General features: G+C 33.4%; 2 protein-coding genes, 1 long non-coding RNA gene and 1 pseudogene across 5 annotated transcripts; 2 read left to right on the top strand and 2 right to left on the bottom strand.

The window, feature by feature from the left end:
* Window positions 1-6,843: 6,843 nt before the first annotated feature.
* LOC145607638 (uncharacterized) lies at window positions 6,844-7,886 on the bottom strand. The gene is made up of 4 exons (XR_014105596.1): window positions 7,834-7,886; window positions 7,365-7,415; window positions 6,945-7,010; window positions 6,844-6,867 (listed from the first exon to the last, which is right to left on the bottom strand). It is a non-coding gene; the product is annotated as an uncharacterized LOC145607638 (long non-coding RNA).
* A 2,931-nt stretch (window positions 7,887-10,817) lies between these two features.
* On the bottom strand, window positions 10,818-22,992 carry LOC145608010 (LEC14B homolog). 3 transcript variants are annotated; one of them, XM_081663611.1, is made up of 11 exons: window positions 22,881-22,930; window positions 22,476-22,578; window positions 21,989-22,368; window positions 21,755-21,874; window positions 19,778-19,855; window positions 18,015-18,197; window positions 15,506-15,583; window positions 14,005-14,180; window positions 13,531-13,689; window positions 12,826-12,886; window positions 10,818-11,370 (listed from the first exon to the last, which is right to left on the bottom strand). In XM_081663611.1, the coding sequence occupies exons 2-11, from the start codon at window positions 22,510-22,512 to the stop codon at window positions 11,182-11,184; spliced, it is 1,461 nt and encodes a 486-aa protein (XP_081519737.1). In that variant the 5' UTR covers window positions 22,513-22,578; window positions 22,881-22,930; the 3' UTR covers window positions 10,818-11,181. The 3 variants fall into 3 exon arrangements, with proteins under 3 accessions (XP_081519737.1, XP_081519738.1, XP_081519736.1); XM_081663610.1 differs by having other exon boundaries at window positions 10,819-11,370; window positions 22,812-22,992; XM_081663612.1 differs by lacking the exon at window positions 22,476-22,578 and having other exon boundaries at window positions 22,812-22,992.
* Window positions 22,993-25,630: 2,638 nt separating this feature from the next.
* Window positions 25,631-34,490, top strand: LOC145607124 (uncharacterized; annotated as a pseudogene).
* Window positions 34,491-41,954: 7,464 nt separating this feature from the next.
* Window positions 41,955-46,715, top strand: LOC145609291 (wall-associated receptor kinase 2-like). Its single transcript, XM_081664811.1, has 3 exons — window positions 41,955-42,963; window positions 43,175-43,345; window positions 44,445-46,715. Exons 1-3 carry the CDS (start codon window positions 42,057-42,059, stop codon window positions 45,641-45,643), a joined length of 2,277 nt encoding a protein of 758 aa, XP_081520937.1. The 5' UTR covers window positions 41,955-42,056; the 3' UTR covers window positions 45,644-46,715.
* The last annotated feature ends 13,668 nt before the right edge of the window (window positions 46,716-60,383 follow it).

The following is a 60,383-nucleotide window of genomic DNA, read 5'->3' as shown; positions in this document are numbered from 1 at the left end:
AAGAAATCTATTATCAATGACATCGAGAGTTCCTTCCAAAAAGTTGAAGCACAACAAATAATAGTGATCCGGTAAAACAGCCGAAAAGAAAACCTACGTTTAGAACATAATCAGAAACTTTAGAACATAAACAAACATGTGTTTAGATTATAATCAGATACTTTAGAACATAAACAAACATATGTTTATAACATAATCAAACATGTGTTAAAACATAATTAGATACTTTAGAACATAAATAAAAATAAATAGAACACAATAAAAATTGAAAAAAAAATTTTTGTTACCAATTGGAAGTTGTTAAATGTTGTTACTTCGGCATTTGTCATTTCTTTTCTCATTTGATGAAACAAAGCTTCCTTTCTATCTTCCAAACTTTCTGTATTTTTGATGTATTTTTCAGTGCAAAGAATAAGCTGAAAAAAAAATTAAAAATACTTTAAAACTTTGACATGTAATTAGAACATAATTAGATTTAGAACATAGGCATTTAATTTAGAACATAATTCAAAATACTTTAGAACATTGACATGTAATTTAGAACTCAATTAGAACTACTTTAGAACATTATTAGAAATAATTTAGAACATTGATATGAAAATTAGAACATAATCAGAATTACTTTAAAAAATAGACATAATTAGAACATACATAGCATTCAGTTGAGGAAAAAAAATCTACTCTTCTTGTCTACACCCCGCCTTTTGTTTTCACAATTTAATATGGAAACAAAAGCATCTGCAATGTTGTTGAACATGTGACTACATGCTGAAAGACTATCCATCTCATCTCTCCTAATCACAATTGCCGCTTTGTCAGCATACAAAAGCTCCCTAAAATGAGAACAAAAAATATATTAAATCAAAACCGCATTTAAATTTAGGGAAACATGTACTTTAGAACATAAGCATCTACCTTATAATATAACTACAATGTTTAGAACATAAGTATATATAATTATTATAGGCATATAAATATAAATTGATGAAATCTTACGCGTTATCTCCTTGAGCAAAAGCATACTCAGCTATCATTTTATGATCTACATTGTTGAAAAGTTTTTCATGATTAACCATAAAAGGTGAACGCAAGAACACTGGAAGCTTATCCTTTCCTCTTTTTTTTCTTGCTTCGTCTTCTTCTTCTTCTTGTTTTTCTTCTTGCTTCCTATATAATTGAATTAAAAAAAAACAACAAAAAAAAAACAATCAACAACTATAATCAAATAATAATCAAACACCCATGATAGTTTAAACCTAATTTCTAATGTTTTCATAATGATTACCGTTGCTTATTTTCTTTGTTGTTCTTTTCTTCATCATGCTTCTTCTTTTCTTTTTTGGTTGGTTTATCCTCTTTTTCTTCATTCAATGTAGGTGGAAGAGCTTAATTCAAAAAAAACATTACAATTAACAAATTCACATAATTAATTTAGAACATTAAAACAATTTTTGACATTATAAAAAATTACAAATATACAAATTAAATATTATAAATATCCAATATACATATAAGAAAAATAAAATTTAAATAAGTTGAAATTACCAACTATTGGTGAGGGCGACAACAAATTGAAGTTTGGAGGAGAAATATCTTTGCATGTCTTTTTTGGAGGAATTGGTGTCTTTGGTGTGTCTTCATTCCTTTTCTCTTTCTTCTTCGTTGTACGCAAGAAAATTTTAAGCTTATTCTTTTGTCTAAACATAATCAAAATTACTTTAGAACATGGACAAGTAATTTAGAACATAATCAGAAATAATTTAGAACATAAGCTTAAATTGTTTAGAACATAATCAGAAATACTTTAAAACATTATAAAAATAAAAATAAAAATAATTAATCTAAGTCAAACATCAAAACCTTCATAACCAAATAATTATGTATTTGTTATTCTATTCCTAGTTTTTAACCAAAGTTGTAAAAAACACATCAAACCACACCAAACAAACTTGTAACACACAAACAAATATATATAACTAGAACACACAAACCATTAATTCTATATTAAAGTTTTACTAAATTATCCAACATATGTTCTAAACCAAAACCATTGTTTAAATATTCCTATTACTAAGTTACATTGATTACCCTTCCTTTGCTTCAACTTTCTTGTTCATCATTTTTTCCTCCTTTTCTTTTTCTTTGGGTTCATCTTGCTTCTCCTCTTGTTTTTTTTCTTGATTCCCATCTTGTTCTTCTTCTTTCTTCTCTTCTTTTTGTTCTTCTTTCTTCTCTTCTTTTTCTTTTTCTTTCTTCTCTTCTTTTTCTTCTTCTTTCTTCTTTTTCTTCTTCTTTCTTCTTTTCTTGTTCTTCTTGGTTTTTCTCCTTCTCTTCTTGTTGCTTCTCTTTGTGATCACTTTCGGGGTTTAGAAAATCACAATTAAGAACATTTTCAACCATTTGATCATCTAGAGCAACTGTGAATGAAAAAGAATATAAGAAATACATGGAACATAAGAACTTTGAAAAATAAGTATAAAATACTTTATAACTAAGACATGTAATTTAAATAAATGACAAGTTACCAATTTGTGGAGAGGGTAACAAGCTATTCTCTTCATTCTCCTTGCTTTTTCCTTCTTTGTTGTTCTCTTCTTTTTCTCCTTCATTTGATGTTAAGTCTTCAAAATAATTATAAAACACAATATTAGAACATGATAATATCATAAGGATTTGATTTGGAACATAAACATAAACTTTAGAACATATAACGTAAACTTTAGAACATATAGCTTAAACTTTAGAACATAATCATACACGAATATTCTATTTCATTCTTTTTAGTACTTTTTCTTATCCAAATCAATATATTCAAAGAACATTAATAAGAAATGAGCTTGAAAATAATGTGAAATTACCAACAATAGGTGAGGAGATACTATCATCTTTCTTGTCATTGCTTTTCCTTTCATTGTTGTTCTTTTCTCTTTTTCCTTCATTTGATGTCAAATCTTCATTATAATTATAAGACACAATTTTAGAACATAACTATATAATATAGATTTGATTTGGAACATAAACACTTGATTTAAGAGCATCATTTAGAACATACGTATTATTTAGAAATTAAGCATATAATTACCATGTCCCAATGTCTTTTCATCATTGAATTTCTTCCATGCTATGTTCATCAACATATCCAATTCTTCTATGAATGTCGGCTCATCGAAGAAATGTTGATATTGACTAAGTATAGAAGGACTTTTCTTCGGTTGGTTTTTTTTTCTTCTTGATTTTCCAATGGCTATATATATAAGAATACATAAGTTAGAGTCCAATATGGCATTTATACATATAAATTACACTTTAGAACATAGGCTGAAAATAGTTTAGAACATAAGTAATTTAGATCATAAGTAATTTAGAACATGATTATAATACTTTTGTGGTATACTTGCCCCAAATGTTGTCTATAAGATGATGCATTTTCCCACTTGTTTCTTCCTCAACAAAGAAATCTTTTGCTTGGTCCAACATGCTATACATCTCTTTCACATTCGATGCAAGACTCTTTGCCAAATCTCCAAATTTGCTTAAAAAGCCCTAACAATTTAAAACATTAAGTAATGAGTATTTAAAACATTATAGAAATAAGTAATTAAATAAATATGAAAAAAAATATTAAAACATTATACCATCATGTCATTTGGAGATGTGATAGAATTACAAGGCATGGATTGTTTTTCCATAACTTTCTCCTTTCCTTTGTCTTTTCCTTGCTTCTTTGACAATGGCATGAGTTTTTTGTTCATTACTTTCTTCTCCCCTTGATTTTCTCTAATTGTCAAGGGTTGCTCTTTCTTGTCGCCTTTGTCTTTCCCTTGCTTTTCTTCAATTGTCAAGGGTTGCACTTTCTTCTTGCCTTTGTCTTTCCCTTGCCCTTTTTCCAATTCCTTTTTAAATATAACTTGCAAATTTTAGAATACATGCATAAACATAATGATAGATAAATATAAAACGGTAATTACCATTGATGGACCTTCACTTTCTTTCTTTTCCTTATTCTCCGAATGTTTCTTCTTGATTCGACCCTACAAATCATAATATGAATAGATTACAAACTTTAGAACATCCGTAATAAACTTTAGAACATCGATAATAAACTTTAGAACATAAAATAAACATGCATAATACTCTTAAAAACACATGTACAATAAACTTTAGAACATATATTATAAAGTTTAGAACATATAGTACAAACTTTAAAACATATGTATATACAAAAATCATACCAAATTCAATTTCATTCTTTCTAGTACTTTTCCCTTTCCAAATCCTAGGTCTTTCTCAAACTTCAATCTTGTATAAAACCTTTCTTGGTTCCAGAATGAAAGTAGTGGAACACCACGTGGTATCTCTAACCCCTTTCTTTGTACCCGATCAAAATAGGATACCTACAAGAACATCATTAGAATTACTTTAAAACATTGATATATAAATTAGAACATAAATATATAATTTAGAACATCATTAGAAATACTTTAGAACATAGACATGTAACTTAGAACATAATCAGAATTACTTTAGAACATAGACAAGTAATTTAGAACATAGATATGTACATTACAACATAATCAAAATATTAGTAACATATATAATGAATGTTAAAAAAATTAAAAATTACCATAAGAAAGATTAAAGGCCCCACGAAGTATGATTCTCCATCTTGCCATTTTTTACAAGTTTCAATCAAGTGCTCCTTCACAAATTTACACCAATCCAACTTCACTATATTCTTTATATCCTTGCAACTATACAAATACTTTACGTATAGTTGGTTGCTATTCGTTAAACGAATGCAACTATTAACTACACATACAATGAAGTTGTAAATGAATTCATCAGAAACTTGATCTCTTTCTTTATCTACCGCTTTCACCTATTCGATCCTACTAATCAATTGTCCATTTGTTGGAGCACCCTGTAAGTAATTTAGAACATGGACAAGTAATTTAGAACATGGACAAGTACTTTAGAACATGAACTTATATACTTTAGAACATAATCAGAAATACTTTAGAACATGAACTTATATACTTTAGAACATAATCAGAAATACTTTAGAAGATCATAAAAGTAAATTAGAACATGATTAGAAATACTTTAGAACATTGACATGTAATTTAGAACATAAATATATACATTAGAACATCATTAGAAATACTTTAGAACTTAAAACATAATAAGAATTACTTTTAGAACATATTCGGAATTACTTTATAACATACACAAGTAATTTAGAACATAAATATCATTTAGAACATAAGCCAAATAACAAGTTTAGGATACAAGCACACATAAAAATATTCATACCACTTTAAGGTCAAAGTTTTTTCTCCATTTTTGCATAAAATTTGCACATTCCACATTCTCCTTATTTTCCAAGGTATCAACAATTGGAATATCTCCCATTGGCAATCCATATGTCATGTCAACATCAATTTCATCAAAGAATATTTCTTCTTCTCTCCCCGGTAGCATCAAGCAACATCTTTTGGGATCAAAATTCGTAAGAAGTTGTTTTGTCAACCTAGATTCAAATTAAAGGTTTAGAATACAAAATACATATAAATTAGAATAGAAATAAAAATAAAAATAAACAATATAATTTAATTTTAGAACATAAGAGTCGATCTTAAAATCATAAAAATAAAACTTAGTGCTAGTGCTTACCAAGAATCGGCATGATGTGGTGCATTCAATTTCAAAAAAGCTCCAAATCCAATGTTCTAAATTGCTTGCTTATGCTTTTTAGAAAGATTTACCAACACTTGTTTCATCAATTCCTTAGTTGTAACTCTTTGATAAGCTGTTTGCTTATTTTTTTCCTCTTTGATTACTTTGACATTCTCACCATCGTTTTCTTTTTCAATCTTTCTTTTCACATTTTTTTTCTGAACCACCTGAATAAAGTAGAACATTAGAAAGAATTTTAACATAATAAGCACATGAACTTTAGAACATTAGCATAAAGTATAGAACATTAGCATATAATTTAGAATACAAGTACTTGTTAAAAGCATATACTTTAGAACATAATCACATAGTTTAGAACATAATTCAAATTAGGAGAAAAAAGATTTAAATTAGAACATGAACTTTAGAACATAAGTTCATTGTTTAGAACACATGTATATACTTTAAAACATAAACTTGGAAATGAAAGCATGTAACTTACAAAAATAAAGTTACATATTATTTACTTTAGAACATAAGTATGAATATAGAATATAAACATGCAATTTATAACATTAGCATATAATTTAGAACATCAACAAATAATTTAGAACATTTTTCTTATCATCTTTCACATCCTCTTTTGAATCATCTTTTTTCTCTAACTTTGGTCCATCCATCTCTTCATTAGTATCATCTTTTTCCTCCAACTTTTATCCATCATCATTCTCATCCTCGTCATCATCTCCTTCTTCCTTTTTTTGCATTTTTCTAGTTGGTTGAATCCTTGATGGAAGCTTGCTACCTCTTTTTCGTTTTAGACTTTGCACATGTTTCTCAAATTCATCTTTGTCAATTACTTCCGCTTCATTTTCAACAACTTTCCTTTAAAATCAAATATAAATGATTTAGAACATATATGATAATATTTAGAACATAATAGAAAACTCTAGATCATAATAGAAATACTTTAGAACATAGTAGAAAACCTTAGAACATAATAAAAATACTTTAATTACCTTTTTCTTCCATAAGTAATTTTTTCATCTGGTATAATAGTAAGTTCTTCTGAATTTTCTTCATTTTGGCCTTGCATTTTGCTGCAATTTTAAAAAATAAAAAAATATTAGTAAACCTTAGATTAATTTAGTCCTTGTGTTGAATGGTTGGATGATCACACAATGCTAGGACCTAATCCAAATCAAAATAAACATTAAGTATGATACTTAATACAGCAGTTAGTGACACTCCCAATCTTAAAGACTAACCTCTCGGAAAAATGTGATCGGCTGCTGCCCAAGAGATTGAGGATTCCCTATATTACAGAAAAGTATCTGCACAAATAAAAATATGTTGAGGCTATAATCTTGAAACAACATATATATTATTGTGAGCTTCTATTTGAAAGGAAATGCGGGAGTCAGCACAATGACATGCTTCGTCATAAAAATGGTTTGCATTTCATGTAAGTGCTGATCTATAACACAGGTTGCATTGAAAAGATCAGAGGTGAAAATGATTCGCATAAGCACAACATAGTTTGATAAACCCTAGTAGCAAAATAATAACAGCGTGATTACTCTTATTAGTCTTATGTAGTTATATACATCAGACATTTGCTAATATCAATGTTTTGTTAGTTTTGTCAGATCTTTATATTTGAAAGGGAGAGAAAATAACAAATATACCTCATCAAAAGGGAGAGTGCCAGGTTCCTTCTTCAATTGTTCATTCAATTTCTACAAGAAGAAATATAACAGCACTATCAGAATTGAAATTGTATTGCAAAAGACACACCACCCTCTTATTCGTTATATTTAATCACAATCCCTCTTTTTTCAGAACATTTAGAACAAGAGTTGTTCAAAGTTATTTAACATACATTAAGAGAATTATTGGAATCTAACATTATTAAGATACCCCCCATGTATAGAATTATATTAGAATATCATGCACGGAAGTTAATGATCATATTTTACATTGTAACTGTAAAATGACAATCCTTTTGAAACAAGAATCAGTTTTACTTATATCGACACTTCACTAATGTGAATCAGAGGGTCAGAGAGCTACACAAGGCATTTGAAGCTGAATACAAGAAAAAACAGTATTGAATCATCTTCACAAGGACAGTAATCAATTCATTTCTTTTCTTACCTCGGCCTGGGTAACAATCGCTCCACGAACAGCATATTCACATTTCAAGACCTAGCAAGATAAATACATCATCATAAGTTAACAACCCAATCGATTACAATAAAGCTTTGACCAGTAATAAACAATATAAAGCAACAGATTAAAGGCAGCTAAAAAAGATATTCTCCCAATGAAACAGTATACACATTTCAAGCTCATTTGTCTCAATCACCCAAACAGAACAAGGCAAAGATATCTACAATGGATTTGGAGGTGTATCATACTCTCATAAGTCTCATTACAACACAAAATCAAGCAAAAAGAAAACAGATCTAAATTAATCAAACAAAAATGGGAAAAAACTAGGGTTTATAGATGAAGCTAACCTTGAAGAAGAAAGGAGGGGCAGTAGGCAGAGTAGAAGAGGCTGTAGTAATAGCCGTAGCAGCAATAGATCTATTGTTCGAATACACATACACAAAAACAATTCAAAAATTGACAATAATTTGCAAAAATCGAACTAATTCGAACAAAAAAAAATTAATTGACAGATCTAATTTTTCGAACATAATTATTCACAAAAATCGAACAAAAATAATTCACAAAAGTTGAACAAAATAATGAACAAAAATCGAACGAAATAATGAACAAAAATCGATCGAAATAATGAACAAAAATCGAACAAAAATCATTCGCAAAAATCAAACAAAATAATTCGCAAAAATTGAACAAAATAATTCGCAAAGATTCGAACCCTAAATTTGCTAAATTTGAACTCAAAATAATCAAACTCCATACGAAAAATCCAACTAAAAAATCCACAAAATAAACTGCAAAAATTGACTCATAAAATCGCAAAAATAGAACCCTAAATCCGAACCCTAAAAATTGCAAAAATTACCAATTAAAACTTCACATTCACTTGAACATCATGCTAATTTCATGAAAATTTGAACAAAATCGAAAACAAAAACATACCTGAAGCGAAATCCTTCAAAATTGCAACTTCTATCAGATTTTTGGGGGTTTTAGGAGAGAGAAAATGAGAGAATCGAGAAGAAGAGAGAGAAAGTTAGAGGAGAGAGAAAAGGTTGGGAGGTGGGTAAGGGGGTTGAAAAAGTTGGACACGTGTTTTAATCTTAGCCGTCTAAAACAACTTGATCCTACGGTTGAGATGAGTTCTTATATATCTAGGGGTTCTTACCGGATCCCTCCCCTATATATATATATATATAATTTCATACCATAAATATCTATATAAAAGCATAAATCGGTTTAAACCAATGTATAAAAAAGCTCAAGGCACACTAAGGCGATAAGGGTTTTGCAGTGCCTAGGTGCACCTAAGACGCGCCTCAATGCGCCTCTTTGAAGTGAGGTGCACTGTATAAACAGTTAAAAATTAAAATTGGCAGAAAATTGCTTCAAAAGTGCCTCCCTGTGCGCCTCAGGTGCGCCTCGTGCGCTTTTGGTGCGCATGTGCGCCTAATTGAAAACGCCTCGCCTAGGCCCAAAAGAGCTCTTACCCCCTATCGCCTTGCACCTAGGTGCGTCTTAGGTGCGCTTTTTCAAACACTGGTTTAGACTAATTTATTCTTTCATTAAAGTAAATTATGACTTTGAGGCAAACAATTAAGAAATAGAGGGTAAAATAGGAGCCTTAATTGAATATTGGTGGTTTGTTGATAAAAATTGATTCCATAAGTCATTAGATGTATTTAATTATTGGAGATTAGTCATTAGATATATGATTAGATATCTTTAAGATAAATAAAATTTAGCAATTTATAGAAAATTACATATCATGGTGACTATTTAAAACTAACAGGAAAAAAATATATCATACTAAACTTTACACGGAGTAATAATGGAGAAATTGTTCAAAATAATCTGATCTTTGCGTTATCCGCCCAAAATACTTTTACCTTTCGATTATTTTTAATATTCTGACCTTTATACCTCATCCGCTTTAAATGCTGCCAACCGATCATCTAACTTGTTATTACAAGTTACTTGACACGTGTCAGCCTCTAATTGGCCAGGAAAATAAAAAAATTATTTTACAAAAATTAAAAAAAAAACAAAAATTTTTTTTTTAAAAAAACCAAACCCAGATTCCGGCAGCCCCAGCCACCGGCCCTACCCAATTCCGGCACATCCCCTTTTCCAACCCGATTCCGGCCACCAACGACTTTCCCCTTCTCGATTCCGGCCAAACCCTCCCTCTCCCTCCTCGTTTCCGGCCCCCTCGACCACAACAGCAGCCCGCAAATTAGCTCCATTAAAGAACGCTACTTCTGCTACTCCCCCTTCACAACTGCACCACCCACAATCCCGCAACAAATCACAAGCATTCTCATCGCAGCAAACACCAAACGAACCACCATCACAATCAGTCACGCCACGCATAAGGGCCATAACAGCTGCACCAACAGGCGCTGGCATGCACCGCAAATCAGCCGCTATTCAAACGCCCACAAATTAGCTACAAAATCACAAGCCCATCATAGCAGCCCCTCATAGGGGAGAGGAGAAGCCGAGAAGGATGGTTTTAATGGGCTAAAATTGGGTAGAGGTGGTGTTTTGGTAGGGTTGATTGGGTAGGGAGGTGGTTTCGACGGTTGATCTGCCAGTAAGGGTGACCATGGTTTTTCTTTTATTATTATTTTTCAATTTTTTTTTTGATTAATTTTTTTTTTAATTATTGGCCAATAACGTGGTGACAGGTATGCAACACAACTCTAAGTCACAAATGGTAACCTGTTTAGGAGGTTTCAAGTCACTTGGGACCATATAGAACGAATTGGATATAAAGGTTGGAGTATTAAAAAATAATCGAAAGGTGGGATGAGGCAAAGGTCGGATTATTGCGGGCAATTTTTCCGAGTAATAACAGTAGCAAACACCAAAAATATGTAGATTAGTTATGATGTGCACAAATAAAGCAATAATGCAAAGTTGTTTACCAAAGCATATTTAGACATAAAATCCAAAAACATTAGATAAGAACAATCTACCAACCCAGCAATCCACTTATAATGTTTGGATCATATTCTCAGGATGGTTCCTGGATTACATTTACAATAGGCTTTCAACACAATAGCAAGGAACAAACTAAGTCAAGATACATGACTTTAGTGCCATAAAATATAAACAATAACTATACAATATATAGAATATATTAATAAAGTTATTTAATATTATGACCTTTTTAGAAAAAATTCCCAACCAGCATACATTACAACGCAGTTTCTATAATCTACAAACCAGTGTCATCAGAATTTACAACTCTTGTTATAAAGTCAGCGCACTTGATCCACGGCCAATGCTAAGTTTTTTTTTTTTTTTTTGAAACCACCAATGCTAAGTTTATATCAAGTATCTTCTACGACGTCTTCGCTTGAGAGGAGGCGGATTTACTTCATCGCCTCGAAATTCACATCTGATAACCATCCCATCCCATGATGAGCTAATGACTATTGGGAGGTAAGGGTGCCAGCAACAGTCTCTCACTGTAGTTTCATGATGACTGAGTTTGGAAACCAATGCTCCAGTTACCTAGTTAAGCAGAAAAGAGATGAGTTTAAGTAAAGCAAATTTGTTGTCAGAAGAAATATTGACATCCCAATGCAATGAGTTATGGTACCTTGAAAATAAACCTAATTGAATTTTTACACCCATTAAAACATTTTTTATTTTTATTTTTATTTTGGTACCCATCAAATGTAAAAAAAAAAAAAAAAAAAAAAAAGGTTTTGATACCTCCATCCATGTTCCATTAAGATTTCCGTTAGTGGGGTCCTGCCACCTTCCAGCCACCCCTTAGCCACGTAGAAACCATGCACGCAGCCAACTCGTCTCGCCATCACACCACTAGAACCAAAACTACCCCCCCTTGCACGCAACCACCTCCAATTCGCACCCGCGCCTCTCCATCACACCACCACCACCAAAACTACCCCCTACAACACGCAGCCCCCATGTCCTCCACCGCCGCACACAATAGCTAGCCCCCGAAACCCTAACACCCACCTGAAACAACCCAAAAAACGACCCGTATTCTAGGTTGTTTAAAAACCCTAAACGGGTTTGGTTTTACGGGTTGCTTCAGGTGGGTTTTAGGGTTTCGGGGGCCGTGCAAAAAGGGTAGGGTGGTTGTTTCTGGGAGGGAGGGGGTCGAAAAACAGGGAGGGGGGTTGTTTCGGCGAGCGGTGGTTCTTTGGAGGGCTATTGCGGCTGAGATCGAAGGAGGGAAAGGGAGGAGATGGGCTCGTTGGCGTCGGGGGAATATTTGGGCACTGACAGCCGGCACGAGGAAGGGGAAGGGTGGCTGACGGGGAGGGGCTGATTGGTTTTTTTATTTTTTAAGTTTTTTCTTATTTTAATAAATTAAATTACTAAATAATTAGATAATGGGCCTCACTAACGGAAAGTTTAACAGAAGTTGGATGGAGGTACCAAAACCTATATTTTGTGACTTTGATGGGTACCAAAAAAAAAAAAAAAATTTAAACGAGTGTGAAAATTCAATTAGGTCTATTTTCAAGGTACCAAAGTTCAAAATTTCCTATAATTGGAGTTTTATTTCGTATCATGGTCTAGAGATGTAAACTTTTTAGATGAGCTCTGTGCTATCTCATCATTTCGTAGAATAAACATACTAGAATGTAAAGACGCCTCAATGAGAAATTAGAACATGCCTATGTACACAGACTTAATCGTCAATTCTTAGAAGAACTTTTAGAAATAGCATCAAGCAAAGAAATATCTAGGGAAAGCAAATTATATATTTTTAACGGAAAGCTTAACACTCACAAGGCTGAATCAGATAAAAGGATTTACTAAAATGTCTTCCTAATTAGAATTTCAATTTTAATTTTAGATTATATTATTTTATTTTTTTTAATTGAACCCCACTCTTGTTCATGGGAGTGCAAACTTTATATGAAGGTTATAATATCTCAGATCATGAATAAATTTCATTTTGCACAAGAGGAAAAAATCAATACTTACCAAATCATAGATATAGACAGTCCCATCATTTGATCCAGTGTAAATGTATTTTTGACCAGTGCTGCAACAAGCAAACACAAGCATTAGAATCTAAGGCAAACAGATACTACTTGACCAACACCACAAAACAAATAAAATGGCAACCACAAGGTAAAAACAAAAATCCCTGCTACCATATATGTTGGATTATCTTCACCAATATACCATCAAAGAATATTACCAGTTCACTCCCATGAATAGCATAGATGCAAGGAGACCTTCGCCAAGTGATTTCACATGTCCGTGATACAGAATATTGAAAAATCCTTAAATGTTATAAATCAGTCATTTCCATATCCTAACAAACTTGGTTAGAAAAATTCAATTTTAGATTTCTGCTGACATGAAATGAGCTTGTTCCTGATGTAGGAAAATTTAGAACTCTCAATTAAACAGAAGCTAAGGTGCTGTTATGGCAGCAACAGAGCAGGTAGTTCAGCAGGCACTTGTACCTCAAGCTCTAACTGGCCCCTATTTTCTCGAGAAGGATAATTAGAGTCAATTACACAATATCTTTCAACCAAAAATTAAAATTTTAATTTCTAGCCAAAGCATTTTATGTCCTCAAAATGTTTCAAACAAAACTCATTGACTAGGCAACAAATTGTTGTAAAGTAAATCTGTTACAGATCTCTTGAATCATGACAAGATAGAAGAAATTAATACCTGTATTCCGGGGAGAAGTGGCAACGTATTAGAGTGCGAAGGACTGAATGTCCTCTATATGTTGCTAGAGACTGGTCATTTGGGTGTCTTAACTTCTTAAGCTCTTCAGGGTAATCCATCCATCTGTAATCCCAATCATAGTTTCTTGGTGTAGTAGCACTGACAGAATCACAAAGCAAAAATTGTTATGCTCAGCAAGCATGTAGACTATATACAGTACCACAACTTTTGAACTGACCAAAAAGATCTCTTAGTACAATGCCAATGGTACTTCAAATTTTAATTTCAATACTCTACAAGTCTACATATTAGGAGGTCTGTATAAATTTAAGATTAAGGCTTTGAAGCATAAAATAGGGGACAACACCGTTTTATAAAATTTCTGGACATTTCTAATTAAAAGTGTAGCGAAAAAACAAAAATATGCTTGTATAAGAAAGGATGCATCATGTTATTTGGTGGTTATAAATTTACCATGCAGAGTTAGAAGACATTTTACGAATATCCCACAGTTTGATAGTCTGATCTTTCCCATTGGATATAAAATAACGTCCATCACCACGGCTATCAATAAATGTAATGCCTTCCAGATGACCAATTAATGTTCCAGCAGGTTGACATCTTGATGTGAGGCAACGCCTATCCCACACCTAAAATAAAGATTTAATTTGTTTAAGATCAGTATCAAACAAAGACATGGAAATGGCAGTACAAGACATGACATTCATTAAATTCTTGCATGACAAAAGCATCCATATTCCATACTTGGACACAAATTTTGAACTGGTCATAACGTGAAATAGAAAGGGCAGAACTTCAGCTTAACATACATGACTAGTAGCTAAATAAGAAACACAAGAATTATTTACAAAATAGTTAAAACGACAGGTTTGTAATTTTCAGGTCCAGCTTCTTTGAACAGAATATAATCGTAATTGACAAATAAATTCTTTTAGTTTTTTTAAAAAAAAAGATAAGAGTTACAAAATAAAACGGACTCAAAGCTTTACATTTTGAGGAGCCTTCTCATTTGGAAAATGCTTACGAATATTCCCTGGATAGAATTTTACAATAATTTTAATCAATTGATAAGATTAAACAATCAAACAATTAATTACCTACAGATCTAATCAGTTTCTTAGATTATCTCTCAGAAAGTAAGTTCCCCCACAATCTCTCGAAAAGTAAGCCCCCCCCTCCCCCCCCCCCCCCCCCCCCCCACTCTTCCATCAACACTCACCTAAAAGTCACTGCTCTCACCCAGCATCAGCAAGCCACCAATGACTTTTTATCAATTCTTCCTCTACCAAGAACACACTAGCAGGAGTAAAGTTAATTCATTCACAGCAATTTTTCAAATTAGGAGAAAGAATCTAATTCAAATACATTAAGAGATAACCTCACTTATTTGAAACAAGGCCTGAACCGCACTTTAATCTCTCTAGCCACTCAGTACAGTTTTACCAACATAACTTTAGGATAGTGAACACCGAAAAGCATTAAAGAAGAAAATGCCAGGGAAAAGGAATCTGAATGAAAACAAATCAGCAATACAAATTCCTATAGTCATATTTTCTGCAATTCTGCTTTGAACCAATAGAAAATTCAACAGGTTGCTAGGTTCCCACCTTTGGATTACTTGCTATTGAAGTTCAATGATGCCCAGGCTCTGCTTCTAGTTTGTTTTGGTTGATTAGATTTTGAAAAGGGCTACATTAGTCTAGGGCTGTAGTTTTCCTTCATTTTCATTAATAAGCAATTGGAACATACATACTTTACTATCTCGAGCCCCAAATAAATAAATAAAAAATTATAAAAAAAACTCTGTGAAGACTGGTGCAAGTATTCACGTCATATTGAAAAAGGTATGGAGTATGTAAAATTTTCCAAAGAATGAAACCAAATATTCTAGACTCACTTCTACGAACGAATATGGATGCCGAATTATCTAAGCAAAAACAATTAAATGGCTTACTCTGCAGAGGTTATCATCACTTCCAGAATATATCAGATGACCAGATTCATCAGCAAAGCACACAGTATTAACATCTTCCTGAAACAGACAATCCACAACACACTTTTGTAACAGTAATACAAGAGATAAAATCTAACAAAATACAAGAAAACTATGTGGCTATATTCACACATTCTGCTTATTAAAGAAGCCAAACCATGTTTTACGAAATGGGAGAGTTGATGAAGCTTAAAGTAAATAAGAGACTTTCAAAGTTCTCTAATACCAGAACTTTAGCAACAAAAATCTTACATAAACCAGCAGCGCAATATCCAGACCAAGAGAAGAAGTCTCCATTCAGCCTTTTCGCAGTAAAATAAAAAAAAAAAATATAAAAAAAATCCCTTATAAAAAGAAATTTGCCTAATTTATTGTTCAACCACCACAATAACACAACTAAGTATATAACACAGCTCATATAACTTAATTGAACACACGGGACACACACGCGAGTAGATGATAAAATTAAGTTGTTAGGAGTTTCCCAAGCCTCAACTAGAGGTTTAGGCTTCTAGAGCTGTAACCACCATGTTTGGTAAGAGTGCGATGCCATAATGCCATCAGAGTGGATAGCACTGCATAACACATTAACTAATCTTTTGAGCTATAGGTCAATGGATTCTATACCCTATGACTTGGCAATTCAGGGGTATGGCATGTTATGTAGTGACCAAATCCTGAAAAAGGAAAGAATAGTACAGAGTACAATTTCTATTTTATGATATGGATCTAGGGTAAAAGGAAATCAATGACTCAAGGAACAGATTCTAGAACAAAAGTATCAAACTGTGGGACTGGCTCAGAAACTGCCAGGAACAATGAGGTCAGTACTGGACCAGAGACCTCAACTTTTTAAAAGAGCTAGCAAGTTGGTGAATATTCTTCTTCGCTTTGGAATTTAGTTCTAAGGGGACTACTCTTTTTTTCAATTATAAGAGCTTGCATGCAGTTGAGCTAAAGGAAATCAAATCAAGGAGTTCCCTTTTATCCATCACTTTACAACATCTCAAATCCACCCGACCAGCAATGTAAGAAGTAACTATATTTTCAGAAATTCCTATCAATTTTTTTTTTTTTTTTTTTTTTTTTTTTTTTTTTAGCACACAACATTCAGCATAATCCTAATCTAGGATAGTCTAAAAAGTTAGAACAAGCATGGATATACTCCCATGCAATGAATGGCATACTTAAAAGTTAATATAAGTTAGAACAATTTGCTAGGTAGCATTTGTTTTAGTTTAACATTTTGACTTATTACGTATTATAAATTTTTATTCAGCGGAAATGAATAACCTTTAGTTCATGCCCTTCTCGCCTTCAAAACTTCATTTACAATGAATAACCTGGAAGAATAAAAGTGGAAATCCAAGGGATGACAACCATAACAAATAACATCCAGTAAAGAAACACTGCCATGTGACAATATAAAAGCAGTCATGTCACTAAAACAATGTTTTCCAACGCCAAAATACCAAAACCTAACCACCATCCTCTATTAAAATGCAAACATAGGCCTGTCTAACAAGGTGATACCACTTATCCTCACGACCTCACCTACCCTCCAAACCACGAAACATCTTTCATTAGTCTCTCCAGCCAGCTACTCCCATCAGAAGCTTGAAGGGGAAGGAAAATACAAGGGAAGGTTACAACAATGTGTAAGTCATGAAAGCTAAGCCTTTTCCCACCCACCCAACTGCAAAGAGACCTTTTCTACAACCATGTTCAAGGAACAAAGAAGAGAGCCAATTTAAGTTAGTAGGATAGATATCAAAGCAGGTCACACTACACTTTGAAAAAGAATCTCAAGACCAAGGAAAATTCAGAAACCTGACACTTGACAGTTTCTTCTAAAGTATGCGAGTTTCAATCACTTTTGTAAGAATTTATCAATCACATTAAGAATTACAAATGACATGGGTAAGAGATCTGATTTTCTAATACATAATGCTAAGAAAGAGTGAATTCTAAATCATGGGCCTCTTACTTACAAAATTAGTTTAGGTACAAAAATGTGACGTACCCTCTTGTTCCTGCATACTTCAAACTATTCTTTCTAAGAAAAACCCACCTTTAAAAGGGTCACATTATAATCTTGTATTTTACTACTAGTAAATAGTTGCTGGGCACCAAAAATTATCCTATCTAATACTTGAGTTCGAATTAAACATAAAAGACTAGAGATATCATTTTCTAACGAATTTTATCTTTATATAAAAGGGTGAATCAGGAAGTTTAAAAGTGTACTGCATGCAAATTCAGAAGTGGAAATTTTCTGGACATATCATAACCGAATATACAAAAACTTTAGGATGAAGGCCAATGTATATAACCAATCTATTAACCAGGAAAATCAAATATATAAGACTTTGAAGCTTCCTCAAGACAAAAGACACAAACCTCAAAACATAATTGGAAAAGGTGCACACAGCATATGTAAATAATAAGACTTTTATAAAAGCCAAAATACCTCATGTGCATGTATTCGGAGAGTTCGCTTGTTTGCTACAAGATCATAGACATATATAGAATTATCACTGCTTGCAGCCACAATCTCTCGGCCATCTGTTGAAAACTTTACAGAGAAGATACTAAAGCTATCTCCATTGTCTTCACCATCGACTATTGATAAGTCCAGACCTTCATGAATTTCCTAAAGCAGTATTACATATAAAAATTAATGATGAATTATATCTGTATAGCATAAGCCAAGAGTATTAGCACTGAAAGCAAAAGAACTGAAATTATATAGGTTGGAATATAGCTTTGGTATAGAAAGAAAGAAGATATGATAAGACTTTGAACAAGTTGATGATGATCATTGACATAAATTACTTGTCAACCTAGAATCTACAGTTTGCTACTCCAGGATTAAGACTTAACTGCACAGCTGTATTCATCGATATCAAGCACAAGCATACTTTTTTTTTTTTTTTTGACTGAGAATCTTTAAGTTTATGCTCAGTACATCTATCAGTGTTAATGTTCATAAAACGTCTTAGCTATTTGGGAGTTTAAACAAGTAATAACGAGATAAATTAATCTAGAAATTATTACTGCAGCATACATAATGCACAATGTAATGGACTGGGTCAACAACCCCAGTCAACCACCTCTCTTGGTGTATACAAGGCACAAAAAGGGGGAAGCAGCAGCTAGGGTCGACAGCAGCAAATAGTTAGGGGCGGCAGCAGGGGAATGCAACAAGACAAGTTTAATTAAGAAAGAGTTAGGGAAGGAAAGCAATCAGTTTCTTTTATATCTGTTTATTGTCTTTCTATTTTAGCTAAAACCACATGTATTCAATTAAGGTCAGCTTGACCATTAGGAGTCCTTAGTATAAGTAAGGTAGTTTGTGTATCAAGAAGTTTGTCTAAAATATTGAGTGAACTTGGTGAGACTTGTGAGTTGTGACCTCATGTCACTTGAGTGAGATTGATAGGCTAAAGCTATTGTAATATCCCCTTAAATCATTAGCAATCAATCAATTCGAGCTTTCCTTCTTGTTTAATTCTCTTGCAACTTTCTTTCTTAGAGCGCATAGTACATAACACACAACTTTGTTTATCTTAGCAGTCCCTAGCTACTACTTCCCAGTTTCACAGAAATTGTAAACAAGATGATATTTGCCAAAAAGAACATGTACAAAATACAAAATATCAGAAAATAAAAATTTATAATATTCATCTTTCTAAAGAAATATTTACAATGTGAAGCAGTTCAACCAAAGAGAACAAGGTATCCTCTAAGAGGAATATCTGAAATTTACTTACAATGACAAAATTTAAGCCATTCAAAGGTGGGATTGTTTTGGAATAATTGAAAGGAGGGATTGATTTCGGAAGACCGAGCAAAGGTGAGATTATTTAATTCCATTTTTCCAAAAAAAAAAAAAGGTGGGGTGTGTCAGTTAGCTTCTGCCAAATTCCAACCCTCTCTGACACTCTTGCCATCACTCTAAAAATTTGTTGAGCATGAGTGAGCTCCATGTTCAAAAGTTAAAAAGGGATGAAAACACAATGGGCCGAACAAGACTCGGAAATAATGGGATTATGATAAATAATAAATAAATAAATAAATAAAAACCCCACCAAAATTTGGGAAACTCATCTATCCATTAATCAGTAAACAAAATATATATTAGTAATCTTATTAATCTGTTTTATGAAAGAGGAACATATCATGAATGAACCAAAACTCCGAAAGCCACTTATGACTTAATTTGAGACATACCGTAACATTTGCAAGAGACTCCGTAACTGAAGATCCCACGTCAACAATATGAACAATGGGTGACATACTTGAATAAACCTGCACTTGCAAATACCAAATCTATGTTAGCTAGATGGATGACATGAACAAAAATTAGCACATAATGGTAATAGCCAATATGTAATGACAATATTTTTACACCATAGTGAATCTAGACGATTTAGTAAACCATGGAAACATGAGCGTAAAGTAAATGAAGATAACAAATTGTGAATCTTAGCTTGATAGTTCCTTTGTCCCACGATAACTAACTATTTACATATTTAGGGGGTGTTTGGTATGGGCCTATGGGGTAATGATCAATGGGAAAGAGAATGAACTAGGCTATTTCCCCGTTGTTTTTTGTGACAACATTTTAATTATTCCCCTTACCCTCTCCATTCGTCCTATAGTCCTCTACTTTGATTCACCCACCTCCCATGCTATTTCCATTCCCTTTCTTGAATTGAACTACCCTACACCACTGCCCAAGCGCACTAATCATCGCATCATTGGCACCACCCAACACCACCTGTACAGTACATCACAACGCCCAGACTCGCACTGGCATTGCTGTCACTGCCCCTGCTGGTACCCACTTCATACCCACTCAAAACCCCACCATAAACACCCAAAACCTACACCACCCACTACCCGAAACCACCCCATCTACCCCCAAAACCACCTCGCACCCACCCCATGAAGCCACCCGAAACCCACCCCCACTCAACCACCCGAAAACCCAACTAAGATCAACCCACCAACTCATAAACCACCGGCCCCTGGAACCCCCGAAACCCACCAGAACTAAACAATTTCATTAAAAACAGAGATAAAGAGGAACATTGATGATGGCGGGGGCATCAAGAGGGCAGCGACAACTAGGGAAGCCAGAGATGATACAGTATAATATCTATAGCCAAATATGATATAGCACATAGTTAAACTATGATCTATTTTTTGATCTTTACACCGCCTAAAACTAAGTTACTGTCCATGTTCTTCCAATAAACTAAGCCGCAACAAGGTTCAAGTACAAAGAAAGTTTTACCATACCAGAGTAGTCTAGTTACTTTAAATGCATATATCAACACAAAATAAGACCAACCACGACATGGGTAGCTGAGAAGAGTCACAGTCAAGTTTATCTAGCATTATTAAAAATGGAGATTGAATAAACAACCAAACAATAATAGTCTGATCTGAAGTGTATAAAAAGGAAGTGGTAGATCATGATTCATTAGAGTGACTAAGGGCATGGTAGACACGAAAAAAAAAAAAAAAGAGTGTGGTGGTAGTAAAACCTAACATGAATTAACAAGAAAGCATTAGTAAGTAATAACTACCTTGAATCAAGGATGAGCAAAGCATTGAGCTTTAGAAGAGATGTTTACCAAAAGCAAATAAATTTACTTTTCAGCATATACAATATGCAAATCATGTATAAGACATTCAACATCCATAGCATAAGTATCTAACAGATTTAGTCAAAATACAGATAAAGTAAATTGCCACTCAAGCATGCACATGATTATCCTCCATTTACATAAGATCAAAAGGAATAATTCTAACATTTGGGATCAAACCTTGTCTAACTTTGAAATTTTTTTTAAGGGAAATTTTAATGATTATGCAATTTTTCTTAATGATTATACATTTTATAAATGTAGGAAATGTAGGAAAATTTGTCGTTAACAACTTAGAATATACTAATTTAATCAAAAGATGGTTTTATCGTGATTTTCCATATCAAAACAGTTCAATTAACAGTTTTTCCCTTCCAAATCTGGTGGGGACAATAATTGTGCAGGGAATCTACGCCTCTACAGGGTCAAAACAATCAATTTAGATAATCATAAGGTTTAAGGGTTCCTCTTAGAGAAGTAAAATGATTGTCCTTTAAAACAAATACCTTAAGGGGTTTTTTCACACCAAATCACATAAATTTCACAAACTTACAAGATAGCGTTTATCAGGAGAAAGGGATGCATCAGTGACCGTCCAACGCAAGCTCCTAGCCAATATATCCTTCTGAACCTTCCACCCTTTTTCAACATTGTATACCCTAATGTGACTTCCCTATGTCCAAAAAAAAAAAAACATATAATTAGAAGATCAAAACTCAATCCGTATAAACTGATAAACCATATTGGCAAGCCTCAGCCACATTCGTACAAATAACTAAAAGAATACCTGATATCCTGCAACTAACAATGAACCGTCAGACGAAAATTGAGAGACATATGCACAGCTTTCCATTTGGTCCACCAAGTAAGGTCCATTAACAGGCAAATATCTACTAAGCATATGACAACCATCTGCCATTGAGAATTTCGATTTTCGAAAACAATTACTCTCGCGGGCAGCTAACATTTTCACTGGCGAAATCCAATCCTTATTCTTTCCACCAAACAATTTACTAATATACTCATTAGGTCCTGATCTAAGCTTTGTGAGATGCGCGATTTCATGATCAAAATGTTCACTGCTAGTACCAGCAGAACTCCCACTAGCAGCACTTGCTTCATCACAAAACTTGGTGTTTCTCCTAGAACTTGTCATTGTGCAATAACCTAATTTTTTAAATACAGAATTCAATTAATTCAACCAACTTCGTTCATATAAATCTATAATAATACATCAATCAATTCTTCTACAAAAACAACATCATAGACGGTACCAAAATCTAATTTCCAAAAAGATAGGGTCGGCTGCATAAACCAAGATTATTCCATCTTATTCCCAGTGATCATCCACAAAATTCCTCTTCCTCCAAACCATTTCTACAAGAATAATCAAATTAAAAAAAAAAAAATTAAAATATGCAATTTCAGTCTCTGATACTACTTACATAATCACCCAATTCATTATTCAAACAAGTGATCAATTTGACTAAAAAAATCAACTACTGTACTGAATAATTCAATCAACTCAAGAATTTCGAAAACAAAAAAAACTGAAATAAATCATATGAAAAAAGGAAAACAATCAAAATTTTGTTGTACTTATAACTTACTATAGCATATGAGAAGGAGTTTGGTGGTTTTGAGAACGAAGAAGTTGCAGAGAGTGTGCGCTTACTTACTAAAAAAAAACATGTTAACTGAAGCAGATTAGCGAGACACGTCAAAAGCTTGCCAACCATCCAAAATATTCGAAGGCTATTGATTGTTCTTCCCCTTATATTGGAGACTTATGTTGTCCGAATGTAAGCGGTAACACTATCCGACTATTCCAACCATGGTACAAAATTTTATACGGAGTACCATCCAACATCCATTTTCTCTTTAATGCGAGTAATTCTCTACCTCTAATAATTTGAGAATTATTAGTTTTAAAATGATAAAAGATCAAAGGAAACAACTTATAAAGAAATTTTGTTAATTAAATGGCAAAATTGATATCAACAAAATTTAGATGTCCACCTTTAATAAAAGGTTCTGATTCAAAAATTGCCCCCATTAATTTGAACTTTGCTTCGTCCGCCCAAATTAATTCGTACTTTCGATTATTATCTATCACTCCCAATTTATGGAGGTATCAATTTCTATTGCACCCAACCGGTAATCTAACCTGATATTGCAGGTTTCCAGACACGTGTCAACACGTAATAGGTCCAAAAAAAATAAAAAATAAAAACCTCACCCTGAACCTCACCATGCAAGGTGGCAGCCCTGCCACCTTCGGGCTCCGGCAAGCGGCAGTCACCTCCGTTTCCGATACGAGGCAGGCCCTCTTGTTTCCGGCGGGAGTTAGCCGCTGCCAAAACCGACAGGAGGCAGCCGCTGCTAGAACCGACAGGTGTAGCCCCTGTCATTCGGGCAGAGGGGCGGCCCTTGGGTGCCGTTTCCGGCAGGAGGGTGGTCGTTTCCGCCCCCTCCGATTCGACCACCCTCCGATTCGTCCCCTTCCTCCCTCCAATTCGCCCCCTTCCCTCTCTAATTTGCCCTCTTTTCCTCCAATTCGCCCCCTTAGCTTCCTCCCTCCGTTTCCGCCACCTTTCCTCCTCCATTTTCGCCCCTTTCCTCCTCCATTTCAACCCTCAGGTGGCTGGGGCAGAGGGAAGGGGAAGTGGCGGTGGTGGTGGTGGAAGTGGCTGTGTGGTTTTTTTTTTTTATTTAAAAAAAAAATTTAACCTATCATGATGCGACACGTGTGCAACTAATCAGAAGTTAGTCAGCAAAATTTACCTCTTTAACCAGTTCCAAGTCATTTGGGTGCAATAGAAATTAATACCTCCTAAAGTTGGGAGTGATAGATAATAATCGAAAGTACGGATTAATTTGGGCGGACGAGGCAAAGCTCATATTAATGGGAGCAATTTTTCCTTACATTTATGGTACTTGGTAAACATATTTTATTTAGCAAAAGAGATGAACTTGAAATTTTAATAAAACAAATTGTTGATTGATTTACATTTATGTTGTTTAATAAACATATTTTGTTTGTTAGTTTAGGAGATAAACTTATATTTTTTTCAAAGTTGGTTTAGAATAACAGGAAAATAGTAAAGCAAATGAAAACAGATAAAAGGCACATGTCCAACACTCCCTTTCTGCCTGCCAATTAGTTCGAGAAAAAAAAAAAAAAAAAAAAAAATCCCCACAAATCTTAAAGGGGAGCATGTTCAATACATCCAAGTGTACCATACACCCGAGATTATTTGCTCATTCAATAAATAAGCAAATATATATACTTATTTATAAAATAAACAAAACTATTTGAGCAAATGACCCCGGGTGTACCGTACACCCGGGGTATCCGTACACCCGGGGTATTATAACAAATTTAACAAATTCTAGAGAATTAGTACACATTCACCCATGTATTGATAAAGGGTTTAATGCAATAATTTAATGTCCGATTTTTAAAGTTTGGGCAGTACTTTTCATTGGTATGTCTAATCTACCATGCAAGTTGAAATATATACCAACAGGGACATGATACCATACCAATCAGATAGGTTTTCATACCATACCACCAAGGACATAGTAGTACATTTGTTGAACAAAATTAGTGTAAGCCACAACAATAATTCTTATAAAACTCAAGACAGCAACATAACAAATTAACAAGTGTTACACAATAACATAATAAGTCTTCTACAATATTATAATAAAACCCTGTTCACTTCAGCTTAGAAAAATAATACTCAGTAAAAATAATTCAAATTAGTAAAATTAATTTCAGTTCAGTAGAAATAAATTCAGTTCAGCAAAAATTATTCAATTTAGTAAAAATAATTTCAATTCTATAAAGGAAAAATTGCCCGCAATAATCCGACCTTTTGCCCGTCCGCTGAAAATAATCTCACCTTTACCCCTAATCCGCTTCCAATGGTCCCAAGTGACTAGTTACCTGTTAAAAAAGTTTTTTTTTTTGGGTTTAAAATACACGTGTCAATAAACAATTTGTCCAAATTTTTAATAAAAAAATGAGGAAAAAAACCCTCCACCCCAGCCACACCAGCCCCAGCCACCCCTAAGCTACACCACTTCAGCCACCACCATCCCCACCTGACCGTAACCCACCACCATCCCCACCTGAACGCAACCCACCAAACCGAAAAGCCACTCCCAACCGACGCCGACCGGAACCCTAGCCTAACCAACCCCAAAACTCCTTCGAAACCCACCAACCCATGCCCATTCGAAACCCCATAAACCCATATCCCAAGAAACAACAGACGAAAAGAGGGGTCGGAATTAGGTCGGGGGACAGGTAAGGGGCCGGAATCGAGACAAAAAATGGTTTTTGAGGGTGGATTTCAAGAAAGGGGAAGCTCGACGCGGCCGGAATGAGGTGAAAGAGGGGGCAGGGGATGTCGGAAAATACATGGGGTGGTTGCGAGGTCGGAATAGGGTGAAAGAGGGGGCAGGGGAAGTCGGAAAAGCCGGGATTGGTGGCTGGGAAGGTCGGCGCGCCGGGAACGGTGGCTGGGTAGGTTCGCCCGCTGGGAATAGTGGCTGGGAAGGTCGCGGCGCCGGGGAACGGTGGCTGGGAAGGTGGTTTGGCTGGTGGGTGGTTTTAATATTAATTAACTTTTTTATTTTATTTTTTTAAAATTTTATTATTTGGACTAATCGGGTGTCGACACGTGTCAAGTAACTTGCTAAAGCAAGTTAAGTGACCGGTTGGGACCAATAAAAAAGATCGAGGGGTAAAGGTGGGATTATTAAAAAATAATCTAAAGGTGGGATTATTTTCAGCAGACGGGCAAAAGGTCGGATTATTGCGGGCAATTCTTCCTTCTGTAAAAATCAGTAAACTTAAAGAAGAAATATACTCCCTTCGTTTTTAAATACTTGCTCCATTTCTCTGTGCGCGGAGTTTTAGGAGAAATTGGATAAAGTAATAAAATATGGAGGTAGTGGGGTAGTTGAGAAAATAAAAAATTATAAAAGCAAAAGTACTGGAAGAATAGAAGGAGAGAGAGAGTATTATGTTGGGTCCAATAAGTGTAAGAAATGAATTACATATTGTAAAAGTTTTCCAATAAAGAAAAGGGAGCAAGTATTTTAAAACGGCCGGAAAAAGAAAGTGGAACAAGTATTTAAAAACGACCGGAAAAGGAAAATGGACCAAGTATTTAAAAACGGAGGGAGTAATAGAAAATCAATAAAAAATAATTTCAGTTTAGCAAAAATAATTTCAGTTCAGTAAAATTAATTTTAGTTCAGTAAAAATAATTTAAGTTCAGCAAAATTAATTTCAGTTTAACAAAAATAAGGTAAAGTGGACGGGGCTTAAGTCTTAAACAATAACATAATCAAGAGAGCATAAAAAGTCTTCCAAAATAATTCCAAAAGCATAAAATTTACTTAACTACTCCTACGTTTTTTTTTTCACGATAGAGATGAGATAGCATTGAATTTTTTTTTAGGTGGTTTAATAAAATAAGATGTAAGTGGGTGCATAAGTTAATTATTTTATTGAAAATTAAACTGGTGTAATAGGGAGTGGGGACCATTGGAGAACTAAAAAAACGATAATTGGAGTAAGAAAGAGTGGGGACATAAGTGGGTAAAGATTTATTATTTGATTGTAAGAGATTTCCAAAAATGGAACTCTAGATTATAAAAAAACGGATGAAATAGTAAATTTAGTTTTTAAAAAAAACCGAGGGAGTATTACAGTCTATTACAAGCAATGTGTGGTTCCTACAGGCATGGGTACCTTGCATCATACAGGCGTTCGCGAAAAGAAAATATTACACGCATGTTAAAAACATACCGTTGTAGTGAAAAGAACATACTATTAAAAAGTAATGAACATATATCTAAAGTAAAAAGAACATATGTTCATGTTCTTTAATTGTCAGCATAATGTACTTTTATTTGTGCTATAATGTTACTTACTTATTGTGAAATGTTCTTTGATTTTTTTTAAAAAAAAATATGATGAATATACATAAATTATGTTCATTACATAAATATTTTCATATTCTTTATAAATATTACGGATGTTCTTTAAATGTATAAAAAATATAAAATTGGATGTTCATTACAAAACAGTTATATGTTCTTTACAAAATAGTTTGTGTTCTTTAAAAAACTGCTACATGTTCTTTCCGCATATTTTTGTCTGTACCTCGATGTCAAAAAAAAAAAAAAAAAATTTTCTGTACTTTGCTAGGTATTGGCTACTGTACCTTAAAATTTTCATATTACAAGTAGTCGAATGACAATGGGTGGATAATCAAAGGTTTCCATTCTCCAAATCTTGCAAGATATGCGCAATGTGGCTGCATAGAATACACGGAGGTTTTGACATTAGATGATACTAATAAATTGAATTAATCGTTTAAGTAAACCCATATCAACGTACATGTTAATCTATTTATTGATATTATTAACAGAGATAGATATACCAATAGTAAGTAACCATACCAACGTAAATTTTAATAGGTATAGTCGTATTGTTAACAAAGATAATTAGGCCTTGTTTAGTTGAACTTATTTTACTTATTTTAGAAAGAATAAGTTCTAATCTGATCGGAAAAAATAAGTTCAAATTAGATCAAATAAGAAAAAATAAGTTCAAATCAGATCATCGTTTTATGTGCAATTTATTTATTGCTAATTATCTTTAATTTGTAATGAAAAAAATTGTGAAAATTACATATTAATAAAATACACATTATAACAAATCTAACAAGATCTCACTTGATATACTTTTGTAGATTGTCGTACACTTATGGCCAAAGTTTGGTCAAATCAGACAATCATATCAGATCAGATCAACCAAATCAGTCCACATCAAATCATATCAGATCAGATTATCTCAAACAAGATCATATCAGACCGGATCATACAAGTTTAGATAGCCCTTATACTAACAGATATAGTTACAAAACAGTAAGTAATACCAACAACCAAACATAACAACTAAGATACTAGTAAAAACACAAGTGAACATAATATATAGAATGCTAGTTGATGGAATACCTAGGTAACAACGAGAATGAGCTAGATATTAGGTCTCTAATATCTCATTAATTTACAAAACTCATAACAATGAATTAGAAGGAATGGGAAAACAAATTGTTTTGCGGATTTTTATTGTGTGCAAAATAGAATAAATATCTAGAAATAATAATGTTGTAAATTAGGGGGATGAATAAGATAATTCCCGTTATCAATGAATTTTGGCAGAATTAACAACGAATTTTAAACAAAAGGACCTCACAATATTGTCTTTATTATTTTAAACATTACTTTTTTTATAAGGCTTTTTAATTATTATTGAGTGTTGTACACAAGCGGGGCCTATAAATTCCTTGAGTCTTCAAGGACCAAAGATACTTGAGGTTGAGAACTTCTCCTTTTCCTACTCTTAACTTCCTTGAGATTTAGAGATGTCAAAGGGGAATGGCATTTTGGTTACTCAAGCAAGTACAATGCTCCTAATGCTCTAGGTTCAAAATTGTATGCTTTAAGGGAGGAGCTGAATTATGCAAGAGTAATGCCCCTTCAATTTCTGGGGTTGAAACTGATGTAGAGGCTATCAGGACTTTACTTAACAGAGAAGGTGATCATATGCACCATGAACTTAATTGCAGCTGTTGTCATTGATGTTACTAGACTTCTCAACAATAGAGAAATGATTGTCATCTTCAGCACAGTTCCCAGGGAGCTGAATAGCCTAGCATACTAGCTATCTGGCCAAATATGCTATGGACATGAGTGTAGGTCATGTTGATCATTTTTTGTATCCAGTGAGCGTTGCAACTACTTATCATGGCCGGCTAAGGACCTGTGCAAACACCTTAGCACAGGGCCCCCAAATTCAGAGGGCCCAAAATTTCAGAGTCCAAGCTTTAAGTTTTTTTTTTTTTAAAAAAAAAAAGAAAAAGAAAAAGTCAGCAATACTCTTCACGTGAAAAGGGCCAGCTGTTCCTCACTTCCTCCATTTACTCCCCACTTGTCTAGATTCTTCATCATCTCCTTCCTTCGTAATTAGCTCCATCAAGATAGCCCCAACTTCCCAAAATTTCTGAAATTTTCTTTAATTTCCTTTCTTTGATTCTTTGAATCCTTCCTATTTTGTCATTTAATTTTATTGTTTTACCCCCAAATTTTTAGTTTTCCAAATTTGACATTTTGGTTTCAAAAAAATTACAACGGGCATGAAGAATTTTGATGAGTGACATTTATGGCACTCATTTGGTCCCTTTTTGGATGATTTCTATTTCATTTTATCTCTCTTTTCTTTAGTTTTCCTTAGTTTTATTCTTGTTTTCTTCATTTTATGCTTTTTGTAGTTAGTTTCTCTATTTCATGCTTTTTCTAGTTTACTTGTTATTTTTCTCTTTTACTTGCTTTTTATCATTTATTTGTAGGTGGTAATTGATTGTCCAAGAATTCCCGAGCTTCCTCTCTATGAGCTTTCATTGTTTTCATGCCTAAAGATGGTGCAAGAAGCTTCAAGTCAAAGGTGGATCCAAGAGGCAAGCTTCAAGGCTTTGTTTATGCCTTCTTCATGGCTCACACTTTTCAAGAAATTCAAGAAAGTTTCTGCCTAATTTTTCCTCCATCATCATCATCTAGGACGTGTGCACCGCTTGAGCTAGGACGAAGAGAAGAAGGGGGAAAGACCCAGAAATGTGCGGGTGCACCAAGGTGGTGTGCGGCCGCACATTGGTCGGGTGCGGCCGCACACCTGGTGCGTGCGGGCGCACCAATCTGGGTGTGTCCCGTGCGCACCATTCTCTCTCCTCCGAGCGCCCGCACCTACGAGGGTCTATTTTTGGGCGTCAATACCGACCTCCTCTTTGTATATATAGTTATTTCTTCCTATTTTTAGAAAGAAGTTTTTTAGATTGAATGAGATAGTTAGTTTTTGGGAGAATTTTAGAGAGAGAAACTCAAGAACTTTAGAGAGAGAAACTCATGATTTTTGGTGATTGCTCAAGAATTCCTCATTGTTATTGATCTTTAGATCAAAGTTTTGTAAGGATCTTCTTCTTGATTTCAATACAAGTTTGATTCTAGTTGATTTCATTTGTTTTCCATGTTATTGTTGATTGATTGAAGTTTATTTGATGATTGATTGTAGTTTAATTGATTTTTGATTGATTGTTGGTTTAATCTTTGATTTCAATTATGTTGATGATGAAATTGATAATTGTTGTAGTTTTGATCTTGATTCCTATGGCTAGTGAGTAGTTTCCTAGCTAGGGAAATGGTGAAGCATGTTTGAGTGATGGTTTAGAGTAATTTGGGGATAATTGATGGAGTTGATGATATGATTAAATTTGGTTGATAATTCATGTGCATGTGTGTGATTAATTGAAGTTTGGACATCTTTGATTATTGCACTAGATTGCATTGTGAGCTTGCTATGATACGGACCATTGATTAGTAACTTGCAATTTCACGATTGAGGTGCTTTGTGACGTTCCCTAGGTAGTGTTTAGCGTAGTTGACGCTAGTTAGACCTCTAGGTGAACCATCTTGGTATGGTCTTTTGGATACATGATGATCTTCCTTCATATCACTTGACTTAGGGCCTGTTCATATTTACTGAATTGAGCTGAACTGAACTGAACTGAACTGAACTGATTGGAGCTGAACTGAACTGAACTGAACTGATTGGAACTGAACTGAACTGAACTGAGCTGAAATGAATATTTTATGTGAGAGGGAAATTAAGAGCTAAACTGAACTGAACTGATTGGAACTGAACTGAACTGAACTGAACTGATTGGAGCTGAACTGAACTGAACTGAACTGAAATTAAGTAAATGTGAACAGGCCCTTAGTCGGTTTGACCTCCCAAATTACCATTTTCCATTACGATTACATGTGGATCCATTGCCCTAGTGTCTTTAGATTGATTTCATACAAGTTCTTGCATCATTTAGCTCTAGCTCTAGTTTCCCCCTTTACTTGACTTCGAAATAGCTTGACTTAGGCATTGTGCATTCGACCTCCATTCCTTTGGGTTCGACCTTGACTTACCACTACACTAAATAGGGGTTTGTTAAGTTACAAATTTTGTTTGATTGGGTGGGGTGGTAGCCCAACGACCTACCGTTCTCCTTCCCATCAAATTTTTCCTCAAATCTCAAATTGCTTTCAATGGAGATATTGATTTCGTGTATTCCACAATTAAACCCCTTAATTTTTGTTTATCAAACGGTAAAATTTATTACCTCTTATAAATTCCATTTCAATCTTCAATCTTTTTCAATTACTTGTGTTCTTCGTACTCAAATTACATTTAACAAATAAAAAACAATTAAGAAATTGGTTAACAAGAAGATCAGAGCCAAGGGGGTTGCGGCAAATCGTGAATCGACAATCCATTGTGGCCTTGCGGTTGTGCGAGTTCGTTGTTGTCCTTGCGGTTGTGTATCCACAGTAACACTTGAATTACTGAATTATCATATATCAATCAATCAATGGCAAGTGGATCGATTATGTTCGGTTGTTTCTATCCTTTTGCAATTTAAATCATTAGATTAATTGTATAATTTATTGTTTTTTCGGTGAGTTGTTTGATTGTTTGTTTAATTAGTATTTAGTAAGTACTGTTAAAATTTTATTTTTGTATTTTAATTATGCCTCCCAAAACAAAGTATGTCTTTGGTCATGATAAACGTATGAAAAAGAAAAAAATGAAGAGTTAACTCAATCTCTAAGAGAATTGCTTCACAAATTTCTAATAAAAGAACCACAAAATTCTGTTGAAAATCAAGATGTTGATGATGTTAATGCTGAAATTCCTGAGAATGTTGATGATGTTAATGCTGAAATTCCTGAGAATGTTGATGATGTTAATGCTGAAATTCCTGAAAATGTGGTTCTTACTGAGAATGTTAATAGTGTTGATTTTGATGTGCCCACTAAAAATGATAATGTGGATGAAAATGATAATTTGAATAATTTGGATGATGATGAAGAGCATGATACTGATGAAAATGGAAATAATAATGAAGAGCAACCAACCCAATTTGATTACTCTTTTGATATATTTGATCCAAGAAATTGGGATGCTCTTGAATCAAAAATGATTAATTTAGTAGTGACGAAAGGCCCTAAAAGAGACCATTCTATTGTAAAGGGTCCTAAAGATAAATTTTCTAGACGCTTTACGGCTAATTTATATACTAGAGTTTTATCTAATGGAGAGAAATGTGATCGAGATTGGCTTGTTTATTCGAAAGAACTTGATAGAGTATTTTGTTTTTGTTGTAAAATTTTCAAAAAAGGAATTGGTAGAGGTCAATTAACTAATGATGGTTTTAGTGATTGGTCACATATTGGTGAGAGACTTAAAGAGCATGAAACCGGTATTGAACATGTTAAGAATATGAAAACTTGGTATGAGTCGCGTCTAAGGCTCAAAAAGAATGAAACTATTGATAAAACGGCTCAAAGACTAATTGACAAGGAAAAGGATCACTAAAAAAATGTTTTAAAAAGAATTGTGAAATTGTGAAATTCCTTGCTAAACATAGTTTGGCCTTTCGTGGTTCTAACGAGAAATTATATCAAAATAGCAATGACAATTTTTTGGGCTTGATTGAAATGTTAGCAGAGTTTAATCCAATTATCCAAGAGCATGTTAGACGTATCACAAATGATAATTTACACTTTCATTACCTTGGGTATAACATCCAAAACGAGTTAATACTTTTGCTTGCTTCTGCAATTAAAAATGAAATCTTAAAAAAAATCAAACGAGCAAAGTATTTCTCAGTGATACTTGATTGTACTCCTGATATTAGTCACCAAGAGCAAATGTCTTTAATAATAAGATATGTGGATGTCTCTAGATATTCTGTTACTGTTGAAGAATCTTTTTTAGGATTCTTAAATGTGAATGATACAACTGGTCAAGGGCTTTTTAATGTTTTACAAAAAGAATTGAAAAATATTTGATGTACGGGGACAAGGATATGACAATGGATCAAATATGAAAGGAAAACATCAAGGTGTACAAAAGAAAATCATTGAGCCAAAATCAAGTAACTGTTCGTACGTTGTTGGGGATACTCCTTGTGGTTGTCATAGTCTTAATTTAACATTGTATGATATGGCTTACTCTTGCAATAAAGCTAAGGATTTTTTTGGAGTTATACAACGCATATATACCATTTTTGCTAATTCTACTAAGAGATGGCAAATTTTGAAAGATAATGTAAAAGTGTTAACTCCGAAATCATTGTCATCCACTTGTTGGGAGAATCGTATAGATAGTGTCAAAGCTATAAAATGTCAAATGTCAGATTTTAGAGAAGCTTTACTTGAAGTGTCAGACAATGATATTAATTCTAAACTAAGTAGTGAAGCTAAATCTTTGGCAACAAATGAGCTAGGTGATTTTGAGTTTTTAATGTCAATTATTATATGGTTTGAGATATTGTCTGCAATTAATATGGTTAGCAAGCTTTTGCAATCAAATGATATGGTTATTGATGTTGCTATGGAAAAAATAAAGGAGTTGATTTCATATTTTGAAAAGTATAGAGATACTGGATTTTATAGTGCTTTGGATGATGCTAAAGAAATTGCTATCGAATTGAATATCGATCCAATATTTCCTCAAAGGCGTGTTATTAAAAGAAAAAAACAATTTGATGAGAATTTAGATACCCCTGCAGTTGAGTTATCAGGGGAAGAATCTTTTAGAGTAAACTATTTTCTTATCTTTGTTGATCAGGCTATTGTTTCTCTTAATAAAAGATTTGAGCAATATCAAGAGTATGAAAGTATATTTGGTTTCATGTTTACTTCTGAAAAGTTAGAATCATTAGATGATGCATCTTTGAAGTCATGTTGTAGTCATTTTGAGCAAGCATTAAGACATAATAGGCAATCTGATATTGATGGAAATGAACTCTATGTGGAGTTTAAGCTATTAAGAGATATTTTTCCATCAATGCCAACAAAAAAGATGGGAGTTATTGATATATTAACTTTTTTTGAATGATGTAGATTGTTTTCTGAATGCTAGTATTGCTTATAGGATCTTATTGACTATTCATGTGACAGTTGCTTCTGCAGAAAGAAGTTTTTCAAAATTGAAGTTGTTGAAATCTTATTTGCGGTCTACCATGTTACAAGAAAGGCTAAATGGATTGACGTTGATAGCAATTGAAAATGATCTTTTGGAGAAGGTGGAATATGAAGATATGGTTGATGAATTTGCTTCAAAAAATGCTAGAAGAATAGCTTTGTTTATATAGTTTGATCTTTTAATAATTAAGATTATATTTTGATATTAATCATATTATTTACAATTTAAATAAAGTACTTTGTGTTTTTTGGCTTCGTTTTAATATGTTGTTATATGATAATTTCGTTTAAAAAAAAATTTAGGTCCCAATTTCTAAGTTTAGAACAGGACCCCCAAAATGATTAAGACGGCCCTGCTACTTATGATGCGGATCTCAAGGCTCTAACTTTCTCACCCCACTTAGTTTTTGCAAGGACTTGTATCTTTCTCTAGTGGGCTGTTTAAAAAACTTTTTAATATGTACTGTAGTATGTATGGTGTTTGGACTTTGTTCAGAGATTGCATTTTGCATCTCAGCAATACTTTGTACATTGGGATACAATAGTTTTAAGGGTTTTGCCCAATTAATGCATGCTTCATTTTGTGTTAAGAAAAACTTCCTAAGAATAAGAATGAGAATTGAATTGCCTGATTTACCGTTTCTTAAGGATTAGTGTAATTCCCTTTTTGCCCTTTATCGCATGATGTGAATTTCTAAAGTTCCCTTATTTAGTTGTTCGCTATGAGTAGTGATAGAGGAGTGAAGTGAAAGAACAAAGATATTTTCTTTTTTTTTTTAAAAAAAAAAAATTTAGGTGGTCAAAACGTAAAATAAAGTAAATGTATTGTTTAGGTAATTTGTAGTCATTTAGGTTGGTTATGGGAAGATAGGGTAAAAGGTCGGATTAATTTAGAATAATAAAATGTGGGACTATTTTGGGAGAATGGAGCAAACTAGCAAAGGTTGGATTATTCTTAAAAAATAAAAAAAAAATAAAAATATTAACTTGTGTATGATGTTTATCGACTTGAAAGAGTAGTAGAGCTTGTGCTACATACTTGTAGTTTCATAATTCCAAACTATAGATTTAACATATAGATGTTGGTGTGACTACCAATGTATCAATAATTCAATATGTACTACAATGTCAAGCTCTTAACATATATTTAGAAATTCTAAGAACTCTAACTAATATCTTATACAGATTAAATTAGTAATATAGCAAATTAACAATACTCGTAGCCTCGTAGGATCATACGATTGAAAAGTAAGAATAACCTTAAAAAGATAAATTCTTTTGTGTCTATATATATCATCATATGTGGCTATCATCTATCAACATGTCACTAATTCATTACTTATTGTCTCCCTTATGTAGGTGAGATAAGTCATCAATAATTCGATTCAAAGATTAAAATGACACAAAAACTGACCGAATGAAAAAACTAGCACCCCATAATTATTTATGACACAATATGAAAAATGACATAAATGATATTGACCCAATAATAATAAGGTAATAGCTCAATAATTTTTGTAGTTTAATATTATCTTATATATATATTGAATTTGAACCAAAAACGAAAAGTTGAATCAATTTGATCAAATATTGAATCAACCTTATCTTAATCAAATTCAACTTAACCGAACCAAAATCAACCGAATCGGACTCAACCTGAACCAAAGTAATCTAATCCAAAGTTAACCCGGTCAAACAAGTCGTTTAGATATTGATTTGAATGTATTCAACTCGAATATGAACCAATTTGGAGTTAACCTGACTCAAACCCAACACAAACTCGACATATTTTGACCCTAAATTGACCCCAGCCCAAATGTGACCCAACACATTCCGAGGTGAGTTATGAAAAGAGTAACCTTGACCAGAATAGACACAACCTGTAGTATGTCAACCTAAACTCCATCCGACTAGCTAAATTGACCACCTCTAGACATTACAAACACCTACATTAACATGCATTGTATAACCTAACTTATCAAAATGAATTATAGTTAAATTATTTGCATTTAACCATATTTTCCTTTGTTTTTTTAATGCATCACATGGATTTAGGCTACATTCTTTGTAGTTTATTTTTACTGAACCTAAATGATTTTTATTTAAATGAAATTTTTTTTTTTGATAAAGTTCAATTATTTTACTAGATTGAAATTATTTTTATAGAAATGATACAATTTTCACTACTTTTTATTTTTTATTTTTTTTTTACTATGTGTCATCTTTAAAGTTACTAGGTTTTGCTAACTGAAATAATTTTTTTATACAGAACTGGACATTTTATTTGACTAAACTGAAATTATTTTTATTAAGTTCTATTTTGGTAAAGACATACAACAAGGCCTTAAACGGTGTTTTAGGATAGTTTTTTTGCTTCAATATTATATTGTGCATGTGGGTAAGTGGATGATTATTTACTTATTTCAATAAATGTATAATAAGGACCGTAATATAATGTGAAAGATATTAAGGAGTATAAAAGAGAGAGAAATGACAAATTATTTTCACTAAAGTTTTTAGGGGGAGGAGAGAGAGAGAGAGAGAGAGAGTTAATAGAGTATGATACGAAGTATAAAGTTAAAAAACCATTCAAAAAAAAAGAGATAATAAGGGGTGTATATGTAAATTACATCTAACTTTGGTTACATACTGTTTTCTCTCTCCTCTATCAACCTTTTGGTATTTTCTAATTTTCTCTTTCCTCCTCAACCTTTAGTTGTTTTTTATCTCCTCCTTCAACCTTCAATTTCAATGGTGGAAAGTACACATTTTCACTATATGACATCGAACAAGTCGAAATCAATGGAGGGAGAAAAGCTTACCTACCTTTTAGGGTTAACCATACCCATTATTTTCACTTTGTTATTTGGGTTTTTGTTTATCCCCGCCGGTGATGGTGGTGGAAAGTTGAATTTAATAGAGGAAGGACAACTCAGCTACCCTTTTAAGGTTAACCATGCCATTAATTTCTCCTTTTGTTATTATTAGGGTTTTGTTTAATTCAGTGAAGTTGATGAACGGAGTTGAAAGAGAAGGTTAAAGTGGGCAACGTTTGGAGGGAGAAGATTAAGGTGGGTGGGAAGAAAAAATATGAAAAAGAGGAAGATGAACATAAAGAAGAAGAAGAAGGTGGGAGGAAGAAGATGATGAATAGTAGTAAACCGGTGATTTAACGGTGTGAACTTCAAAAATCTGTCCAACTTGTCATAGTGGCCCACAAACAGTAAAAATATATATTTTAATCAAAATACACAATTTTCAATGCAACTTATATACGAATATGCCATTTGATAAACATAATTGGTTTATATCGGTTATAAAGTTCACTTAACCTTAAAAAATATATTAAGTAAAAATAATTTCAGTTTAGTAGAAATAATTTTAATTCGGTAAAAATCAATTCAGTTTAGTAAACATAAGTTCAGTTCAGTAAAATTTAGTAAATTTTAGAAGAGATATAACAGATATTCTAAAAAATAATTTCAGTTCAGTAAAAATAATTTCAATACAATAAAATTAATATCAGTTAGGCCCCTTTCACTTCACCTTATTTTTGCTGAACTGGAATTATTTTTATTGAACTGAAATTATTTTTGCCGAACATAAACTATTTTTACTGAACCGAAATTAATTTTACTGAACCAAAATTATTTTTGTTGAATTTAAATTAATTATACTAAACTGAAATTATTTTTGCTAAACCAAAATTAATTTTATTGAATATTTCTTCTTTATAGCTACTGAATTTTACTAAACTAAACTTATTTTTACTGATTGAAATTGTTTTTGCTGAACTAAACTTATTTTTACTAAAATGAAATTATTTTTACTGAATCAAACTTATTTATAATGAACTGAAATTATTTTTAATAAACTGAAATTATTTTTACTTAATACGAAGTAGTATTTTTTTGAGGTGAAGTGAACAGAGCTAAGTGATACTCCCTTCGTCCCTTATTGATATTCCCTTTTAGTCAAATTTTAGTCCCAAAATGTTCACCCCATTTGTTTTTTCCAACAACAATTATTATTATTACTCCCTTCGTGTTTTAATAAGTACACTTAGGGGTGTTCATAAATCGGTTCGGACCGAAAAAATGGACCGAACCGAATAATTCGGTCTGGTCTTCGGGTCTTGAAATTCATTTTTTCGGTCTTCGGTCCGATCCGGTCCAAAACCCTACAAAAATAGGTCTTGGACCGGGCCTTTTTTTATTAAAATATGTGTAAAACCTTAAATAATGGTTAAAATTATCCTTAATAAGCTTAGAAAACTTCAACTTTATTTATAAGTTTTTTTGTACTAAACATACAAAAAAATACGTAAAAATGATGTTAAAATATAGTTTTTCGTTTACTTTTTTTTTCGTGTTTTCCACAACTTTATTAAAGTTTAGTATTCTTTTTTTAAAAAAATCTTAAATCGGTCCAAAGCGGTCTGGTCCAGGTTCGGTCCTAGCTTAATCGATCCGGTTTTCGGTTCTTAAAATTCTAATTTTTGGTTTTCGGTCCAATCCGGGTCAGTCCTGATGAACAACCCTAGTTACACTTTCCAAATTCGGCCGTGTTTTAATAAGTGTTGCACCTCTTTTTTTTTGGCAAAAGAGTACCTTTAAATATTATAGCTCTCTCTTCTCTGTCATGGACTCACGATCCCTACTCATATTCACTAGTACTTTTTTAAAAATATATTTCCTCTCAACATTCATTACTTTTCAATAACCTATTAACCCCACTATCTCTACTCCACTTACCTCTTATTATATTCAAGTCAATTAAATTACCTAAAACTATGTGATGGTCAAATTGTAACGCTTATTAAAACACGGAGGGAGTAGCATTTTACTAAAATTCTCTCCAATTTGCAACAATATTTGTGCAAATTTAAATTTCTCATGTAAATTGTGTTTTTCTATGTACTTTTATTACTTTTTCAATCTACTTTTTTGTATACCCAATGTATATTTACCTTTTCAATATACTTTACTATTTCTTATTTATGTTTATTAATTTCCGTAAAAATAGCTCATAAGAGACTATCAATAAGGAACGAAGGGAGTACATTTTTTTAAAAAAAAAAAAAAACAAAGGGAGTATTAGATGTTGCATTTTTTCGCACAACAAAAAAAAGAGTCAACTATGTCAAGGTCGCTACGTCTTCGGTGGTCATTCAAAGGAGTAGTACAATAATTAAATGGTGCATTTTCTTGTTAATTTCGTTTATTATACTCTTTGTCTTTCGCACAACTCAACAATTCAAAGACAATGAATGATGGTTTAAAGTCTACGTCAACCTATCGACGTCGTACGAGCTTGAATAAGAACTTATTGCCGTATTGGAGCTGGCTTGAAAGGAGTATACATAGCCACATAGGGTCTCATTGCTTTAGAATTTTCAATGTAAACTAGCCTTCTGGCCCGTTCCATGCACGGGTTATTACGTAGAATATATATATATATATATATATATATATATATATATATATATATATATATATATATATATATATATATATATATATATATATATATATATATATATATATATAACGTGAACTGATTAGCTCAACTTTTTTTTTACTATTACTTTATTGTAAGTGTAGGAGATGAAAAGACTACGACTTTATTTTGGTGTAGTTGAAACACTTAATTTCCTTACTTAAATTGCAAGTTACATAATGCATAAAGACATAAACTTTATTTTTTGATAAAGAAGGTGGCATGTGGCATATGAGTGATTTGTGGTGACATGTGGCATATGGGTAATGTGTGGTTTGTGTTTTTAAATACTAAGTATAGATATAGATTTGTTGTATTAGAGCATCAACACTCGTGATATAATTTTATACCACGGTGTAAATATTCGTCTAAAAGTTGCAAATTTTTACTACCTTGGTGGCATAAAATTATACCATCAAATGGTATATACCATCTCATGGTAAAATTTTGCTACGTTCCACGTGAAATATGAATCAACCAGGTCACGCCATGTAGCCTGGTTGTCATACATCTTTTATTTATTTTTTTTCAATTGCATTTTAAGAAAAAATTATAAAGTAAAAAATTATAAAAAAATTACCATTGTTCATAATTTTTCAAGACATACACATAGACACCCATATTGATATAGTTTTATATATTTTTGAAATTCATTTTTTTCTACCTAAATTGCTTATTTTTATTTTATTAACTTTATAAATAGTAATTAGTTATTTTCAACATAAAACAAAATATAATTATAATTTAATTAAGCATATAATTCATACATATAGGAGAGAGAAAGTGTGATGGTAAACTTTTTTTATATACCATGGGTGGGGTGTTTTTTGGAGAAAGTATATTGTATTGTGATATAGATGATGTGGATGAGTGAGAAAGTGGTAGAGAGAGAGGTGGTATAAATTTTATACCCTGAGTTATGATGGCCTTATAGAGTACTTGTACGTGTATATGGGGTCTAGTAATTGCTTTAGAAATGTCAAAGTAAACTAGTCATTTTTGTAAAAGTTGTGACTAATTATTGTACCATGTTAAAGGAGGATCACGATTAAAGATTATTATTATTATTATTATTATTATTATTATTATGGGTTTTTCTACATGGTATCCTTGACTTTTGAGTTTTCTACCTGTACCCTTCTAAATTCAAATTTCTACAAGGTGACCTTGAGTTATTAATTTATTTTACATTATACTCTTGATTTTTTGGATTTTTCTATATAATACCATTGATTCATTGAGTAGTAAAATAAATGACTCTAAATTAATATGACTCAAACCAACACCATCTAAACAACTTATTTAGCACCCTCAAAGACAAAACTAACATGTTTATTGCAAAAAAACAAAAAAAAAAAAAAAAAAAAAAAAAGACTAACAACTTGAGTCCCCTCTTAAACAAGCTCTTTTTGTTAAAGTAGGAGCAGAAACAAAGTTCTTATCTTCCATCTCAAACAATCATATAAAAGTTTCACTAAATAGCGAATAATGAAGATTGGTGATTTCTCCATCTAATATAAATATAGAAGTGGTAAATAGATCATTTAGATGGTATAAGTTTGAGTCAAATTAAGTTAGAGTCATTTATTTTATAATTCAAGGGTACCATGTAGAAAAACTCAAAAACTCTAGGGCTCCTTATAGAACTTCACAGGTCAAATTTGAGAGTAGAAGGGGGCCGGGAGGTAAGGAAATCCCCCAACTCCTAAGCAAATGTAGTTAGTGGGACTCGAACTTGTGACTTCAAAATCACCGAATAACTTGTTTAATTATATGGGCGGGGTATTTATTTTTGTGTATTTTTTGTATTACATAGGCTGTTGTTAAATTTGAGAACTCCTTATATCTGAATACTCTTGTTTAAGCAAATCATTAACAATACAAAACACTCAATTCTCTACTCATATCTTACGTTAGTAATCTACTCGTTTTATAGAGGTCTAAACTTGTGCATACATATGGGGTCCAATTGCATTAGAAATGTCAAAGTAAACTAGTCATACAAAGTTGATTGATTGTACCTTGTTAAAGGAGGACCACGATTAACATGTTTGATGGGGTAGATATTTTTGTATTAATTATAGGTTGTTGTTAAGTTTGGGAATTCTTTATATAGGCTAAATACTCCTGTTAAAACAAGCCATGCATAACAATACAAAATATTATTATATCCAGTCTACCGTCGTCTACCCATTAAAAGTATCTAAACTAGCTCCAAAAATTCCATTGTAATAAAGATGGGTTGTTCAAGCTATGCTTTTCTACTCTCTTTGTGCGTGTGTTGGGTGTTGATGACACCTCTCATCACCGGCGAGGAAGTAGTGTCACCCCTTGTAATCGCTCTACACTGTTCTGATAAGTGTGGAAATTTGAGCATTCCTTACCCCTTTGGAATTGAAGAAGGTTGTTACTATAAACCACCAAATAATGAAAGATCATCCTCCTTCAAAATTAAATGTAATCTTTCTGAAACCCCTCCAACACCAATTTTTGGTACAAGTTTTGAGTTACTTAACATTTCGGTGATAGAAGGAGACATCCGCACAAAAGTTTATGCTTCTTACGATTGTTACAACCAAAGTGGGCGTGTTAGTGGTACGTTGCCTTCGTTTAACCTGGTGTCATTTACCTTATCTAGCATTAAAAATACATTAATTGCTATAGGGTGTGACACATATGCCTGGTTTACTGGTTATAGAGGTGGCAAGAAATATAATACCGGATGCATGACCATTTGCGCGGAGCCACAAGATGTGGTTGATGGGGAATGCTCCGGTGTTGGTTGTTGTCAAGCTTCTATTCCTAGTGGAGTTAACAACGCCACCGTGGAAGCACACAGTTATTTCAACCATAGTTATGTATATAGATTTAACCCATGTAATGCTGCATTTCCAGTGGCAAAAGATGCATTTACATTTAACAAAATGTATTTAAGTAAAGATATGGAGTACTACAAACACTTGATGTTACCTGTAATATTCAATTGGACCATTGGACATGAAAAGTGCTCTGTGGCGAAAGCAAAAAGAAGCTGCTTGTGTAAAGATAACACAGATTGCATTGATCCGGACCACGAATTGGGGTATCGTTGCAATTGCAAAGATGGTTATTCTGGAAACCCTTACCTTCCTCATGGATGCACAGGTATATATAAAAAATTTGTCCTTTTCACTTTTTAATTTGTTTTTGTTACCAATTTACTCAAGACTATATAGTCTATGCACAATTTTTATAAACACTTATTATCAATTGAATCGATCATCATCAAGAAAGAAAATTTTCTTGGCTAGTTTAATACAAGTATGTTACTCCAATTGACATTGTATAATGGGTGTTTGGATTTGCATTTCATTAGACATTGACGAATGCAAGGGAGCAAATGAATGCGAGAAAGCAGAGTATTGTGTCAACACAATCGGAAGTTATTATTGCAAATGTCCAAGGGGACACCACGGGAATGGGACCAAAGCCGATCCTTGCGTCTCTAACCAAAAGCCTTGGCTCATACCAGTTTTGGCTACAGCAGGTATGGAACATATATATACTGCTCATAAAAGATTTTGTCCAAAATTTCTTGTTTTATACTCCCTCCGTCCCCTTTTGATAGTCCCTTATAGACATTTTTTACGGGAATTAATAAACACAAATAAGAATAGTTAAAGTACATTGAAAAAGTAAATTAACATTGGGTATGCAAAAAAGTAGAGAGAGAAAGTAATAAAAGTACATGGGAAACCAAAATTTACATGGGAAATAAAACTTTGCACAAATATTGTTGCAAATTGGAGGGAATTTTGGTAAAAAACAAATATTAATGGTTGTTGGAAAAAGCAAATGGGGTGAACATTTTGGGACTAAAATTTACACATAAGGGACTATCAAAAGGGTACGGAGGGAGTATTTGTATTGTAAATTTTTTTTTATATAGAATCTTTAATGTGTCAAGCACATGTGCGATTGATTATAAATTATGAGGTCCATACTCATCTTATGACAACTTTTAGTTTATAACTCCATTGCTATATGCTCCATATGTCTTAAATCATTCAGTCCCCCTCAAACGACTATCACACGGTTTCTTGCCTGTTTATTGATTTAGCGGATAAATAAATAAAAGTATCAAAACAGAAATTACTAGTAAGATTTAAAAAAATATAAAATAAATTAAAAAAAAAAGAACAAAGGATTTATTTTCTTTCCCTCACATCTCTTATTTTTACAAAACTATATACCCACTATCACTTTTTAAAGTCTCAACAAATTTCGCTTATATGATATTTTAACAATTTCAAATCCACTGCATAAAATTCAATGTCGATTAAAGTGTTGCAATTATTAAAAAAAAATGAAGGGATACTGGATAATCCATAAATATGTGCATTATGATTTTTGTATTCTTTGTATTAATCATCTCACTTTTGTTTTAACATAACCCAACTTGGTTGCTACTCCATTATTCTACCATAGGTTTTAGCATTGTTGTACAGTACTTGTAGAAATTCACTAGATTTAGCCCACTAGTATTGATAGACTAAAGTCCATCCATAGTTCATTCTTGGTTGCAAATTGAGGCGTATATCCCGGCCTTCATGCATGTATAATTAGAAAAACTTTATATCTTGTAGGTGTTGGTGGTGGCATCATAATTTTGCTCCTGTTTGGGTTTCTCATGCACTATAAACAAGAGAAAAGACAAGTCAGAAAAATGCGAGAAAGTTTTTTTCGGCAGAATGGTGGTTTGCTTCTACATGAAAAGCTTTCTGGACGACAAGTTGATATATTGAAGATTTTTACAGTAGAAGATCTTGAAATTGCCTGCGACAATTATAATGATGAAAACATAATTGGACGAGGCGGATTTGGAGTTGTTTACAAGGGTATTTTGCCAAATAATCAAATTGTAGCAATAAAAAAATCTTTGAAGGTGGATCCAAATCAAGTTGAGCAATTCATCAATGAAGTTCTTGTTCTATCAAAAATCAATAACAGAAATGTGGTCAGGTTACTAGGTTGTTGTCTAGAGAGCGAAGTACCACTATTGGTGTACGAGTTTATCAACAATGGGACGTTATATGATCACTTACACAATGCAGTGAAAGCATCCCTTCTTAAATGGCATGTGCGTTTGAAGATTGCATCTGAGGTTGCCAATGTGTTATCATATCTACACAATACAATCTCAACACGGATAATTCATAGAGATATGAAATCGATGAACATACTCTTAGATGAAAGTTTCACTGCTAAGGTAACCGATTTTGGAGCTTCAAGATTGATTCCACCGGACCAGAGTCAATTCGCTACAATGGTGCTTGGAACTCGAGGATACCTGGATCCCGAATATTTGCAAACTAGTGAACTAACTGATAAGAGTGATGTTTATAGTTTTGGGGTTGTTTTGGTGGAGCTATTGACAAGAAAAAAGGTAATTTCTAATGATAGGCCCGAAGCCGAGAAATGTCTCGCTATGCATTTCCTCGTCAAGTTGAAAGAAGGTCGTTTGTTTGACATTCTTGACATTAACATAGCGAGTGAGGGAATAATTGAAGACATACAACAAATGGCTAATCTAGCTAAATGGTGTTTGATGTTGAAAGGAGAGGAAAGGCCTACCATGAAGGAAGTTGCAATGGAATTAGAAACTATAAAAAGAAAGGGATCCCATGATCCCCATCCATGGAACGATGATGGATCAGTTCGAAAAGATTGTGAATCTTTGCTCGTCGGAATTCCAAGATCAAACGAGTACTGTGGTTTTAGCAGTGGCATTGAATCTAATTCGTACGACTCACAGTTGCTTTCCTCTTTGGGAAGTGGTAGGTGATTGCAAGTCTTGTGGATGCCAATTGTATAGGTAAAATATATACTAGTATATTCTAATAAATTGAGTAGTAGTTCATATATGTATCTTTTTCATCTATACTTGAGCGTATTCAAAGTAAAATATTAAACTATTGGGGTAGAAATGTAAAATAACATTAATAATAATGCAAAATTATGATTGAGCACAAATTATTATATGTGCTTGGCCACACGGTGTGGCTAGCCATCATAGGGATTACTTGGTTGGTGTTCTAGGGGTTACTCGGTTAGTGTTCAGGGATTATTTCGTTCGTTAGCGTTATAGGGGTTATTCGATGAGTGTTACAAGGGTTACTTGATCGGTGTTTTAGGGGTTACTTTGTTATTTTATAAGTGGTCGCGCGGTGTGACTAGCCGCACACAAGATCAGCTAGTGATAGATTCAGTTATTACAATGGCTAAGCTATTTTATTATTACAATACTTTGGTCTCTTATATTTTGCAACATTTGTTTTCACAATCTTAAAAAACCATGTTTGACCACTTATTCAATATATATGTCTAACTCAAGTAAAAGAAAAAAAAAGTTGAAACTTTGATATTATAGATTTTTACGATTCTAATCGACTGAAAAAAAAAGAAAAAAAAAACAATTAGTGACATAATTTGTTTTAACTTTGAATATTCTGATGGTTTAAAGTTAGCATACCTCTAATCCGTATAATATTCTGATCATAGGGTGCTTATCTTCAATTTTCAATTATGATCAATGTTATTCCTGCTAAACCATTCCTAGCCAGGAAAGGTCTTAGACAGGGATACCCTATCTCTCTTTTCCTATTTGCAATAGGAATATTATACCTCTTTAGATGTATCTTTGAGTTGCACCAAAACCCTGATTTCAACTATCATCCTAGATGTGAGAAATTGAAGCTAACTCATTTAATGTTTGCCGATGATCTTTGGATGTTCTCTAGGTAGATATTGGTTCTGTAACTCTTCTCTTCCAGGCTTTTACCAAGTTCTCTGAAGCTTCAGGGCTTTCTGCTAATCTGGACAAAAGTGAAGTGTATTTTGGAGGTATTCTTGATGATGAGCAAGCTGCTCTTAGATCTTTAATTGTTGTTGCTTCTGGTTCTTACCCCTTTTAGATACCTTAGCTAGGGTGCCCTTCTCTTCTTAGAAGTTGACTATAGCTCGGTGTAAACCTTTGGTTGACAAGGTGACTGCTAGATGGACAACTAGGCATCTTGCATATGCTGGCAGGCTGTAACTTGTGAAAAATGTTCCTTTTGGTGTTCAAACCTATTGGGCACAAATTCTTATCCTTTCTAAAATGATTTTGAAAGAAATTGAATCAAGATTTAGGGTATTTCTTTGGACTAGGGAAGCTAACCCCTTAAAGAAGTCCCTGGACTCTTGGTCTTAATTTGTCTCCCTAAGGTTAGTGGTATGTGAAATCTAATCTCCCTCATGAAGGAATTGTCTCTTCGATAAGTGCAATTACTGGATATATCAAGGATCACAATTATGGAGATAATAAGTTCATTCTATTGGGGCGTTATCCTCTGTTGCTAGACTATGAGAGATGATCTTTGGGCTAGTCAAATAGTCCAAAGCCCTTTAGAATGGAATCTATAAGGTCACACACAAGGGTAATGGGTTAAGCAAGTTAGAGGCCCATTAATGAGCCTCATGAGCATTTAATTAGTCATAAGTATGATTGGGCTAAGTGTAGTTTGAGTGGGATTAGGAATTGGGCTTTGACTTGGACTATTATTTAGAGATATGATCTATAAATAATAGTCATGCCTAGGGTTGATTAATCAAGTCACAATTAACATACAGTGAATTGTGAATCTAAGCAACCAACATCCAAAGCCCTCACCCCTCTCAATCTCACGGCCCTCTCTCTCCTCTCTCACCCACGGTCGGCCACCCTAGTGGTCCTCGTGGTGTTGCGCGGTGGTTCTTGGCTAGTTCGTTGTTCGTTCATCTCCGATCCGTAGAAGGTCGATTGAAGAGTTCTTTCGCGACTAACTAGCATTAGTTGAGGTCTTAATTTGTGCCCGTGGACTAAGTAGAGGAATCACACTTAAGGTTCTTTATCTCCCTTGTTCTTGCTCGATCACCGGTGGAATCACGCTTCAAATATATAATTCTTACTTCTTTATGTGTTATGCATGAGATCCTTGGTTTGGTGCTATATGAATATGATTCATGTTAATTCCGCAATTAGTACCTATAATCTCCTACAGTGGTATCAGTTAGCCTCTTGCAATTACATATATTGAGTAATAATTCTTTGATAATCCACAATTTTAATTCAATTAGAAGGGAGAATAATTTAATTATGGGTCAATTGTTATTTTAAATGCGATTTAACAATGTAAAATCATTAAAGTTGTTTAATTTTGCTCCATATTAGCCATTAATGGATCTGAAAATTGCCCTATAAGTTTCGAAAATTTCGAACCCCAAGAACCCTAATTTTCGAAAATTTCGAAAATTTTAAACCCTAATTTGTGAAATTTTGTGTTTAATTTTGATTTATTTCGATGGTAATATGTTTAAAGAATTTAATCTATTTGATTACGTATTAAAATTATGAATTTTCATGATCAATTTATTTAATTTAAAGTGTTAAATTAAAATGGGGATTAATTTCATAAGAACCCTAATTTTAAAATTGAATATGATTTAGTTTGGAATTAATTGGACCACATAAAGTTTAATTTTAATTTTACAAAATCTGTTTTGTTTTATTAAATTAAAATAATAACAAAAAAAGGGATTGAGGTGCAGCAGCCGCAGCTGGGTGGCGCAGCCACGGCGACTGCCGCACCGGTGGTGGTCCAGGAGGGAGGGGTGGGCTGGGCTCGGATCGGACAGGGGCAGCGCAGCAGTGCACCACCCCCTTGCGTGTGCTGCTGCTGCTGTCCTTGCGTCGCTGCAGGGGCCAGGTGTACGGCCACCGTGGCCGGCTTCGGCTGGCCACACCACGGTGGCTGACGCGGTTTTCTCAAAAAAAAAGTTATTTTATTTTATTTTGGAAAAAATCCGATTTTCAAATTTTAAAAGATAAGTTTTAATTTCGAAAAGATAATTAACAAGATTAAAGTTAATAATTTTGTTAAGTTTGGATAATTATCAAGCAAAAGATTCTATTTGGATAATGATTGATTAAATAATATGATTATCCCATAATTATTTATGGATAATAATTGATTTAAAATATGTGATTGGTTAGTAATTAGGATAGAATTTCCTAAATTAATTAGGATAATCATGGAAAATAAATATGATTTATCTTCCATAATTAAAATAAGATTTGATTCTATCTCATACCTAAATTAAAATATATGATATTTTATGATTGGTCATGAATAATATATGATATTATATAATTACGGTAATTAATTAAAATATGAGATATTTAGGAGCCATGTTTCCTTAATTATGATCATTCGATGTTATAGTTTAGGAAAGCATGATGAGTGATTTATTATATGACACTTTATAATATATGATATTGTTTATTGTTATATATAGACTAGTATGGCCCATAGATTCTAAATACGATCTGCGCATCGTGATGTATTTTTGTAATCTAAATACGGTCTGCATGCCGTTAAGTACTTTTGTAATTTATTTTATTTTATTTAAGTAGTAGATGAATAGAATAGCATTACACGTTGCAATTTATCCAAAAGCCAATGAAGTGAAGGCCCAAAGGAGCTAGATGGATAAGATCCATGAAGGTTCAAGTGGGAGCTTATTTGCTTTTTTAGTTTTTCTTAGGATTAAGGGGCCATACTATGTCATGTTTTATTTATGCATTAGTAGATTATGCATGCTTAGGTTTATTTATGTTGCTTGATGATGCGCTAGAGTTCACTAAATAATCACAACATAATAAATCTAGATCCCAGTAATATTAATGTAGCTTTTCCAATTAAAAGCCCGACGAAACCTTCGATCGTTTATGATAGGTCGGCTTCAGCAGAGTGTCATAATATATCTTGGGGAAGTGGGGATAGATCACGTTCTACACTTTTAATTGGTTATATTCAACAAGGTTACCTAAAGATCAGTTTAGAACCTTGAAGCTAGGGGTAATAATTAAACATGTGATGGTTAATTATTCAACCAAGAATTACAAGAGTTGTAATCAGTAAAGAGTTTACTCACCTTGAAAATGTAATGGTTGATGGTAGGGCCTCAGTCCGGTCAATTATTGCACAAATAAAGAATCTTGGAATCATTTTATTCAATAGGGATCATTTAAAATTGAATAAATGCTTTAAAGTTACCAAAATTGAAATTGCAATGGTACTTTAAATTTATAAAGCATAATTATTGAATTTTGCCTCGTTTTGTTTTTGTTTGTAGATGAATAACTTATATGACAACACAGATTTACCAATGAAACTCAATTTAAGGCTAAATCTCAAAAACTACAGAGAGTCAGGAACCTAATACTGGAATCTATTCCAAATTGTTGGTATAATAGATTCAATCGGTATGAGATGACCAACTTGTATCAATGTCTTCGTGCTATCTGTAGAGGTGGCATGGGGGCATTGGGTAGTGGAGGTGTCAACGATCCTAATGTAAGAGAGATCGTTAACTTGATCCCTCAGATTTACTATTCCTGGGCTGACAGTTTAAGGTATGAGACTTACAAGATTCATGGCAAGATAATGGCAAAGAAACTCTTACCCGGTCAGTTAGTGAGGAACCATGTCAATGAATTGATTGATTTAATCAATCAAATGGATATCCTTGGGAAACCGATCGATGATGACTCCGCGCGTGATATTATCTTGTTCTCGCTCCATGATGGTTTTGATATGGTAAGACTTTCTCATAATGATGAGGGATCATCAGCAAATTTGATCTACATCTTACTTAACCATGCTGAAGAGTTCCTGATAAGGAGAGAATGCCAATCTTCTTTTGTGGTGGATGGCAAGTCCATACACCAGGGTGTCCCCATTACACACCAGTGAAAACAGAAGGCAAGGAGTTACTTGATGTTTTTGTTGTAGAGATTGATCTTTCTTCATCTTCCACTTGGGTATTCGATACCGGTTGTGGTGCTAACATCGTTAATGACGTGCAGGGCTTAAGAGGAAGTAGGTAGCTAGAACCGGGGGAAATAACACTTCGAGTAGGAAATGGAGCAAAAGTTGCTGCACTTGCTATTGGGAGTTACCATTTGAGACTTCCTTCTGGACTTATTTTGGTGCTTAATAACTGTTATTATGTACCTAGCATTACTAAAAACATTATTTCAGTTCCAGTTTTAGATACTGAAGGTTTTTCATTTGAAATAAGAGACAAGCGTTGTTTTATTTCGAAAGAAAATATGTTATATGCTAATGCTAAGTTAATTAATGGCTTGTATATCTTAGAATATGCAACTCATGTCTACAACATAGATCATAAAAAGCAGAAAACAGATGGTTCAAACCCAACTTACCTATGGCATTGTAGGCTTGGTCATATTAACCTAAAGCGCGTCCAGAAATTATATAAGGACGGACTCCTTTCTTCTTTTGATTATGAATCATTTGAAAATTGTGAGTCATGCTTGCTTGGAAAAATGACTAAGTCACCCTTTACGGGTATAGGTGAAAGAGCTAGTGACCTTTTGGGACTCATTCATACAGATGTGTGTGGACCAATGAGTTCAAAAGCTAGGGGTGGATATAATTACTTCATTACTTTCACTGATGATTTAAGTAGATATGGTTACATTTACTTAACGAAGAACAAGTCGGAAGCCTTTGAAAAGTTCAAAGAATTCCAGAATGAAGTACAAAACCAACTTGGGAAAACAATTAAAGCATTACGATCTGATCGTGGTGGTGAATATTTAACCCAAGAGTTTGACGAACATCTGATTAATTGTGGAATACTTTCACAATTAACCCCTCCAGGAACACCTCAGTTAAATGGTGTGTCAGAAAGGAGGAATAGGACTCTACTAGATATGGTTAGGTCCATGATGAGCTTTACTGATCTTCACATATCATTTTGGGGATATGCATTAGGAGCAGCTGCTAGAATACTAAACAAAAGCCCATCCAAAGCAGTTGAAAATACTCCATATGAGATGTGGAATGGAAGAGCTCCAAAATTGTCTTTTCTCAAGATTTGGGGATGTGAAGCCTGTGTAAAACGTTTACAAGGCGATAAACTACACCCCAAATTAGACAAATGTTTCTTTGTGGTTTATCCTAAAGAAACAAAAGGGTATTACTTCTACAATCGCGAAGATAACAAAGTGTTTGTTGCTCGCGATGGTGTCTTTCTAGAAAAGGAATTTCTCTCTAGAAAGCCAAGTGGGAGTAAAGTGGTTCTCGAAGAAATTCGAGACGAGCAACAAATGGATGTGGATAACACCACGTCAGAGACGAGGGCGCATGAAACGATTAATCATGCGTCGGAGCAAGCTAATTCCCCTAGCGAGACTCCTATCGTCCCACTTGAATCTAATTCATGCGAAAATCTTCAAGGAGTTGGAGAGAAAATTTCTACTATTGCTCCTACCCGACGTAGGTCTGCCAGAATTGGAAACAAACAGTTTGTTGAGGTTCTGTTAACTGAGGATTCTGAAATCTTCCTACTGGAATATGAGGAACCCACAACCTACAAGCAAGCTTTGGTGAGCCCCAACTCAGAAAAATGGCTTGAGGCCATGATATCCGAAATGGAATCGATGTCTGAAAATAAAGTGTGGACCCTAGTAGACTTGCCTAATGGGGTAAAACCCATTGGTTGCAAATGGGTCTACAAGATTAAAATAGACAAGGATGGAAATGCCTACATCCATAAAGCAAGACTGGTTGCAAAAGGATACAGACAGATTCATGGTATTGACTATGATGAAACTTTTTCCCCAGTAGCAATGCTTAAGTCCATTCGGATTCTTCTAGCGATTGCTGCATTTTTCGATTACGAAATTTGGCAGATGGATGGCAAAACCGCCTTCTTGAATGGGTTCTTGACATAGGAAGTGTACATGACACAACCTGAGGGTTTTGAAGATCCAGATTATCCTAGAAAGGTATGCAAGCTTGAGAAATCCATTTGTGGATTAAAGCAGGCATCCAGGAGTTGTAATCTTCGTTTTGATGAAGCAATCAAAAGGTTTGATTTTATCTAAAGTGAAGAGGAACCTTGTGTATACAAGAAGTCTAGTGGGAGCAGCGTAGTTTTCTTAGTCTTGTATGTGGATGACATACTACTCATGGGAAATGACATACCAATGCTTGAGTCAGTCAAGGAATGGTTGAAGAGTTGTTTTTCCATGAAAGACTTGGGTGACACCGAGTAGATTTTGGGAATCAAGATCCATAGAGACAGGTCTCGAAGGATGATTGGACTAAGTCAAGAGACTTATATTGATAAGGTTCTTGACAGGTTTGAGATGACAAACTCCAAGAGAGGTTTTCTCCCCATGACCCATGGCATTACGCTCAGTAAATCTCAATGCCCGATTATGCCAGATGAGATGAGACGTATGGCTATCATTCCTTATGCTTCTGAAATAGGATCGATTATGTATGCCATGATTTGTACAAGGCCAGATGTTGCATATGCTCTAAGCATGTGCAGCAGGTTTCAAGCAAATCCAGGTGAAGCACACTGGACAGCTGCCAAGAACATCCTTAAGTACTTGAGAAGAACGAAAGGAATGTTCCCAGTGTACGGTGGTGAAGATGAGTTGGTTGTCAAAGGTTATACGGATGCGAGTTTCCAAACAGACAGGGATGACTTCAGATCTCAATCTGGGTACATTTTATGTCTGAATGGAGGAGCAGTGAGCTGGAAGAGTTCAAAGCAAAGCACTATAGCAGACTCTACGACAGAATTAGAGTATTTGGCTGCTGTTGAAGCAGCTAAGGAAGCAGTTGGATAAAGAAGTTCCTAACTGAGCTAGAGATCGTACCAAGTGCTCAAAAGGGAATCGCGGTGTACTATGACAATAATGGCGCCATTGCTCAATCAAAGGAAGCTAGGTCACACTTCAAATCCAAACATGTAGAGAGGAAGTTTCACCTCATTCGAGAGATCGTTGACAGAGGAGATGTCAAGATGAGCAAAATTCATACGGATGAGAACATTGCTGATCCACTACTAAACCCCTTCCATTGCCTAAGCATGAGAAGCATACTAGTGCAACTGGATTGAAGCGAATGATTTAATTAGAAGTTGTTATTTTTTTTTGAGAAAAATAAATTACATATGTAATACATTCATTTGCAGAATTATGTTTAAACAGAAATTTATAGTTTCTCTTATTTAATTGTGGTTTCAATATTAAATAAAATGTCCAAAATAATTATGAATTGATGGGCTCACTAGGTTAATGACCTTTTGAATGAAACCCCACAGGTGAACTAAATTCATATATTATTTAAGTTCCTAGTTCGGAATCATTAAAATGGACATAAATGATTTCTTAAATTGGACTAGCATGTTAAGATTGATTGGATAGCGCAGTTTCATGGGCTATAGGAGCGTAAGATGCTCGGTCAATCACATGGATATGCATGAATGATGCATGATCGAACCATAGACCTACTTTGAAGTTCAAGTATAGAGCTTCTGGATATATTAGTGGATTCCTTTGACATGAGTGGAACATTGATCTCATTCAATGGACGTTATAATTGTGGTACATTCAAACGTCTTCCCGTAACTGGAGATTATAAAGGGTGTTTCCTGGTTATTTCAGAAGTTGAGTGGGAGCCTTGGTTGCCACAAGATTGGATAGAGTCTTCCTATTTAATTAGGAATGTGTCTTATTTTGGTCTCTTGAAGAGGGAGAATTCAGAAAATGCATGGCCGTGCTCAAGTGTGTTACATAGTAACCATTTGTTTTGTAATTCTAACTCAGATTTCAGGAAATGATTTGTAGATTAATAATGATTACATAAGATGCAATCAAATTATCAAATCGACACAAAATGACTTAAGGAATTTGAATATTGTGCACTTGTCTTAGACAAGTGGGAGATTGAAGGAATTGTGTCTTCGATAAGTGCAATTACTAGATATATCAAGGATCACAATTACAGAGATAATAAGTTCATTCTATTGGGGTGTCATCCTCTGTTTCTAGACTATGAGGGATGATCTTTGGGCTAGTCAAATAGTCCAAAGCCCTTTAAAATGGATCCTATAAGGTCACACACAAGGGTAATGAGTTAAGCAAGTTAGAGGCCCATTAATGGGCCTCATGAGCATTTAATTAGTCATAAGTATGATTGGGCTAAGTGTAGTTTGAGTGGGATTAGGAATTGGGCTTTGACTTGGACTATTATTTAGAGATATGATCTATAAATAATAGTCATGCCAAGGGTTGATTAATCAAGTCACAATTAACATACAGTGAATTGTGAATCTAAGCAACCAACATCCAAAGCCCTCACCCCTCTTAATCTCACGGCCCTCTCTCTCCCCTCTTGAGGTTCTTTATCTCCCCTCTTAAGGTTCTTTATCTCCCTTGTTCTTGCTCGATCACCGGTGGAATCACGCTTCAAAGGTAAAATTCCTACTTATTTATGTGTTATGCATAAGATCCTTGGTTTGGTGCTATATGAATATGATTCATGTTAATTCCGCAATTAGTACCTATAATCTCCTACACCTCCCTGAGTGGAACCTTGCTGCTATTACCAAGATTCTATGAGACCTTGCTCATAAGGCTGATAGCCTTTGGATGGGTAAAATGGGTGCACAGTACATTTATTATTTCAAGGATAAACCATGGTGGGTGCTTAAAAGAATTCAAAAATGTAGAGCTAACATTGACAATATTGGTGATTTGGATACTGCGATGGAGGGTAACAGAGTCAAGATCAAGAAAATTTACCAGTTCATCACAATTCAGGCACCAAAAGCGGAGTGGAGAAGAATCATTTGCAACAATTCTGCATCTCCAAAGAGTCCATTCATTACTTGGCTTGTTGTAAGGAATAAAGGAACATATTAGTAACTAAAGAAAGGCTGCAAAACTGGAATATTCAATGTGATCTTGTCTGCTTCTTATGCTCTCAAAATTTGGAAATTGTCCAGCATCTCTTTTTTGAATGCTCTTTTGCTAAAGTTGTGTGGTTGCAGGTTCTGAAGCTGTTTAGCTATAATAGAACACTTGGTAATTTTGAGGCTAAGATTCAATGGATCTCAAATATCTATAGAAAGATCAGACCTAAGAATAGGCTTTTGGGAATGTGCTTTGCTGATGCTGTATACCACATTTGGTTACAAATTAAAGGAATGATGTGATCTTTGCAGGGACTTACAAACCTGTTGATATAGTGTTTAGGGATATTTTGTTTGTTGTTGCTTGTAGATGTCCAATTTCTTGTAGATATTTTGTTTTGTCTTAAGAGTACCCTTCCTAGAAGGTGCCTCTTCTCCTGAGTCCAGTTATTGTTGTCCCTTGCTCTTTTAGGAAACCTTCCTAGCAGGTTGTCGTGGTTTAAGAGGGTATAGGACTGTTTTAGGTGGTTGTTTGGCCTTTTGGCTTGTGTAGTTTAGATTTTGTAACTTAGCTTCTATTTTAAGTTGTAATATTTCTCTTTGGTAATTTCTATGTACCAAAAAAAAAAAAGATAATATTGTATAAAAGTTGACTTATTCTTAGTTAATATAAATGTTGACTCATTTAAAAATAAATCAAAATGTAGACTTACTTTGAGCTAACCGCGTAAAAAATTGTTGAATTTTGTCAGATTTTCCTTAGTTTTATAATAGAACTAGGTTACACCCCGTGCAATGCACGGATGTTGAATAACTATAATAATAATAATAATAATAATAATAATAATAATAATAATAATAATAATAATAATAATAATAATAATAATAATAATTTATGTATATATACATAGTATATGTATATATACATAGTATATATAATATATATATATATATATATATATATATATATATATATATATATATATATATATATATATATATATATATATATATATATATATATATATATATATATATATATATATATATATATATATAAATAATGAATCGGCCCGGTATTAACAATCATGAAATATATTAAAACAATAAAAACTTTTGAGAAAAAGTTAATTGAATACGGAGTATGTAATAGTTATAATGTGCAAGTTGATATTTTAGGAAATTTGCTATAGATTTTATATAAATTTAAATCATAATCTAGATACAAACTTTATTTTTATATAAAAATGATTTTTTTGAATTAGAAAGTAATTTTGACGGAATTTTTTAATAAAATATTGTCAAGTGTCCTCTTAGATTCACTTTTAGTAGTATGTAATAGATATATTGGGGCTTGTTCATATTTTTTATTTTCACTTACAATTACTTCAAGTTTGATGAGTTTATAATTTAACATAATTTCGGGAAAAATTCAAGTTCCTATAAGGGCTATCCAATTCAAATTACAACTAATATAAGTTTTAATAAGGTTTAATAACTTCAGACAAGTTCATGACTACAACTAATATAAGTTTTAATAAGGTTTAATAACTTCAGATTAGTTCATGCATGTAAGCTTAGATGTGTCCAGATTCTAAGATAACTTCTATAGAGAATCAGGTGAATAGAACACATTCTTGGACTATATGTGGTCAACGCTTTACCCATGTACTTTTTCATTGTTAGTGTTTTTTATCATTAGAATGTTAACTATGTTTCATAATAAATATTTTAAATTTTTTAGTTTAAGTAATGTATACAAAAATTAAATGTCAAAGTTGTATATTTATACTTATACTAGTATATTAAAAGACGTTTCTAAAAACGTCAATATGCCACGTAGGGCCTAATCTGATTTACTGAACTGAGCTGAACTAAACTAAACTAAACAGAAATGAACTTATTAGAGCTGAGTTGAACTAAATAGAGCTAAAATGAATATTTTATGAGAGAAGGAAAGTAGGAACTAAACTGAACTGAACTGATTAAAGCTATACTGAACTAAACTAAATTGAACTAAACTGAATAGAAATTAAGTTGAAGAGAACAAGCCCGTAGTCCCTTTTTTTTTATTGCGCTACGTCACCTTCCCAACATCTCATGACGCCATATCCTCACTCAAGCAATCTTTATCATTTACGCCATGTTACCAAAGAATCAAACCACAAGGTTCAATTAAGAAAAAAGATAAATATGTAAACATTACTCTGTAACAAAGATGACTATTTAACCATCAAAGTCAATTATCAGCTAATTATTAATACGTAAAAACATTTATATAAATGCAAACCACAATGTTCAATTAAGAAAAAAGATAAATTTATTGATTACATGTTTACAACAGTAACAACATGCGGCAACGCCTGGGCTACTCACTAGTTGAAATTAAAATAGTCAAAATGTTAATAAAAAAAATCAAATTTTACTAATCAGCCATCAGTAATTGAGTAGGGTGGGCTGCCAGTAGGTTGACAGGGTAAAGTCGTATCCCCTAATCAAAAGTAATACCTAAGTCCTCTAACTAATGTAGATAGGGAAGTAGGGTCGAATCCACAGGGAAACTAGTCAATCTATTCCTAATTACTCCCTCCGTCCCCAAATGATAGTCCCTTATGACTTATTTTTAGTCCCAAATTGATAGTCCCATTTGCTTTTTTCAAGTACCATTAATATCAATTTTTTATCAAAATTTCCTCCAATTACAACAATATTTGTGCAAATTTAACTTTCCCATGTAAATTTTGTTTTTCAATGTACTTTTATTACTTTATCTCTCTACTATTTTACATACCCAATGTAAATTTATCTTTTCAATGTAATTTTACTACTTTTATTTAAGTTTCTTAATTCCCGTGATTTTTGCCCATAAGGGACTATCATTTGGGGACGGAGGGAGTAATTATTATAATCTAAATTATCAAGGTAACCAATGTTGTTGTAATTAAAGTCTACACTGCGAAGAATATGAGTAGGGAGAAATAAAAGTAGGAGAAAATCAATGAATAAAAGACCTAGGGCATGGGTTCACCAATAAATAATACTCCGGGATAATACATAACAATCAATTATCAATGCATCAATAAACCAGATCATAAAGGGCTTTCGCTACGTATTACAATCACAGAGTTAATTTACCGGTATTAAATCTCATCTCTCGAATCTCGACCTAACCATTTATAAATTAACCTGCCTATTGATACTAAGCCTAAACATCAATTCTCATCTCTCGAATCTCGAACCAATGTTGCGTAACTCATACAATTAAACCAGCGCTAATCTAATTGTATAACATTAAATCAATCAATAGGAAATTAACCCAAAACATTAACAATCAACAATAATAAATTATCCTTTCATATTATTTATGGATCCCCACAAACCCTAGAAAAAAAATACTCGTGCATAATTAAAAGTAAACTAATCAAAGCAATTAAACAAATCATAACAATAATAATAATAATAAAATAATAATGATGTAAACAAGAATTACGTATGAATACTCGACTAACAAAATAAAAGCAAAGCGTAATTAAAAAAGATAATATGAAATTAAGAAAATAATGATAACAAAACTTAAAAAAAAATAATAATATAATCAAAAATAAAAGAAGTCAACTAACACTTGCATGAAAACAAAATTGACGAACGAACAAAGACTATGAAAATCCTAATTGAAACAAATTAAGTTACGGAAATCTAAAGAAATTAACAAAACTTAAAACTAGCTACTGACCTATCCTTACGTACTACTACTACTATTTATAACAAAAAGATCCCACCGACTTAACTAAATAATACGAAGTAAAAAAGAGCTTCCCCTAATTATGTCCTACTGCTCCGTTTTTCCAGTAAGTCCACCGCCCTCTCAAAGTAAATCAAGTGGGCTTTATAAAACGAAGCCCACTATGAAATGGGACATTAGTGTAAATAATCTCGCCCGATCGGGCCCGGTCACAAAGCAGCAACTTGGGCTTTGCAATTTCTTGTACTTGGGTCTTCTTGACTAGAGTCTTATCGCTGATTACTCTATTTGGACTAGCACTTGTAGAGTTAATCCTTTGTCAAATTGAGGCATTACTCACCGAACTAAATTTATTTAGCACGGTCTTGAGCTTTAAATATCTGGTCATAAAATACACTTCAACTCTAATATCTTCGTAGTGGCTCAATAAGCTCGGGAATTGTCATAAATCTGTAAATTCATATAAAATAATATCAACTCTACAAAAACACTAGAAAACGTATATTAGTAATAAAAATAGCTCCGCAGAGCTCAAATTAGCACAAATATGACCGTGGGACGGGGAATACAAATATAGATAAAATAGACTCATCATAGGTCCACCAGGTATGGGATGCGAGCATTGTTGAAGCTAAGGCGATGGTTCTTGGGATGAAATTTGATGTTCAATGCAACGCAAAAAGGGTGATTATTGAGAGTGATTGTGAGCGGTTGGTGAAGCTGGTAAATGGGATAGGGAAGGATGGTTCTTCTCTAGGCTTATTAGCTAAAGAAATTATGTATGTTGCTGAGTTTTTTGATAGTACCATTTTTGCTCATGTTTTTAGGGAAGCTAATAGTGTAAGCCATGCTATGGCTCACCTTTCCCCACTAGAAAACTCTACTAGATTGTGGGTTGGGAGTTGTCCAAGTGTGGTTGAAGATGTAGTTGCGTTGGATTTCGTTTTGAGTTTCAATAATAATTAGTCAATTTGGTCGGCTTTCCTAAAAAAAAAAAAAAAAAAAAAATTGAGTAGATCGA

This window comes from Chenopodium album, chromosome 23, assembly GCF_948465745.1.
Source record: "Chenopodium album chromosome 23, dcCheAlbu1.1, whole genome shotgun sequence".
In the NCBI taxonomy this organism is placed as follows: Eukaryota; Viridiplantae; Streptophyta; class Magnoliopsida; order Caryophyllales; family Amaranthaceae; genus Chenopodium; species Chenopodium album.
This window is presented reverse-complemented; position numbering and strand designations above follow the sequence as displayed.

What these genes read in the sequence shown, in the direction of transcription:
- LOC145608010 (XM_081663610.1), bottom strand. Translation starts at nt 22,512, where the DNA reads ATGCAGCCGACCCTATCTTTTTGGAAATTAGATTTTG. An exon ending in TGTTAGTTGCAGGATATCAG is followed by an intron (nt 21,875 to 21,988) that starts GTATTCTTTTAG and finishes TTTTGGACATAG; the next exon opens with GGAAGTCACATTAGGGTATA. An exon ending in CTGTCTATATCTATGATTTG is followed by an intron (nt 11,371 to 12,825) that starts GTAAGTATTGAT and finishes CTGCTTAACTAG; the next exon opens with GTAACTGGAGCATTGGTTTC.
- LOC145609291 (XM_081664811.1), top strand. Translation starts at nt 42,057, where the DNA reads ATGGGTTGTTCAAGCTATGCTTTTCTACTCTCTTTGTGCGTGTGTTGG. An exon ending in CCTTCCTCATGGATGCACAG is followed by an intron (nt 42,964 to 43,174) that starts GTATATATAAAA and finishes GCATTTCATTAG; the next exon opens with ACATTGACGAATGCAAGGGA. An exon ending in ACCAGTTTTGGCTACAGCAG is followed by an intron (nt 43,346 to 44,444) that starts GTATGGAACATA and finishes TATATCTTGTAG; the next exon opens with GTGTTGGTGGTGGCATCATA.